This window comes from Musca domestica, unplaced genomic scaffold, assembly GCF_030504385.1.
Source record: "Musca domestica strain aabys unplaced genomic scaffold, Musca_domestica.polishedcontigs.V.1.1 21, whole genome shotgun sequence".
NCBI lineage: Eukaryota > Metazoa > Arthropoda > Insecta > Diptera > Muscidae > Musca > Musca domestica.
Genome location: NW_026712258.1, coordinates 1096065 through 1168153, shown reverse-complemented (window position 1 = coordinate 1168153; position 72089 = coordinate 1096065).

Below are 72089 nucleotides of genomic sequence, written 5' to 3'. Positions count from 1 at the left end.
CACTTTGATGTTGCTGTTTGCGCATTGAAGTCCGAAGATTTCAGATGACAGTGGAATATAACTTGATGGTTTGTCATCAAACTTTTAATTTATGATTTAAATATCTATGCCATAGCCCAATTTTTGTTTTCCAAATCAATCCTTATAGTTTACACAATTTCATTATCCATACATTACCTCATCCACATAATAGGAAAACTCACTATATATTTGATCTTTAAATATATCGACGTTGTCACTAAGGATAAATCCTACTTTTTGACTTTCAAATACCTTATCAATTATCAGTTAGACAGCTTTAGACTGTCAATATTAAACAATATTCGCAAATTATATTTTGATAATTTTTTTGGAATAAATAATCAACTAATCATGTCTGTGGCTCACAGTCCAGCGACAAATCTGACGAGAAACGCGTCAAGAGTAGTAGAAGAGACATTGAAATGTGCTTCCTGCAACGAAGAATTGGAACCACAGGTTCAAGAGTGTTGCAATCTGGAAACTTGTCAACATGTTTTCCATCGATCTTGTATCGAGGAAGAATTGTCAAACTCTGTGCTTTATGTAAAACCGCTTGCGAACTTGCAAAATTTAAAGAAATACCCTATTTTAAATATTGAATCGACAGAGATCTCAAACTGCTGCTATTAAGAAATCTCGACCAGCATACCGAGGAAAGGGTCGTGGTTCGGCTACAAATCGCCCAACTACCAGAAGCTTAGGCAGGACATTATTTAGTGAAAATCCGAATACTAGCATGGATTTTGAATTTCCTTCAAATAATCTTACGGATGTAAGAGAAAATGTTCAGGTTCAATCGAACCAAAATAATTCTTATTTAAATTCCCCTCAACCGGTGCAAACTTCACAATATCCGAATAATATTAATCAAAATCCAAATACACAAGAAAGTAATATTTCAAATCCTATTAATATTGATTATGCCAAGATAAATCAAATGATCGCAGCAAATCTTATGAATATGTTAGAAATAAATATCGGAACGCTCATGCCTAATACCAATAATAATCAGCCTCCTAGAATTAATACCTCTCAAAATTATCCGCCACAAACTAATATGAATATTAGTAACACAAATTTTCAAAATAGAAATTCAGAAAACTCTACGCCATTATTGCGTTCGGAATCTACAATTTGATGCTTCAAATAATGGATTATCTGTTGACGAATTTTTGTATAGAATTAGGACTCTAACTAAGGAGCATTTGAATAATGACTTTAGCCATATTTGCAAAAATCTTCCATTAATTTTGAGTGGAAAAGCTAAGGAGTGGTACTGGAGGTATCACAAAACTGTGGACTCCATACAGTGGAATGAATTCTGTGGTGCATTACGTGCCCAATTCAAAGATTTAAGATCAGATTATGATTTAATGGAAGCTATTCGATCTAGAAAGATGAGGACCAATGAATCATTTGATTCATTTTATGACTCAATTTGTTCCATAGCCGATAGATTACGCCATCCAATTCCTGAAGAGGAGATGGTCGAAATCCTAATTCGAAATTTAAGGACAGATATTAGACACGAATTGCTTTATGTCCCCATATTTACCTTGTCTCATCTCAGGAAACTGGTACAGATGAGAGAGAATTTGCTAAACGACGAATCGTTTAAGAAAAATTTATGTCAAAAACCTTCATATACCAATGTCGTTTCACATAATCGAAAGAATGTGGCGGAGGTACAATATGACGAATCGTCTGATATTCCTTTGGATGGATGCATAGATGCTTATAAAAAAGATCCATCCTCAATTAAATGTTGGAACTGCGACGAAATAGGTCATTATTGGGACGACTGTCTTAAGGACCGTACAGTTTTTTGTTACGGATGCGGTAGCAAAAATGTGTATAAGCCTCAGTGCTTAAAATGCAATAGTCGCAAACATGTCACTCAGTCAAAAAACTGCTTGAATCACCACCCAAACCCACGGGTACCATAGTGGAGTCAAATGATCCCCAACCCAAAATACAACCATCACTAATAACCATAATTAAACCCGATGTAAATACAAAGAATTCTTCTAGCAATATTCTATATCCCATAAAACCATATCATGAACGCTACAAGGCTTATATGGAAAGACGAAAACAAATATTTTCAGTCTTCGATTTAAACAGCAAGCCCTATAGAAAACCAAAACGGTCTACTATTCGCCTTAGGCGTTATTATCGAGTGAGAAAACAAAATTCCAAATACATTATATCCACAATAGTCAATAACCCCAATGATAAACGATATTATGCCAAAGTAAAATTTTTAAATTTTACTGAATACGGACTTTTAGACACTGATGCAAATATTTCATGCATTGGTGCTGATTTAGCCAATGAAGATTTTTCAAAATATCCAGATTTCGTATCTGTGAAAACGGGCGTAAAGACAGCAGATGGCACCTTCCAAAGGACATTAGGGTCCTTGAACACTGAAATACATTTTCGTGGTCAAGTTCACTAACTTACATTACTAATAGCTCCCTCTATAACACAGCGCTTAATTTTAGGACTAGACTTTTGGAAGTCCTTCTCTTTAGCTCCAAAAATCTTCGATGACTCTATCGTTACCAATCCATCTTCTCCGTCTGCCATAGCGGCTATAAATTCTTCCGATTGTTATGTAGATGAAAATACAAAATCAATCAACTGTATCTCTGATACTGATTCAGAGAAAGACCCTTTTTCATATCCCCTGACAGCTAGTCAGAAAAGTCAACTCAAAACCATTATCGATTTATTTCCAAATTTTGCCAAACAAGGTTTAGGTCGAACTTCGTACCTTAAACATCATATAGATATCGGTGACGCAAAACCAGTGAAGCAACGGTTCTATCCGGTATCTCCAGCGGTGGAGAATTTGATGTATCAAGAGATAGACCGTATGCTCTCACTTGGTGTTATTGAACCCTCTAGTTCAGCCTGGTCATCTCCGATGAGATTAGTAGTCAAACCCAACAAGGTTCGTCTATGTCTAGACGCCCGAAAACTAAATTTGGTAACTAAAAAGGACGCTTATCCGTTACCAAGTATAGAAGGTATATTTGCTAGGTTACCACCAGCTAACATAATCACAAAACTTGATTTAAAGGATGCCTACTGGCAAATTGGGTTGTCAGATGAGTGGAAGGCTCTTACAGCTTTTACTGTACCAGGAAGACCCCTGTATCAGTTTGCTGTAATGCCTTTGGGCCTCTGCACAGCACCACAAACTATGTGTCGCCTAATTGATATGATAATTCCACCTGATCTACGATATTGTATTTTTGGATATTTGGATGACATAGTTATTGTTTCCGAAGACTTTAATAGTCACCTTTCTGTATTAGTTCGAATCGCCCAAGAACTCAGAAAAACCAATTTAACCCTTAATGTTGACAAGAGCCATTTTTGTGTCACGCAGACCAAGTATCTTGGCTATGTTATTGGAAACGGGGGAATCCAAACAGACCCAGAAAAAGTCGACTCCATCTTAAACTGGCCAGTCCCTAAAAGTGTACGTCAAGTAAGAGGATTTCTAGGACTTGCAGGCTGTTATAGACGGTTTATCGAAAACTTTTCGTCGATTACTTTCCCAATTTCCGAAACTCTATCCAGCAAGCAAAAGTTTAAATGGACCCCTGAGGCTCAAAAATCTTTTGAAACCATAAAAACATTGTTGACCACAGCACCGATACTCTCAAATCCTGATTTCACAAAAAAGTTCTACTTGCATTGTGATGCCTCAAATTATGGCATAGGAGCTGTGCTAGTGCAACTAGATAAGGACGGAAATGAAAAGCCAATAGCTTTCATGTCCAAGAAATTGAACGCAGCGCAAAGGAATTATAGCGTGACTGAACGCGAGTGCCTAGCTGCCATAGAGGCCATCAAAAAATTTAGATGTTACCTTGAGTTACAGGATTTTGAAGTAGTGACTGATCACTCATCTCTGCTTTGGTTGATGAAACAACCCGATTTGACAGGTCGTTTGGCTCGTTGGGTTTTCAAATTTCAGCCTTTTAAATTTACAATAAGTCACAGAAAAGGCAAAGACCATATTGTCCCTGATTCATTATCCAGAATTCACTGTGATGAAATTTCAGCCTTAGAAGAAACTAGTCCAGAAATAGATCTGAATGCTGATTGTTTTGACGACTTCGATTATGAAAAACTGAAACATAAAATAAGATGTAACGAATCCAAATATCCCGATGTAAAAATTGTGGATAAGTTCGTTTACATCCGGACTGAACATTATACTGGTGATCCAGCCCAAGAAAATTCCGCCTGGAAGCTTTGGATACCAGAAGGATTACGATCCATACTTATAACAAGATTTCATGACTCACCCGAAGCTGCTCACAGAGGCATGGGAAAAACTTTAGACTTAATCCGCCGTAACTTTTTCTGGCGAGGAATGGTCACAGATATACGTGATTACGTTCGTAATTGTGAGAGATGCAAAACCACTAAACACCCGAATGTTACCCTTAAACCAGAAATGGGTAAACCAGCTATAATATCCAGACCTTTTCAAAGGCTATATGTTGACCAAATATCATTGGTTGTGTCCTTTGAAAAAAATTCACTACAGTCCCCATTAAAGAATTTTTATTAAAACAGATTTTTCATGCTTTTGGAGTACCTGAGCAAATCATCAGTGATAATGGAAGCCAATTTAAATCAAATGGATTCAATTCATTTTTAACTAAATTTGGCATCCAACATATTTATACAGCGCTTTACTCGCCTCAAGCGAACGCGTCAGAACGCGTTAATCGCTCCGTTATTGCCAGCATCAGAGCTTACTTAAAAAGTGACCAACGACTATGGGACGAACATTTGTCATACATAAGTTGTGCTTTAAGAAATTCGGTTCACCAAGCTCTTAAATGCTCACCTTACTTTGCCACATTCGGCTTTAATATGGTCACACATGGAGACTCATATGCTCTTTTGAAAAATTTGGGAATGTTAAATGAACCACATGTCCTTATTAATAGAGAAGATCAATTACAACTAATTCGGAATGAACTAAAGAACAACATTACCAAGTCGTATTATACCAACCGAGACCAATACAATTTAAGAAGTCGACCAATATCATACAATGAAGGACAGATCGTCTACCGACGCAATTTCGCTCAAAGTAGTGCAGAAAAGAACTTTAATGCAAAACTGGCTCCAGTTTTCTTGCCATCCAAAATACGCAAAAAGATTGGAAATGTATATTACGAATTGGAAGATTTAAATGGAAAATTTGTCGGAACTTACCTTGCAAAAGATTTGAAACCATGATATACAAACGAATATTCCGATTAATATCGTTATCTAAAAGATCGATATTACTCGGTTTTGTAGTAATTTTTGTTGACGAAAAACCAATTACCTTTAATCAAACCAAAATGTTCGCTGGGAAGCCTTTTTTTATTATCCCAGTATTTTCTCTCATTTAATTTGTTATCTTCTTCTTCTTACTTTTAAACTCAATTCTGAGTGATTTTGAAAGTGCGTAACCAGCCTTCCGCCGGAACTCGTATCATCGATTGCCAACCCACCCACAAGTCTTGAGTTAGGTCAGAGGGATCACACCGCTTACCAATCCCGAGGTTGTGAGTTCGAATCCCAGTAGGGTCGGAAGAAAAATTATATTTTTTAGTTTTCTTTGCAAATTTTTGGCGCAGAATGCAGGTACCGTTAGTTTTTGGAGACTTTTGATCGGATAAAATAAAATAACAATGTATTTGTGAGAAGTAACGTTCAATTTGGCTATAGGTATTTTAGAGTAGTTTTCTCATTTCTTGAAAAAACTAGTGGTGAAAAAAATGATGCACTATCATACGAGCTCAAATGTTACTGATCAAAGAAATCAACATTCTTTTGTTTTGTCGATTTGAAACCATCAACACCTAAAGGAAACAGTCTTTTTGTGCGTGTGTTTTTTATACCAAAAAAAGTGTTTGATTTTTTTTTCTTACATATAACAAACAAATAATCCGAAATTATCAAAGTAATCGTTTGATTTTTAATTAATTTGTTATAAAACAAAAACTAAAAACATTTACGTGAATTAAAGAAGAAGGTAATTTTTTGCAAAAGCAATCAATCGAATTTTGGTGTTTAATTCCAAAAATCCTTTTTGCCGTAGGATTTTGAAATCAATTTTTTCCCAAACCGAATCAACAAAAAAATCATTTTATACAAGAATCAGTTTTTTAAGGTAAGAATTGGAATTTATTAGTAAAGAAAAATCTGTGGCTAGAAAAATTCTAGTATTTCTTCTACAGAATACCTCAAGATTCCTTTTTACGGCATCTGATTCTGCCGCCGGAATTAAGGAATCCAATATTTTTTAACCGAGGAAAACCGAAAAAGACATTTCCGTACATTCTGGAAAAATAGAAAAGAAATCTACAACACATCACTTTATTTGGTTACCAAACATAAATTAAATTGGAAGATCGCAAATAGTGCCCAATAAAAACCCAAATTATTACCCGAAACATAAATTTATTAAGTGCTCCAGCCAACTAAATTTATCAGTTTACCGGCATAATTAATAAATCCGCAATTTACACACATCAGAACACTGTGCGGAAGCTCTAATAGATGCCAGATGCCCTCTATTACCCAAACAGCCTTAAATAGTGCGTGAGCTAAAAATAGAAAAGCTTTCATCTCGGCTTGCCTAGCCAGCGGAGTCGGTGTAGAACAATACAAATTCAATACAGCCGTACAAAGGGAAAATAACCAAGGCACCTCATAAGCAAGCAGTAGCCCAGAGTGTAAAAGGGTAACGTTAAAAATCGTATTGTCGCCGAGAGGCCGGGTTCGAACCCCCGCCATGTCAAAAATTTAAATAGATCTTACAATACCGATAAGTAGAAAATAGTATCAGAAAAATGATGAAATTTTGAAAATTCATATGCAAACCAAAATTCTCATACATTACTAAACTATAAAAATTTACCCAATATTACAGCCAATTATAGAAATCAATCCCTACACGCACACGTAACACATATGTTCAACGAGGCCTCGAGGAATATCATCGTCACTGTGTGAAAGGGAACAAAGATCATCATCATAAATACACCACCAAAATATATAATCATCGAAATCGTGAGTTAAACAAAACCATAAACAAAAATAATGTATAAACGAATTTAAATTTGCATATGAAGTATAATCTCTATAGTAGTGTTAGGATATAATATAAACTTTAAGACATAATACAATCATAGAAAAAGGATAGTTATTGAAAGGATAACTCGATTTTTAAATTTCTGTAAAACCCGTTGTTGGTATTAGTTTCTGGTAGTTATCCTTGCATTGCAATAAGTATCCTTGAATTATCAAATTTATTGTCTAAGGACCTCTAAAGATCTTCCCAATTTTTTTTTTATTTTCAAATTTATTATAAAAATGTCAAGATTTGGCCAGAATATTTTTGAAAATCCTATTTTCTTTTGTTTTTTATATTGAATTAAATCGTATATTTCAAAACACTTATTATCCTTAATTTTAATATAGGATTAAACTAGATTCTATCCTTTATAACCTCCTGAAATGTTTCTAAATAATAAACCTATATTTGGATTTTGAATATGTTATTATTAACATAAAATATGGAATTGTAAATCATCTGTTTTCCTAATGTGGTGAGGTAATGACGTGAGGTAGTACAATGAGGAGGTAATATTTCGCTTTTGGGGTCTCTTAAAAATTTTGCCAACGAGACCAAGGATGGGTAGGGTAAAGAGGCTGAACTCCAAACAACGTCAGGAGTTCCTTTTGTGTTTGTTAGGATTGATTCATATTTTTTGTTTTAGATTTTATTTTTTTTTGTATCATATTCTGAATCAACAAGGGTGCTGGTGTTGTTCAGAATCCAAGGCCCTCCAAATTTAGTATTTAAAAAAAACTGGGAGTCTATAATAAATTTTAGTTTATGTTTAGGAAGTGATATATAATGAGCTCAAAGAAGATCCGAACTCCCCCACCCGGCTGCTTGCTAGTCTAATCAATGGCTCCCATCTGTCTTAGTTTGTGCTCAAAAATAACCATACTTTTTCCATCATTGTATCCTTCCTTGTTCAATCATAAATGGCGTAAGCGTTTCGAAGAATTCCTTAGAACACTAATATATCGTGAATGCCCCACCCCTACACAGCACATCAAATGGGCAGGTAGAGCGCTTCCACAACACACTGATGGAAACAGCGCGATGCCTTTAAATTGAAAAGAATCTCTACGATATCAAAGATATAGTACTTTTAGCCAACATCGAGTATAATAAATCAGTACATACGGTGACTGGAATCAATCGGTTTTGGCAGGAACGCATGACCTGGAAACCGCTTTTATTGCTAGGGACCAGTTGATCGGTGCACTTTCTTCAGCTAAGTGTGAATTGAGGAAGAGGACGGCCAATGGAAAGTCAACTTTGAATTGTTTCCCGGTTAAGGAAGCTAGTGGTTCAAAACCCATAGGAATTCGGGGGAATGCAAGGTTGAATTCGTTTTACTTTGATGTGTGTCTTATTGAAACTTAATCTAGTTATACAAAGCGCCAAAATTTTTGACCCGGTAGGTTGGGTTAGCCTTGTGATTGTAACAACGGGACGAGCCCCTGTTGCCTGCTGCTTATTCGGAGAGTCGCAAATTAATTAGTTATCGTGAAGAAACACGCTTATGTCGTTGTTCCCACAGTTTTGGCTTTTGTCAAGTAACTGAACGCTATACGCATGTGCTACTCAGCACATTTAACATTTCCACAGGTTCTTGACATCTGAATAGCCAAATGCGGTGTTGCAATGTCAGCTAAGGGGTTGCAGAGCTACGGTAGTAGAGCTTAGATTAAGAAAAGTAAAATATAATTAAGTCAGTGGATAACAACTCATAGAAGTAACAACACTTATATTAATTAAAAATAAATGTAATAAAATTGCATAATTAAAATAAGTGTAATAAAAGTAAATAATTGGCGCAAAACAAGAAAAAACAAGTCGAAGTGTTGAGAATATACCGGAAGTCTGAACGACAAAATAAGGAACACTATCTGTCACCAAGGAACGATTTTCCTTGGACAGCGTTGAAAATACACTGGAAGTTTGAAAACACTGGAAGTCTGGAAAACACTAGAAATCTGAAAATCACTGGAAATAGCACTACGTGGTCCACCTGAAAATTCATCATAAGTTAACTAATTCATTACATTAATGTGAAGGTGAGTGAAGTGCGAGTGAAAAAAAAATAAAAAGTAGAACAACTGATAATAGTGATTGAAGGTAGATGAGTGATTTAGAAACATGGTTTGAAAGGTTAAATTTAGAAAATATAGAACAAAAAATTAATGCGGAACAAGTGAGTGATTTAATAAAAGCGGAGGTGAGAAAAGAATTATGTACTCAAAGAATAGAATTTGACAGAAAAATACCGGGATTCAGGGCCAATTTGACTTGGCGAAACCGAAAGTACAAAAATTCGCGAAGGTTACGATCAACCCACTTGTGCCATGTGAAATTACTCTAGATGCGATAAAATCTCTTCCGGAATTTTCCGGACAACAAGGCACCTATGTGTCTTGGCGTGAGGCTGCGCTTAACGCTTAAGAATTATTTAAGAGATATAATGTCAGTGAACGCTATTATCAAGCAGTGACCATACTAAGAAATAAGGTGCGGGGTGCTGCCGATGCGGTACTCTCATCTTTTAACACAGTGCTAAATTTTAATGCAATCATTGCACGACTGGACTTTACCTATGCGGACAAACGTCCCATCTATTTAATAGAACAGGAACTGTCCACACTTAGACAGGGTTCAATGTGAAGCTTAGATTAAGAAAAGTAAAATATAATTAAGTCAGTGGATTACAACTCATAGAAGTAACAACACTTATATTTAATAAAAATTAATGTAATAAAAATAATATCCAAACTGCATAATTAAAATAAATGTAATAAAATTAAATAATTGGCGCCCAACAAGAAAAAACAAGTTGAAGCCTTGAAAATATACCGGAAGTCTGAACGACAAAATAAGAAACACTATCTGTCACCAAGGAACGATTTTCCTTGGACAGCGTTGAAAATACACTGGAAGTTTGAAAACACTGGAAGTCTGGAAAACACTAGAAATTTGAAAATCTCTGGAAATAGCACTACTTGCCCCACATGGAAATTCATTATAAGTTAACTAATGTGAAGGTGAGTGAAGTGCTAGTGAAAAAAAAAAAATAAAAAGTAGAACAACTGATAATAGTGATTGAAGGTAGATGAGTGATTTAGAAACATGGTTTGAAAGGTTAAATTTAGAAAATATAGAACAAAAAATTAATGCGGAACAAGTGAGTGATTTAATAAAAGCGGAGGTGAGAAAAGAATTATGTGCTCAAAGAATAGAATTTGACAGAAAAATACCGGGATTCAGGGCCAATTTGACTTGGCGAAACCGAAAGTACAAAAATTCGCGAAGGTTACGATCAACCCACTTGTGCCATGTGAAATTACTCTAGATGCGATAAAATCTCTTCCGGAATTTTCCGGACAACAAGGCACCTAGGTGTCTTGGCGTGAGGCTGCGCTTAAGGCTTATGATTTATTTAAGAGATATAATGTCAGTGAACGCTACTATCAAGCAGTGACCATACTAAGAAATAAGGTGCGGGGTGCTGCCGATGCGGTACTCTCATCTTTTAACACAGTGCTAAATTTTAATGCAATCATTGCACGACTGGACTTTACCTATGCGGACAAACGTCCCATCTATTTAATAGAACAGGAACTGTCCACACTTAGACAGGGTTCAATGTCATGTTTAGAGCTCTACGACGATGTAGAAAAGAAAAAACTGTGTAGCGAACACTACTAACGAAAAGTATAGGGCCGATGCACTATCATTCATATCTAGTTAAAAGATACCTCTGTGCGATATCCTTTTTGGTTCAAGACCATCCGACCTTCCATCTGCTCTGGCTTTGGCACAAGAAGTAGACGCTAACAACAAGCGCTATGCTTTTGCATAATTTTTCGTAAATAAATCATATGAAAATTCTAAGTACAACAAGTTAAAAAGCAGTAACTTTGAATGCCCAATACCATTGGGAACAAATTTGGAAATTTTCAAAAAATAAAATACTTATAACATTCTGTTAAAATTTTTTAACCAAATATAGCCGTTATATTGGGGTCTATACGACGTGGGCCTACATAGACATTGTTTGTCATAAGCCATTACCATATTCAGTTTCGAAATTTGAAATAAACGGTGAATAATGTAGCTAAAATCATCAAAATATCGTATATAGGGAGGTACCGTTATATCGGAGCTGTGCGAAGATCAGGAGCTGCATAGACAATTGTCTGTCACAGGCTGTAGCATTCCTTACGAACTTTAAATACCACATCTCAAACAATTTCAGTGGCTATTATACCTAAAATCGTCAAAATACCGAATATAGGGAGGCACTGATATATGGGGCCCATAAGAAGACCTGGCCTGGACCTGGCGTAGACAATTTTCAGTCAAAGACTGTAGTTCTCATAACGAACTCTACATAATTTTAAACAATTCTGGTGAATAATGACGCTAAAATCATGAAAATACCGAATATTGGGAGGTTCCGTTATATGGGGGCTATATGAAGACGTGGACCTGCACAAACAATTGTCTGTCTTATAGTGTAGTATCCCTTTCGAACTACAAATACCAATTTTTAAACAATTCCGGTGAATAATGTCGCTAAAATCATCGAAATACCGTATATAGGGAGGTACCGATATATCTGGGCTGTACGAAGACGTGGACCTGCATAAACAATTTTCTGTCTTAGGGTGTAGTATCCATTTCGAACTTCAAATACCAAATTTGAAACAATTACGGTGAATAATGTTGCTAAAATCATCAAAATACCGAATTTCGGGAGGTACCGTTATATGGGGGCTATATGAAAACCTGGACCTACATGGCTCATTCACGAACTTAACCTGCCTACTGGAAAAATAAACGTGTGTGCAAAATTTTAGCCATCTATCTCAATTCCTTCGAAAGATAGCGTGATTACAACAGACAGACAGACGGACATCGCTAATCGAATTTTACGCTGATCAAGAATATATATACATTGTTGGGTCTAACATGAGTATTTCGAGGAGTTACAAACGGAATGGCAAAGTTAATATACCCTCCATAGTATGGTGGAGGGTATAAAAATTCAAACTCTGCCCAATCTTTCTTTAATCACGAACACTGTGTAGGACACAAGAATCCACATTATTCGGTAAATCAGAAACCAGATGCCAGTGGTAATCACTCTGACTGATATATATTCATACTGACGCAAGACATATGACGAAACGACCCGCTAATTCTAAGCGATACACAGGACCAAAAATACATCGTCTAAATCATCTTAATGATTATCATAATCTATCTGATTTACCTGCAGATCTAACATACGAAGAAGAAGCGGAGCAGACCGAGGATGACAATGAAAACGATGAGCTTAATTTATTGGGGACAAAGCCCCTCTTGCCTTGGATTTCAAAGTCAAAGTCAATTGGGGGAGGGAAGCTAAGCTCCTTGTAGACACTGGAGTGTCAAAGTGCTATATCAAACCACTACCTGAACTAAAAGGAATTAAATCAGTTCAGCATTCTTTTTCAGTAAAATCAATCCACGGGGTTACCCCTATCAATCACAAATGCGTAGTTAACATTTTTGTTATAGTTTTCATTTTACCCGAACTGACATCATTTGACGGCGTCTTTGCCCTTGACTTATTGAATAAGGTACACGCTTCTATTGATTTAAAATCAAAAACAATTACTCATGACAACGGAAAGGAAACTATTTTATTCATAACTAGATAGAACATAAATCGTATGCATAGAACATAAATCAGGCCAAGTCGGTACCAAACCATTTCAAAGAAGCATTTTTCAAGGTCATGAAAAATGTCAATGGACTGTTTGCAGATCCAAATGAAGCACTTCCATACAATAAAAACGTGGTTGCGACGATTCGCACCGAGATTGTACCCGTATCTTTTAGGTTTTTTTGGATTTCGTAAACAAAGAAATCCAGGACTTATTGGCGAATGGTATCATTCGAAACTGGACAAGAGAAAAAACGTTTGGTGACAGATTTCCGAAAACTTAATGAGAAAACTATCAGCGATAAATATCCGATTCCCGAAATCACGGAAACCTTGTCCAATCTTGGTGGAAGTAAATTTTTTACCACAATTGACTTGAAATCGGGTTTTCACCAGATACAGCTATCAAAACCAGATAGGGAAAAAATGCGTTTTCCAAAAAAAAAAAAAAAAATTAAAATACAAGTTTTGTCGACTGCCCTTCGGTCTGAAGAATGCTCCAAGCAATTTTCAGAGGGCGATAGATGGCGTGTTAAGAGAACACATCGGGACGGGATGTATTTTGTTTATGTAGACGATGTAATCATATTCTCGAAAGAGGAGCAACAACACTTACAAGATGTGGAATTAGTACTGAGAAGTCTATTTGAAGCCAATATAAAGGTTTCGGTTGAAAACCAAAAATTCTTCAAAACTGAGGTTTTTTTAAGGATTTCTAGTTTCCCAAGGTGGATTTAGAACAAGTCCAGAAAAAGTCAATACAATTCAAAATTTTCCCGAACCTACCACTCTAAGGGGATTAGGATCATTCTTAGGATTGGCGGGAAATTACCGCTGTTTTATAAAAGATTGCCATTGCCAAAGCCATTCTCAAATATACAGAGATGAGAATATAGCCGATTTTCTGCATCGCAGTCGAAAAAAAATCAAAATTGATTTGACCAGTGAACAGAAAGATACATTCAAGACAATAAAAGAAATCCTTACGTCCAAAGATGTAACACTAACATATCCAGATTTTCGGAAAACACTTGTTTTTCTTTTCCTTTTGCGTGGAGGCAGACCTATTACTATGATCTCCCGCATTTTGTCCAAAAGCGAGGAACATTGCGCAACTAATGAGCGGGAGTTGTTGGCCATCGTCTGGGCACTAAAGACGCTTAGAAATTATCTCTGCGGAGTACCAGGTCTGAATGTATTCACAGATCATCAACCACTAACATTTGCCGTTTCGGACAGAAATCCGAACTCAAAAATCAAAAGGTGGAAAGCATTTATCGACGAATACAATGCAAGGCTGTTCTACAAACATAGAAAGGAAAATGTGTTCGCCGATGCGCTGTCTAAGCAACACATAAATGCCTTGGATAATGTGAGTGTAGATACAATTCATAGCGAAATATCATCAACTAACACATTTGAAGAAACCGACAAATCGGTAAATTGTTTTCGCAATTATTCAATCGTGAAAGAAGGTGTAGAGTCTCAGATAAAAACTTTTAATATCTTTGGAGAAAAGACAAGACATCTAATTACATTCCGAACAAACGGTGATCTGATCAAACACCTACAAGAGTCTGAAAAATGGATGTAGTAAACGATTTGCCCACTCTGGCACGATTCCAGCATAAATTTGTTGAACTCTTTCCAAATGTGAAGTTCAGACACACGGAGAAGTTAGTTATCGATATATCAGTCCCGAATGAACAACAGGAAATTATAGCAGCTAAACATAAGTTGTCATGAGTAATTGCATAAGCACACCGAGCAGATCAGGAAAATGTCAAGCATATTCTGAAGGACTATTTTTTTTCCGAAAATGGAAACGAAAGCGAAGGAGCTAGTGGCAAACTGCCAAGTTGGTTCCCATGCAAAGTACGATCGTCATCCAAAAAGGCAGCTAATTGCCCAGACACCCATACCAATATATTGCGGGGAAGTTCTTCGCATTGAAATATTTTCCACCGGTTCAAAGTAGTTTCTGACTTGCATCGACAAATTTTCACAATTTGCGATAGTACAGTCTCAAAAATCCAGGATTATAGTGGATGTTAAATCACAGCTACTACAGTTGCTCAATATGTTCCATGGTACAAAAGCAATTTATTGTGACAACGAAAGTCACTTAACTCGCACACCATTAAGGCTACGCTAAAAAATCACTTCGGCATAGTTATCGTGAATGCCCCACCCCTACAAAGCACATCAAATGGGCAGGTAGAGCGCTTCCACAACACACTGATGGAAATAGGGCGATGCCTTTAAATTAAAAAGAATCTGGACGATATCGAAGATATAGTACTTTTAGCCACCATCGAGTATAATAAAGCAGTACATACGGTGACTGAAATCAAACCCATAAGCATCTTCCATTCAACAAAGGGTGATTAAAAAATAGTGTCACGGTTTAAATCAGCCAGGATAAAACGTTAACAACTCATAATAAGAACCGACGTGACAGGAAATTTTCCTTAGGGGAAAAAGTTCTCGTCAAGAATAATGGGAGTTTAGAGAACAAAATAACTCCCCTTTTTTCGTTCGGTCCCAACGCCACTCTTACCCGCCCCTGCCGACCAAGGGGGCCAACTCCCAATACGTAGGGAGCGCGTACACCCCATAGTCCGTACCGTGGAGGGTTAGTATTAAGGGGAAACACCAGCTACAGTAAACCATCAACCGGTATTAGGAAAAGGATTAGTATTACAATGCACACAACAGCGAGCAAAAATACAAATCTGGCAGCTCCTGATACTATTATTACAAATTAAGAATTGATTTTTTTATTGCATGCAAAGGTTCAGATAGTGACAAATTATTATAGAGGTTGTTATATATGTCACATATCTAAGGGGGTTGCTTAGATCGTAGTTAGATCTCGCCAAGAAAAGGTTTAGCGGTATATAATTACGAGTTATTCTAGACGAACATTAAACTTTATTTCGCTAATTAAAAATTGTGAATCAATTTGACCACGCAAAAGTCGTATTAAAAAAAAAATGCTCTAAGCATTAAACGCCTTCTTTCTAACGATGGAAGATCTATAAGTTTTAATCGATTTTCATAGGGGGGAGTGCTTCAGCCGGATTTTAGGGCAGACCTTTGAGAGCGAATATAATGAATTGTTTTTGAACTGCTTCTATTGAATTAGAGTAACATTTATAAAATGGACTCCACAGCACGCAACCGTACTCTAATGTGGGTCGAACTAGACTAGTAAACAAGCGTTTAGTTACGTAATGGTCTTCAAACTTTTTAGACCAGCGCTTAATGAAACCTAGAAGAGGCTTTGCTTTATTAGCGTAATATAAGTCAAAACGAAGTTTACTGTCCAAAATAACACCAAGATCAACAAACGAGTCTACTTTCTCCAATTTGTATGAACCTACAAAGTAATCAGATTGAAAATATCTAGATCTAGATAGATGAAATCCAGTCTAACAATAATGTAGGGAAACCCATTACACCAAGCTTGTGGAGTAATAAGCTATGTACGACAGTGTCAGAAGCTTCACTAAAATCGGTATAAATTACATCAACCATTATGAACATAGCATGTTAATTCCATAAGATTAGTCGGTCAACTTTGACTAATCTTATGATAAAACCGTGTTAACACGGTGAAAACATGGTACCACAACGTGTGTTAACTTACGCGACACCAAAAATTCAAAAAGTTTAGGTATTGCGCTAAGCTTAGCAATACCCCTATAATTTTCAATATTGCAACGACTACCAGTTTTGTGGAGAGGAATTATATAATTAGATCTCCAAAAATAAGGAAAAAAAGCCTAAAGATAAAGAGTAATTAAAATTAAATTTACATTAAAAACATTATTTATTTGGAGAAGTCCTTGGTCAAATATAGCTTTCCAGAATTCGTCCATTCTACTAGCTGAGCCTGCAGACGATACAGGAATATAGTCTGTGGAATTTTCTTTAGGGATCCACGATATACTTGGTAAGTTGAAATTACCAAGACAAATAAGATCAAAAAAACATGAAACATCTTTCAGAAGCTTTGCGTGCTGAATATATATTTAAAAATCTGAATTTGGAGGAATGTAGGAACAAGATGAAGCAATATATTTACCACGATATAATAGTTTGACACAAATAAATTCTATATTAAGATCTTCAGTGACAACTATTTCAGACGTAATGGAATTATGTACAGCTATTAGAACTGCTCCACCGGTTATATTTACTCTATCATTTCTATAAACTTCAAATTGGTCAGAAAAGATTTCCGTGTCGTACGTTTCAGGTTTAAGCCAAGTTTCAGTAAATATAAAGACTATAAAATCAGAACCAAACGATTTTAAATATGTTTGACGAAGTTTTGAGTTAAGACCTCTAAAATTTTGGTATAAAATTTGCAACGACTCAGATTCTATTGTTTTTTTTTTTTTTTTTGAAGCTTGCATAGTGTTAGAAGTACGGACAGGATTAAGTGCGTTACGCTTTTCTCTGAATACAAACGCTTTTACTAAAATGTCATCGGACCAAAATGAACTATTAATAATAGTATGCAAATATGTTTTTGGAAACAACAAACTTAAACGATGAAATTTCACGATTGGAGGAGGAATTAAACTTAAAATTTTTAAAATCACTTTCTTCAAGATTATGTGCTTTAGATTTAACATAATTACTTATATTATTTATTGTAGTACTAGGATGCAATCTTGATATAAATACGCTTTTTCTAAGAGAAACTACAATTAGGCTAATAGAAGGAAGAGAATCACATTGCATTGGTGGATGTGCTGTAGGATTTGACGTATAATCACTTACAAAAATAGGGGGACGCTATGCAAGTGATGTGGATTTTGCTGCACATTAGATGGAGCTTCAGAAGATAAGGTTTCGATCTAAGTACTCCGACTTTCACTTGTATTGGAAACAGCCGGACTTGACCTGCTGGATGGCGAAGATGAAAATTGCAATGGAGGCGCCAGATGGTTGTCTGAAGATAAATGTTCTGTATTATTTTGCAGCGGGGCAAAAACTAGTGAATTTAGCGATATTAAGTTATTCCCAGAAATAATAGCTGAAGATTTTTTTCTTTTGGCCGAACCATCAGGATACTCAAATTTATTAAACATGTTTTGAAAATAGTTTAAGCGAGAGTAAACAGATTCAAAATCTTTCTATATATTTGCAATTTCGACTTTAGACTCCTTAAATAGACGGTAAAAATCCATCTCCAAGGATGTACAATTTATGCACGCCCAGCGAAGTCCATTTTTTCTATCGGTTATTACATCAAATTGTCTACCAGTAAAACCCGCACATTTAAAGTGACCATGATTTTCACATAGCCAACAAGTAATAAAGCGTTCATTTTCATTAGTATTATTTTTACAATTTTTGTATAAACAGGCCATTGTGCAAAACTTCAAAAAATTAATTTAATACCTCAAAGTATGCTTTAGATTGGGATTGGAAGCAAAACAAGAATAAAGCACAAGGGGGAAGAATAGAAACAGACGTAAACAGCAAAAGTAAAACAAAAAGATGAGAAAGCGCAAAAACAGTCAAAATTTGTTTTAATTATTTTGTAAAATACCGTATTTAAACACTGTACTTCACAATGCACGTATAATTTCGATTATATTAATAAGAACTGTTAGTATTTCACTGCACAAAAAGAACAATAAATAATAATATATCTAAAATTATTTTATCACTATTTTGATACAAATAAAACACAACTATACACGACAAGAGTTGCCAGACTTTATAGTGAAGAAGAAGTCCAACAAGATCTGAGGGAGGAGGATCCATAAGGACAATCTTCGGTGAAGTTCCTTTCACTATAATGTAAAGAAAGAAGATATCTTATGTTGGTCGTGAGTTAAAGGAAATATTGTTTAATTTTTTTTGGATTACCTTAAGATTGGTCATAGTCATATTAGTATTGGCATCAAATGGACGGTAAATGGACTACTCTAATACGAGATACATTCCGGTAACCGGGGATCTCATTATTTTGGAAAACTTTGGACACATAAAACATGTTACTAACCTAACCTTATACGAATAACTTAGAGACAAGACAGCTAATGCTACAAACCACTTTCCCCAAACTCATCTGAGAAAGTTGCTGGATGCGGACGTAAGCCAAATGAGTAGACTGATACAGATGGTAAATATTCACCATAGGCAAGCGAGAAGCCTGAATGCATTAGGAACAGTCCTGAAATACATCACTGGGACACTTGATCATGATGAATTTGACAAACTGACCAACACAGTTGACCAACTAATCAACTCACAGGAGAGACAGTTTACTCTGAACACCGAAGTGCAGAAAGAAATTAATAGCTTAACCACTACAGTAAACAAAATTTTAAACGCAGAAAAACGAAGGGAAGTTGATACAGGAAATCTTTATTATATCCTCCTAGCGAGAAATAGCGCAATAATAACAGAATTAAATAACTTAGTAACTTCCATTACATTCGCAAAAATTGGAGCCCTATCCTTTTAGATAGCAATGAAATCAATTTTACAATAAAAAGCACTTCACAAACCCCTCTGTTGGTCATCAATGACCAACTGGCGGTCGTAGAAGAAAACAACGAACCCCTTGTTACGGTCAATGGTACTTACCCACTTGTTACCTTATTTGTCTTCAATGATATCGTTAGAATCAATAATACGATGTACTACAACGAAAATTCAACAACACCCCTACAACCGGATATTCCATGGGCTTCTGTGATTAACCTAACGCAACACACCGATAGACTAAGCACGTCCTATCCCCATCATGTCAACAAACAAAATCTCCAACATGTCCATCACCTACAACATACGGTCTATCAAGGTCATATCGCATGTTTATCGACTATTGGAATTCTATTACGTATAGGACTGGTTGCTTACTCACTCTGACGCAGAGCCTCCGCAAAGAAAAAAATTCTTATAACTAAATCTGTGGAGGTTGAAATAAAAAAACCCTAAGGTTGAGACCGTGGACGTAGACGGGATAGTGAAGAAACAAACTTTTGTCGTTATTCCCACAATTTTGGCTTTTGTCAAGTAACTGAACGCTATACGCGTGTGCTACTCAGCACATTTAACATTCCTACAGGTCCTGAGTAGGCAAATGCGGTGCTGCAATATCAGCAAAGCGGTGGCAGAGCTACGGCAGTGGAGCTTAGATTAAGAAATTGAAATATAAATAAGTCAGTGGATGACAACTCGTATATTTTTTTTTTTTTAAAGTAATAAAAAATAATAATAAAATTACATAATTTATATAAGAATTGAGTCTCCCGATAAAATGTGTTCGTTTATTTGTTATCAGTAAGACAAAAGTGGCTCCATTGAAATCAATTTCTCTCCCTCGTCTTGAACTTTGCGGTGCAGTATTAGTCTGTGAATATTTAGAAATTATCGTCAAAGAGATCGATTAAGAATTTCGTCAGGTTTATTGTTTATAACAGCAGACCTGGGAAGTCGTGGTTTATCGACTGCATATTTAGCTGTAAGCCACTTTGGTGGCATGGGCCTCAATGGCTCAGCCAAAACAAGTCTGATTGTTCTGTTAGAGACCTGGCTCCGCTTGGTACTGACATTGAAAAACGGTTCCAAAGTGTATTTTTTCATTCTCGAAAGGTTTCCGCATTTAAAAAGGAACTTCGCACAATGGCGTATATTTTAATATTCATTCGCCAGACCCAAACCCTAAAATTTCGCCGAAGAATTAAAAGAGGTTCGCACACGAATCGTAATTACGACACAAGAGCTTTATTTCCCTGAAGACTATAAAAAATTTAATCGACAAGAAACTTTATGGAAATCAGATTTAAAAAACAATAACGCGGAATCCGTAACTGCGGGTTCCGATGAACGGCATTTTAATCCGTCTCTGCTGGTTCATCGGGTGGAAAACTCGTTGATAATAAATCGGAATTCGCAACTGTGGGTTCAATCGGAAATAGAGCTGCCGGGTTTGTGTGCATATACACTCGCTGAGCACTTACAAACAATTTTTAAAAATGAATCTGGAATTTCGTCTCAATGATGTGGCCCAGCATCGAATTAATTTTAAATTTGCATTTTTTTTTCCTACAACATGGATTCTGCTAATATGTATAAAATCAATATAGTTATGACAATTGAGAATCACCTGAAGAGTGGAGATGAAAAGAAGAGGTCTACATCGGAAGTAGTGGATGGTTTGGTGAGTCCAATCGCTGCAGTGAAACGAACTGAATCGGAATCCATCTCTGGGGATACGATAGGGTTCCGGGTTCCAAAGAACGGGATTTTAATCCATCTCTGCTGGTTCATCGTGTCGATAACTCGTTGATAATAAATCGGAATGCATAACTTAGAAGTTAACCAAATTAACAAAATGATCAAAACAATGTTTACTTCCATAAATCTAGCAAAATCACTAGTTTTCTCGAAAACAGAGTATTGTATTTCTTCAACGGCTCATATGCCAGCATATTTTTGCACAAAGCTTACAAGTTTCAAAATCAGGTGCTAAGAAGAAATCTTGATCTAACACTGTCAACACCTCTGAAGATTGGAAGCCCTTTGGAACTTAGAAGCTCGTGCGCTGGTGTTGCCATCTATTTCTGGAAACTTGCCTTCTGCTTTTCGATCCCAAATGCTGTAATGAATAATGAAGATTAAATTTGTGTTTTACCTGCCTTGCAACTTATAGCAACCATTATATTGTGTTCCATCTTGACCCCAGAAAGATATCTAGTTGGATTTTGGTTTCTCATTAGAATGAGAATGGAAATTCGAATCAATGAAGACTGTGGGAGCCTTTGATTGCTAACAAGCAGTTGGGGGGGTTCGTGTCCCCGTTAAAACATTGACGAATATCTTTCTGAACATAAAAGAAAACATTTCTATAGACTCCCGATACAATATACAACAAAATTTGGGGTTTACTAAGTACCTAGGCAACTCTTTAGCCCTGTTGGTCTAGCTCATAACAAAAACATGAAAATCACAATCCTAAGATGCAATAAAAGAGATCTCTAGATGTTGATTGGAGTCCATCCCTCATGATCCTTCCCCACCTTAGGCTCTGATGGGAGAATATTGTTGAGACTCCAAAATGTAATTTTTACCCTTTTTCCCTCGCCTCAGTTAAGAAAATAATTCCATTTTAATTGATCATATTAATTATGAAATAAACATTATATTTTAATAACTGTAATAAAAATCTTTCAATAGAAGATAATAAAAGAAGGAGATAACTTAAATATGAAGAATTCATATTTGTTTTAATTTTTAGTGTATATTACTCTGAACTAGCAAGAAACTCAATGTTATAAAAATTAAACTTTAAACAATCGTGTTAATTATCGAACGATATATCCTGGAACTTTTTAATTTAGATGACTAAGTTCATTTGCGTTTTAATTATAATTATATATGATTCAATTAAGATAATTAATTAATATCAATCAATTAATTTATAATAAATTTAACATAATATAAGTTTTATGGCTAAATTAAAGGTACCAGAATTGTCTTAATATGGCAAGAGATATATATTCCGAATGAGCCATAAAAATTTGGTTCAAAGGATATGATCTTTGGAATCAATTTATGGGGAAGAAAAAATAATAAATTTTATATGCAACCATTTTTAAAACTAAATTATTTTTTATATACTATTATATTATTATATTTTCTGGACCGTGGACGTAGACGGGATAGTGAAGAAACAAACTTTTGTCGTTATTCCCACAATTTTGGCTTTTGTCAAGTAACTGAACGCTATACGCGTGTGCTACTCAGCACATTTAACATTCCTACAGGTCCTGAGTAGGCAAATGCGGTGCTGCAATATCAGCAAAGCGGTGGCAGAGCTACGGCAGTGGAGCTTAGATTAAGAAATTGAAATATAAATAAGTCAGTGGATGACAACTCGTATATTTTTTTTTTAAAAAGTAATAAAAAATAATAATAAAATTACATAATTTATATAAGAATTAAGTCTCCCGATAAAATGTGTTCGTGTATTTGTTATCAGTAAGACAAAAGTGGCTCCATTGAAATCAATTTCTCTCCCTCGTCTTGAACTTTGCGGTGCAGTATTAGTCTGTGAATATTTAGAAATTATCGTCAAAGAGATCGATTAAGAATTTCGTCAGGTTTATTGTTTATAACAGCAGACCTGGGAAGTCGTGGTTTATCGACTGCATATTTAGCTGTAAGCCACTTTGGTGGCATGGGCCTCAATGGCTCAGCCAAAACAAGTCTGATTGTTCTGTTAGAGACCTGGCTCCGCTTGGTACTGACATTGAAAAACGGTTCCAAAGTGTATTTTTTCATTCTCGAAAGGTTTCCGCATTTAAAAAGGAACTTCGCACAATGGCGTATATTTTAATATTCATTCGCCAGACCCAAACCCTAGGATTTCGCCGAAGAATTAAAAGAGGTTCGTACACGAATCGTAATTACGACACAAGAGCTTTATTTCCCTGAAGACTATAAAAAATTTAATTGACAAGAATCTTTATGGAAATCCGTCACTGCAGATTTAAAAAACAATAACGCGGAATCCGTAACTGCAGGTTCCGATGAACGGCATTTTAATCCGTCTCTGCTGGTTCATCGGGTGGAAAACTCGTTGATAATAAATCGGAATTCGCAACTGTGGGTTCAATCGGAAATAGAGCTGCCGGGTTTGTGTGCATATACACTCGCTGAGCACTTACAAACAATTTTTCAAAAAGAATCTATTTCTATTTCTGGATAATGAAGATTAAATTTGTGTTTTACCTGCCTTGCAACTTATAGCAACCATTATATTGTGTTCCATCTTGACCCCAGAAAGATATCTAGTTGGATTTTGGTTTCTCATTAGAATGAGAATGGAAATTCGAATCAATGAAGACTGTGGGAGCCTTTGATTGCTAAGAAGCAGTTGGGGGGGGGGGGTTTCGTGTCTCCGTTAAAACTTGACGAATATCTTTCTGAAGATAAAAGAAAAAATTTCTATAGACTCCCGATACAATATACAACAAAATTTGGGGTTTACTAAGTACCTAGGCAACTCTTTAGCCCTGTTGGTCTAGCTCATAACAAAAACATGAAAATCACAATCCTAAGATGCAATAAAAGAGATCTCTAGATGTTGATTGGAGTCCATCCCTCATGACCCTTCCCCACCTTAGAATATTGTTGAGACTCCAAAATGTAATTTTTACCCTTTTTCCCTCGCCTCAGTTAAGAAAATAATTCCATTTTAATTGATCATATTAATTATGAAATAAACATTATATTTTAATAACTGTAATAAAAATCTTTCAATAGAAGATAATAAAAGAAGGAGATAACTTAAATATGAAGAATTCATATTTGTTTTAATTTTTAGTGTATATTAATCTGAACTAGCAAGAAACTCAATGTTATAAAAATTAAACTTTAAACAATCGTGTTAATTATCGAACGATATATCCTGGAACTTTTTAATTTAGATGACTAAGTTCATTTGCGTTTTAATTATAATTATATATGATTCAATTAAGATAATTAATTAATATCAATCAATTAATTTATAATAAATTTAACATAATATAAGTTTTATGGCTAAATTAAAGGTACCAGAATTATCTTAATATGGCAAGAGATATATATTCCGAATGAGCCATAAAAATTTGGTTCAAAGAATATGATCTTTGGAATCAATTTATGGGGAGGAAAAAATAATAATTTTATATGCAACCATTTTCAAAAATAAATTATTTTTTATATAACTATTAAGGTCTCACTCTTTTCTGGGGATTTTGCATTCATTATCCTGTTTTCTCACAGAAGATTGCCGAGCCCTCGTTGATATGTGTGTGTGCATAGGATCAATACGAGTATTATGTGTGTAGTTATGGCTGTAAGAGCTAATATTAGCACTCATTAAATTCAAAATTGGTTGCATATGTTATTTATGTTAATAATTCTTAAAAATTCTTATCATGATTAAAATATTATAAATAATACGACGGTGGCGGGATTTAAACCCACGTCTCCACAACTGACGTAGACTCCTACAGAGCCTACCAACCACTTAGGCTACCATGTAATGAGGTTTTGTACATTCGATGTTTGGTTTTAGTTGCCAAGCTAATAATATACTGGAATAAACATAAATGTAACAGGTGGTTGGTTCTTTTCAGAACGTGCTGCCTGACATCGTGGCAGATATTGTCACAAACGAAAACTATGTATTTTTAATCGAACAATATGGATTTTAAAGTCAGTGTGAAAGACTTGTTTGGTGACTGAGTTGATAATAGCTAATTTCCAGAGTTTGATATTTAATTGTTAGAATTGCTAGAATAGAAAATTTTCTGATTTTTTTCCAAGCCAATATGGTGTTACTCACTGAATATTATCTGGTTGATCAGGAGTTTGCAAAGATTTGAACCCAGGCATAGGAGAGAATTCCGAAACATAAAAAACTCAACTCATCCCAGCAAACAATTTTACAGAAAAAACTTAATATGTTTTTCCTGGACCATAAATTGCCACAAAACCGGGTATTATCGCTTCTTTGAAGAACTATATTAACCGGAATAAGAATAACATTTATGACCTCATATCCTTAGCGTTATACGTCCTTACCAGGTCTTCCAGCTCATAATACACATTGCCTATCTTCTTTCTAACTTTCGCAGGAAGAAACACCGGTGCAAGTTTGGCATTGAACCTGTTCTCGGCATTGTTTTGAGAAAAATTACGGTGGTATATCAATTGACAGGTTACATAAGATACCGGGCGGGTTCTCAGGTTATATTGTTTTCTTTCTTGTTTCTGAATTGTAAGATTCAGTTATGTTATTTTTAAGTTGTTTTCGTATCAGTTGTAGTTCATCTGCTCTACACAGCGACATGCTGGGTTCTTCTAACATATTGGTATTTTTTAGAAGTTCATATATATCGCCATGGGGTTTCATGTTTAGCCCAAAAGTGGCACTTGATGGATTGATGATATGAGTTTCTCAGTGCACCACTTATATAAGATAGATGCTCATCCCATAACCTTTGATATCCTTTTAAAAACGCCCGAATACTGGCTATAATAGAACGGTTTACGCGTTCGAAATCGGTAGCTTGTGGATAATAAAGCGCAGTGTAAATGTGTTTGACACCAATTTTTGTAAGGAAGGAGTTGGAATCGTTCCATTTGAACTGTGTGCCGTTGTCACTTATTATTTGCTCGGGAACTCCATAGGCATGACAAATATTTTTGAGTGGAAACTCTCCAATGGAAGCGGTGGTAATTTTTTTTAGTACATAACCAATATTAATTGGTTAAATGGTCCAGAACAATTAAAATCCCAATGAAACCATTTTTGAATCTTGGATAGAGACCTATAATATCCACGTACATCCTTTGAAAAGGTCGAACTGTTTGTTCAAATGTACACAAATTTTCCAGAAATTTGAATGTCAGGGTATTTTGAAGAATTTGTCTTTATCTTACTTTTTAAATCCTGATATTCTTTGTCGTCAAAGCTGGCTGAATTCAAATCGTCTTCTGGTTCAATTTCTTCTATTGCTGATACTTCAATGGCGGGTATTCGGGATAAGGCATCGGGAACATAATGCTCCTTGCCTTTCCAATGGCTAATGGAAAATTGGTAATGTTGTAATTTGAAAACCCAGCGGTCTAGCCTACCAGTCAGATCAAGTTGATTCATCGGCCAGACAAGTGATGAATGGTCTGTTCCTACCTCAAACTCTTGCAATTAAAGGTAGCACCGGAATTTTTTAATGGCCACAATAGCCGTGAGGCATTTGTGCTCGGTAACGCTATAATCTCTTTGTGCTTTACTTAATTTTTTTCGTAAAATCAGGATTTGATAACACGGGTGCTTGGTTAGCAAGTCTTTAATAATTTTAAAGGAGTTTTCGGCTTCAGACGAACATTTGAACTTCTGCTTAGATGATAAGGTTTCGGAAATCGGGAACGTAATTGAAGAAAACTTTTCAATAAACCTTCGATACCAGCCCGTGAGACTTAAAAATCCTTGGCATCATTTTTTTCTGGGTCAGTCTGAGTCCCCCCTTCCCGATAACATAACCAAGATACTTTGTTTGATTTACGCAAAATAGTTTTTTCTCCACATTTAATGTTAAATTATCTTTTTGTAATTCTTGTGTTATTCGGAATAGAATCGCGAGATGACTATTAAAATCTTCCGACACAATTACAATGTCGTCTAAATAGCTGAACACACAGTAACGCATATCGGTAGGGATAATCATATCCACTAACCTGCACATTGTTTGAGGCGCTGTGAATAGACCGAAAGACATCACCACAAACTGGTACTGTGGCTTTAAACGCAGTGGTGGTAAACGCAGTGAGGGTATTGGACTCCACAGATAAACCTATTTGCCAATATGCATATCTGAGGTCCGGTTTAGTTATGATATTGGTCTTGGGTAGTCTGGCCAATATACCCTCGATGCTGAGCAATGAAAACTCACATTTTTTTGTAACTGAATTAAGCTTCCTTGCGTGTAGAAAAAGGCGTACTTTATTAGGTTTGTCAACTAAACGCATTGGTGATGACCAGGCGGAACTGATGGCTCTCCATGCAAGCGCTACAGGGTAGAATCGTTGCTTCAGCGGCCTTTAATTGCCAATATCAATATGATGATTAATTTATGACTGTCGCCACGAAAATGGACGTCAATTTGCAAGGGGCATTGATAATAAAGAATATTCTCACATAATCATGCGCTCAGCTGGAAAGTAAATATAGATCCCGACAATTGTGTGTTGTGTTAGGCCTATGTATAGAATTAGAAAATGTAGTCTTAAACAGATGCATAAAACTAAACCCCCTAAGATTTCTGTTGTGTCTTAATACTTAAGTAATATATTTTTCTCAATAAAATTAGAATTAAACTGACAATCGAACAAACAAGTCGTAAAACTTGATTCTCCCGCTAATATTTGGTACTTTGAAAAAAAAGAAAAAACAAAAAGAACCAGTGATCACAAAAATATATTTCAAAAAAAAAGAATTATATTTTTAAAAAACAAGTAACAAAAAAGCCATAATCCATGAAGGAAGCCACTACGATCCACGAAATGCTGAAGGTGCATGTGGAAAACACTGATCCCTATTTCAAAGACAAAGTCTGGGACCTTATCAACGTGAATAATGGAAAAACAAAGAGGAGGCCGACCAAGAACCACAAAGGATAATAAAGGAATTAGAGCCCGGAGTGCAGGAGATAATGCTCAAGCAACAATTGTAGGCCTTCCAGGAGAAAATGCCACTTAGGCTATCATGTAATGAGGTTTTGTACATTCGATGTTTGGTTTTAGTTGCCAAGCTAATAATATACTGGAATAAACATAAAGGTAACAGGTGGTTGGTTCTTTTCAGAACGTGCTGCCTGACATCGTGGCAGATATTGTCACAAACGAAAACTAAGTATTTTTAATCGAACAATATGGATTTTAAAGTCAGTGTGAAAGACTTGTTTGGTGACTGAGTTGATAATAGCTAATTTCCAGAGTTTGATATTTAATTGTTAGAATTGCTAGAATAGAAAATTTTCCGATTTTTTTTTTCCAAGCCAATATGGTGTTACCCATTGAATATTATCTGGTTGATCAGGAGTATGCAAAGATTTGAACCCAGGCATAGGAGAGAATTCCGAAACATAAAAAACTCAACTCATCCCAGCAAACAATTTTACAGAAAAAACTTAATATGTTTTTCCTGGACCATAAATTGCCACAAAACCGGGTATTATCGCTTCTTTGAAGAACGATATTCACCGGAATAAGAATAAAATTTATGGCCTCATATCCTTAGCGTTATACGTCCTTACCAGGTCTTCCAGCTCATAATACACATTGCCTATTGTAACGAAAGGATTTCTCCCCTTGGGCTGGAATAGCCCGTCGGGGTCCAGGGGTTCGTACAGATATTTTATTTATTGAGACAGAAAGAGAAAGACAGTGGTTTACGTTTTGATATTATGTTTTTATTTAAAAAGGAATTTGAAATATATATAAACTCTATATATTCTAACTAGCCTAATCGTCTTCGGTCCGGGTTTGGTAGTTCTTCCACTCGAGACCTGGATAAGTACTCGAGAACAGGACAAGGATACAGGATCAGGGTGTTCAGGATTCGGGATGGATTCCGTGCGAGAGACCTGGATAAGTACTCAAGCAGGCTACTGGATATTCAAGGATACGCTATAGGGATCTAGACTAAGGTTGCCAGAGACCTTAAGAAGTACTCAGGCACTACAAGGATCTAGGATACGTTTGCAAGAGACCTTAATAAGTACCCAGGCACTACAAGGATCTAGGATACGTTTGCAAGAGACCTTAATAAGTACTCAAGCACTACAGGATGTTCCAGGATACGGTTGCGAGAGACCTTAATAAGTACTCAGGCACTACAAGGATCTAGGATACGTCTGCAAGAGACCTTAATAAGTACTCAAGCACTACAGGATGTTCAAGGATACGGTTGCGAGAGACCTTAATAAGTACTCAGGCACTACAAGGATCTAGGATACGTTTGCAAGAGACCTTAATAAGTACTCAAGCACTACAGGATGTTCAAGGATACGGTTGCGAGAGACCTTAATAAGTACTCAGGCACTACAAGGATCTAGGATACGTTTGCAAGAGACCTTAATAAGTACTCAAGCACTACAGGATGTTCAATGATACGTTTGCGAGAGACCTAAATAAGTACTCAGGCACTACAAGGATCTAGGATACGTTTGCAAGAGACCTTAATAAGTACTCAAGCACTACAGGATGTTCAAGGATACGGTTGCGAGAGACCTTAATAAGTACTCAGGCACTACAAGGATCTAGGATACGTTTGCAAGAGACCTTAATAAGTACTCAAGCACTACAGGATGTTCAAGGATACGTTTGCGAGAGACCTTAATAAGTACTCAGGCACTACAAGGATCTAGGATACGTTTGCAAGAGACCTTAATAAGTACTCAAGCACTACAGGATGTTTAAGGATACGGTTGCGAGAGACCTTAATAAGTACTCAGGCACTACAAGGATCTAGGATACGTTTGCAAGAGACCTTAATAAGTACTCAAGCACTACAGGATGTTCAAGAATACGGTTGCGAGAGACCTTAATAAGTACTCAGGCACTACAAGGATCTAGGATACGTTTGCAAGAGACCTTAATAAGTACTCACGCACTACAAGGATCTAGGATACGTTTGCAAGAGACCTTAATAAGTACTCAAGCACTACAGGATGTTCAAGGATACGGTTGCGAGAGACCTTAATAAGTACTCAGCCACTACAAGGATCTAGGATACGTTTGCAAGAGACCTTAATAAGTACTCAAGCACTACAGGATGTTCAAGGATACGGTTGCGAGAGACCTTAATAAGTACTCAGGCACTACAAGGATCTACGATACGTTTGCAAGAGACCTTAATAAGTACTCAAGCACTACAGGATGTTCAAGGATACGGTTGCGAGAGACCTTAATAAGTACTCAGGCACTACAAGGATCTAGGATACGTTTGCAAGAGACCTTAATAAGTACTCAAGCACTACAGGATGTTCAAGGATACGTTTGCGAGAGACCTTAATAAGTACTCAGGCACTACAAGGATCTAGGATACGTTTGCAAGAGACCTTAATAAGTACTCAAGCACTACAGGATGTTCAAGGATACGGTTGCGAGAGACCTTAATAAGTACTCAGGCACTACAAGGATCTAGGATACGTTTGCAAGAGACCTTAATAAGTACTCAAGCACTACAGGATGTTCAAGGATACGGTTGCGAGAGACCTTAATAAGTACTCAGGCACTACAAGGATCTAGGATATGTTTAAGGATACCACTGGGATTCAAGGACTAGAGACCTGGATAAGTACTCTAGGCAAGGATGTCCAGGATAAATTTCTATATAGGCACTTACCGGTTTGGTGTTGTCTCGTTCACTGTCTTGCACTCACTGTCCCGATTCTGCCGTCGACTGCCCTTTTATAGCCGGCTCCACCACGTGTTCGCCGTGGAGGAACGGGAACTTGTTTACACAAATTAGGTTATCACAACAACATCACCTGTGCCCATCACCGCCAATGGTAGTGATGAGTGGACACTGATCTGTTGTTGTGATAACGGTTCACCTGAAAGAATTACAGAGGCCCGCCAGATAAAAAAAACACGTGACGTGTGCAGTTGACATATTTAGTTTATTAACTGTTGTTATTAACACTGTGTGGACAAAATTGACAAAGGATTTTTGTCGTCACACTATCTTCTTTCTAACTTTCGCAGGAAGAAACACCGGTGCAAGTTTGGCATTGAACCTGTTCTCGGCATTGTTTTGAGAAAAATTACGGTGGTATATCAATTGACCGGTTACATAAGATACCGGGCGGTTTCTCAGGTTATATTGTTTTCTTTCTTGTTTCTGAATTGTAAGATTCAGATATGTTATTTTTAAGTTGTTTTCGTATCAGTTGTAGTTCATCTGCTCTACACAGCGACATGCTGGGTTCTTCTAACATATTGGTATTTTTAGAAGTTCATATATATCGCCATGGGGTTTCATGTTTAGCCCAAAAGTGGCACTTGATGGATTGATGACATGAGTTTCTCAGTGCACCACTTATATAAGATAGATGCTCATCCCATAACCTTTGATATCCTTTTAAAAACGCCCGAATACTGGCTATAATAGAAGGGTTTACGCGTTCGAAATCGGTAGCTTGTGGATAATAAAGCGCAGTGTAAATGTGTTTGACACCAATTTTTGTAAGGAAGGAATTGGAATCGTTCCATTTGAACTGTGTGCCGTTGTCACTTATTATTTGCTCGGGAACTCCATAGGCATGACAAATATTTTTGAGTGGAAACTCTCCAATGGAAGCGGTGGTAATTTTTTTTAGTACATAACCAATATTAATTGGTTAAATGGTCCAGAACAATTAAAATCCCAATGAAACCATTTTTGAATCTTGGATAGAGACCTATAATATCCACGTACATCCTTTGAAAAGGTCGAACTGTTTGTTCAAATGTACACAAATTTTCCAGAAATTTGAATGTCAGGGTATTTTGAAGAATTTGTCTTTATCTTACTTTTTAAATCCTGATATTCTTTGTCGTCAAAGCTGGCTGAATTCAAATCGACTTCTGGTTCAATTTCTTCTATTGCTGATACTTCAATGGCGGGTATTCGGGATAAGGCATCGGGAACATAATGCTCCTTGCCTTTCCAATGGCTAATGGAAAATTGGTAATGTTGTAATTTGAAAACCCAGCGGTCTAGACTACCAGTCAGATCAAGTTGATTCATCGGCCAGACAAGTGATGAATGATCTGTTCCTACCTCAAACTCTTGCAATTCAAGGTAGCACCGGAATTTTTTAATGGCCACAATAGCCGCGAGGCATTTGTGCTCGGTAACGCTATAATCACTTTGTGCTTTACTTAATTTTTTCGTAAAATCAGGATTTGATAATACGGGTGCTTGGTTAGTCTTTAATAATTTTAAAGGAGTTTTCGGCTTCAGACGACCATTTGAACTTCTGCTTAGATGATAAGGTTTCGGAAATCGGGAACGTAATTGAAGAAAACTTTTCAATAAACCTTCGATACCAACCCGTGAGACTTAAAAATCCTTGGCATCATTCTTTTCTGGGTCAGTCTGAGTCCCCTCTTCCCGATAACATAACCAAGATACTTTGTTTGATTTACGCAAAATGGTTTTTTCTCCACATTTAATGTTAAATTATCTTTTTGTAATTCTTGTGTTATTCGGAATAGAATCGCGAGATGACTATTAAAATCTTCCGACACAATTACAATGTCGTCTAAATAGCTGAACACACAGTAACGCATATCGGTAGGTATAATCATATCCACTAACCTGCACATTGTTTGAGGCGCTGTGAATAGACCGAAAGACATCACCACAAACTGATACTGTGGCTTTAAACGCAGTGGTGGTAAACGCAGTGAGGGTATTGGACTCCACAGGATAAACCTATTTGCCAATATGCATATCTGAGGTCCGGTTTAGTTATGATATTGGTCTTGGGTAGTCTGGCCAATATACCCTCGATGCTGAGCAATGAAAACTCACATTTTTTTGTAACTGAATTAAGCTTCCTTGCGTGTAGAGAAAGGCGTACTTTATTAGGTTTGTCAACTAAACGCATTGGTGATGACCAGGCGGAAACTGATGGCTCCATTACACCGAGTGAGAGCATACGATCTACCTCCTGATACATCAAGTTCTCCATGCAGGCGCTACAGGGTCGAATCGTTGCTTCAGCGGTCTTCAATTGCCAATATCAATATGATGATTAATTTATGACTGTCGCCACGAAAATGGACGTCAGTTTGCAGGGAGCATAAGGGATGATAAAGCTTTAGCTGTTGGAGACGCATTGATAATAAAGAATATTCTCACATAATCATGCGCTCAGCTGGAAAGTAAATATAGATCCCGACAATTGTGTGTTGTGTTAAGCCTATGTATAGAATTAGAAAATGTAGTCTTAAACAGATGCATAAAACTAAACCCCCTAAGATTTCTGTTGTGTCTTAATAATAACTAATATATTTTTCTCAATAAAATTAGAATTAAACTGACAATCGAACAAACAAGTCGTAAAACTTGATTCTCCCGCTAATATTTGGTACTTTGAAAAAAAAGAAAAAAACAAAAAGAACCAGTGATCACAAAAATATATTTCAAAAAAAAAAGAATTATATTTTAAAAAACAAGTAACAAAAAAGCCATAATTGTATCTCGAGCTCTGAACGGAATGGAGATGATATTCTTATCAAACAGATGGTCTTAAAGAGGAGTCACTAGAAGTAGAGTTCAAATACCATCGTTTAGAGGGCAGTTGGATGAGTGGAGTTCATTTAATGATTTATTTAAGAAGATGATAGATGAAAACTGAAATTAATAAAAGTTCAAAACATCAACAGTCAGTCAGCAACAAGCATAAGACATTCGCTGAACAATGTAAATGAAAGTATTCAGACGTTGAAAGCAATGGATAGCAGGAATAATTATACCGAAAATAAATAAGTATGAACTTATTCTTTATGAGCAAAAAATAAACAAATCAGCGGGCATCCAAAAACTTGAGGATGTGATAGACTTCCTGGAGCCTTGGAAGCTTCAGTGGGCAAAAAACATAATAACATAGGAATGTACAAGCTACAATAGAAATCAGCAGTGGTAGCGGAACCGAAGCATTGTATGTTCTATAAAATTAGCATGGTGCAGAAAATTTTCGGTGTTATCTGCGAATGAAAGATACAATTATGCAAGATCAGCATAGTTCTGCCTCAGGTGCTTAAACCACAACAGAGATAAAAAATGTAACATTGAAATTAAATGCCAGAAGTGTGGAATGAATTACATCACAGTGATGCATTTAGAGAGAAAAGAGCATACGAAAGAAATGAACACCAATACAGCAACAAATGTTCCGCTAGCAACGGCCAAAGTTCGTATAAAATCGCTGCATGGAGAATTTGTAACAGTCAAAGCGCTGATAGACCAAGGATCACAAGTTACATCCATATCAGAGGACATGGCTCAATTGTTGCAGCTACCAAGGCAGTGAGGTTACAAGGTCTATGAGAAACCGTAGTTGGCGTGGCGAAATCAAAAGTTGCACTGGAACTACGACCCAGATTTTTGATCAACTTGAAGCAGAAGCGCTAGTCCTTTTAGCACTTGTGTCAGCGCATCCTGACAGAAGGTTTCATTATGACGTGGAAAAATGGAGAAATCAAAATTTCAATTTCAACAACCCGAAAATAATCGATTTAGTCATTGGCGCCGATCTTTACTTACGAATATTGGAAGAAGGAGTTCGCCATGATGAGCAAATTGTGGGACAAAACATGAACTTATGATGGATTTTATCGGGAACCACTGTAATGATTCCTGGATTGAACATAACGAAATCGGCAGCAACATCAATAATTGAGAGATTCTGAGAAATAGAAGAAATAGAAGACTGGAAAGCGGCCGAAGACGAATACTGCCTTAAACTATATGAAGAAACCACAACGAGGGACAATTCAGGAAGATTCATATAAAAAAGCGATGGCGAGTTTTATAAATTTGGAAAAAAGATTAGAAGATTACGCGGAATTAAAGGCAGAATACGAGAGAACAATGGACAAGCTCATAGGATACGTTTGCAAGAGACCTTAATAATTACTCAAGCACTACAGGATGTTCAAGGATACGGTTGCGAGAGACCTTAATAAGTACTCAGGCACTACAAGGATCTAGGATACGTTTGCAAGAGACCTTAATAAGTACTCAAGCACTACAGGATGTTCAAGGATACGTTTGCGAGAGACCTTAATAAGTACTCAGGCACTACAAGGATCTAGGATACGTTTGCAAGAGACCTTAATAAGTACTCAAGCACTACAGGATGTTCAAGGATACGGTTGCGAGAGACCTTAATAAGTACTCAGGCACTACAAGGATCTACGATACGTTTGCAAGAGACCTTAATAAGTACTCAAGCACTACAGGATGTTCAAGGATACGGTTGCGAGAGACCTTAATAAGTACTCAGCCACTACAAGGATCTAGGATACGTTTGCAAGAGACCTTAATAAGTACTCAAGCACTACAGGATGTTCAAGGATACGGTTGCGAGAGACCTTAATAAGTACTCAGGCACTACAAGGATCTACGATACGTTTGCAAGAGACCTTAATAAGTACTCAAGCACTACAGGATGTTCAAGGATACGGTTGAGAGAGACCTTAATAAGTACTCAGGCACTACAAGGATCTAGGATACGTTTGCAAGAGACCTTAATAAGTACTCAAGCACTACAGGATGTTCAAGGATACGTTTGCTAGAGACCTTAATAAGTACTCAGGCACTACAAGGATCTAGGATACGTTTGCAAGAGACCTTAATAAGTACTCAAGCACTACAGGATGTTCAAGGATACGGTTGCGAGAGACCTTAGTAAGTACTCAGGCACTACAAGGATCTAGGATACGTTTGCAAGAGACCTTAATAAGTACTCAAGCACTACAGGATGTTCAAGGATACGGTTGCGAGAGACCTTAACAAGTACTGAGGCACTACAAAGATCTAGGATACGTTTGCAAGAGACCTTAATAAGTACTCAGGCACTACAAGGATCTAGGATACGTTTGCAAGAGACCTTAATAAGTACTCAGGCACTACAAGGATCTAGGATACGTTTGCAAGAGACCTTAATAAGTACTCAAGCACTACAGGATGTTCAAGGATACGGTTGCGAGAGACCTTAATAAGTACTCAGGCACTACAAGGATCTAGGATATGTTTAAGGATACCACTGGGATTCAAGGACTAGAGACCTGGATAAGTACTCTAGGCAAGGATGTCCAGGATAAATTTCTATATAGGCACTTACCGGTTTGGTGTTGTCTCGTTCACTGTCTTGCACTCACTGTCCCGATTCTGCCGTCGACTGCCCTTTTATAGCCGGCTCCACCACGTGTTCGCCGTGGAGGAACGGGAACTTGTTTACACAAATTAGGTTATCACAACAACATCACCTGTGCCCATCACCGCCAATGGTAGTGATGAGTGGACACTGATCTGTTGTTGTGATAACGGTTCACCTGAAAGAATTACAGAGGCCCGCCAGATAAAAAAAAAACACGTGACGTGTGCAGTTGACATATTTAGTTTATTAACTGTTGTTATTAACACTGTGTGGACAAAATTGACAAAGGATTTTTGTCGTCACACTATCTTCTTTCTAACTTTCGCAGGAAGAAACACCGGTGCAAGTTTGGCATTGAACCTGTTCTCGGCATTGTTTTGAGAAAAATTACGGTGGTATATCAATTGACCGGTTACATAAGATACCGGGCGGTTTCTCAGGTTATATTGTTTTCTTTCTTGTTTCTGAATTGTAAGATTCAGATATGTTATTTTTAAGTTGTTTTCGTATCAGTTGTAGTTCATCTGCTCTACACAGCGACATGCTGGGTTCTTCTAACATATTGGTATTTTTAGAAGTTCATATATATCGCCATGGGGTTTCATGTTTAGCCCAAAAGTGGCACTTGATGGATTGATGACATGAGTTTCTCAGTGCACCACTTATATAAGATAGATGCTCATCCCATAACCTTTGATATCCTTTTAAAAACGCCCGAATACTGGCTATAATAGAAGGGTTTACGCGTTCGAAATCGGTAGCTTGTGGATAATAAAGCGCAGTGTAAATGTGTTTGACACCAATTTTTGTAAGGAAGGAATTGGAATCGTTCCATTTGAACTGTGTGCCGTTGTCACTTATTATTTGCTCGGGAACTCCATAGGCATGACAAATATTTTTGAGTGGAAACTCTCCAATGGAAGCGGTGGTAATTTTTTTTAGTACATAACCAATATTAATTGGTTAAATGGTCCAGAACAATTAAAATCCCAATGAAACCATTTTTGAATCTTGGATAGAGACCTATAATATCCACGTACATCCTTTGAAAAGGTCGAACTGTTTGTTCAAATGTACACAAATTTTCCAGAAATTTGAATGTCAGGGTATTTTGAAGAATTTGTCTTTATCTTACTTTTTAAATCCTGATATTCTTTGTCGTCAAAGCTGGCTGAATTCAAATCGACTTCTGGTTCAATTTCTTCTATTGCTGATACTTCAATGGCGGGTATTCGGGATAAGGCATCGGGAACATAATGCTCCTTGCCTTTCCAATGGCTAATGGAAAATTGGTAATGTTGTAATTTGAAAACCCAGCGGTCTAGACTACCAGTCAGATCAAGTTGATTCATCGGCCAGACAAGTGATGAATGATCTGTTCCTACCTCAAACTCTTGCAATTCAAGGTAGCACCGGAATTTTTTAATGGCCACAATAGCCGCGAGGCATTTGTGCTCGGTAACGCTATAATCACTTTGTGCTTTACTTAATTTTTTCGTAAAATCAGGATTTGATAATACGGGTGCTTGGTTAGCAGTCTTTAATAATTTTAAAGGAGTTTTCGGCTTCAGACGACCATTTGAACTTCTGCTTAGATGATAAGGTTTCGGAAATCGGGAACGTAATTGAAGAAAACTTTTCAATAAACCTTCGATACCAACCCGTGAGACTTAAAAATCCTTGGCATCATTTTTTTCTGGGTCAGTCTGAGTCCCCCTCTTCCCGATAACATAACCAAGATACTTTGTTTGATTTACGCAAAATAGTTTTTTCTCCACATTTAATGTTAAATTATCTTTTTGTAATTCTTGTGTTATTCGGAATAAATCGCGAGATGACTATTAAAATCTTCCGACACAATTACAATGTCGTCTAAATAGCTGAACACATAGTAACGCATATCGGTAGGTATAATCATATCCACTAACCTGCACATTGTTTGAGGCGCTGTGAATAGACCGAAAGACATCACCACAAACTGATACTGTGGCTTTAAACGCAGTGGTGGTAAACGCAGTGAGGGTATTGGACTCCACGGATAAACCTATTTGCCAATATGCATATCTGAGGTCCGGTTTAGTTATGATATTGGTCTTGGGTAGTCTGGCCAATATACCCTCGATGCTGAGCAATGAAAACTCACATTTTTTTGTAACTGAATTAAGCTTCCTTGCGTGTAGAGAAAGGCGTACTTTATTAGGTTTGTCAACTAAACGCATTGGTGATGACCAGGCGGAAACTGATGGCTCCATTACACCGAGTGAGAGCATACGATCTACCTCCTGATACATCAAGTTCTCCATGCAGGCGCTACAGGGTCGAATCGTTGCTTCAGCGGTCTTCAATTGCCAATATCAATATGATGATTAATTTATGACTGTCGCCACGAAAATGGACGTCAGTTTGCAGGGAGCATAAGGGATGATAAAGCTTTAGCTGTTGGAGACGCATTGATAATAAAGAATATTCTCACATAATCATGCGCTCAGCTGGAAAGTAAATATAGATCCCGACAATTGTGTGTTGTGTTAAGCCTATGTATAGAATTAGAAAATGTAGTCTTAAACAGATGCATAAAACTAAACCCCCTAAGATTTCTGTTGTGTCTTAATAATAAACTAATATATTTTTCTCAATAAAATTAGAATTAAACTGACAATCGAACAAACAAGTCGTAAAACTTGATTCTCCCGCTAATATTTGGTACTTTGAAAAAAAAGAAAAAACAAAAAGAACCAGTGATCACAAAAATATATTTCAAAAAAAAAGAATTATATTTTTAAAAAACAAGTAACAAAAAAGCCATAATTGTATCTCGAGCTCTGAACGGAATGGAGATGATATTCTTATCAAACAGATGGTCTTAAAGAGGAGTCACTAGAAGTAGAGTTCAAATACCATCGTTTAGTGGGCAGTTGGATGAGTGGAGTTCATTTAATGATTTATTTAAGAAGATGATAGATGAAAACTGAAATTAATAAAAGTACATAAACTGTACTAACTACAGACAATCCTAAGAGGATAGGAGTTTCGCTTGGTGCAACATCTTCAAGTGACCGAGACACATTATGAGGCAGCATGGGAATTACTGGAGAAAAGATATGGCAACGGGAGGATTTTATTCACTAAATTAGTGGATAGAATACTGGATCATCAAAACATCAACAGTCAGTCAGCAACAAGCATAAGACATTCGCTGAACAATGTAAATGAAAGTATTCAGACGTTGAAAGCAATGGATAGCAGGAATAATTATACCGAAAATAAATAAGTATGAACTTATTCTTTATGAGCAAAAAATAAACAAATCAACGGGCATCCAAAAACTTGAGGATGTGATAGACTTCCTGGAGCCTTGGAAGCTTCAGTGGGCAAAAAACATAATAACATAGGAATGTACAAGCTACAATAGAAATCAGCAGTGGTAGCGGAACCGAAGCATTGTATGTTCTATAAAATTAGCATGGTGCAGAAAATTTTCGGTGTTATCTGCGAATGAAAGATACAATTATGCAAGATCAGCATAGTTCTGCCTCAGGTGCTTAAACCACAACAGAGATAAAAAATGTAACATTGAAATTAAATGCCAGAAGTGTGGAATGAATTACATCACAGTGATGCATTTAGAAAGAAAAGAGCATACGAAAGAAATGAACACCAATACAGCAACAAATGTTCCGCTAGCAACGGCCCAAGTTCGTATAAAATCGCTGCATGGAGAATTTGTAACAGTCAAAGCGCTGATAGACCAAGGATCACAAGTTACATCCATATCAGAGGACATGGCTCAATTGTTGCAGCTACCAAGGTGTTACAAGGTCTATGAGAAACCGTAGTTGGCGTGGCGAAATCAAAAGTTGCACTGGAACTACGACCCAGATTTTTGATCAACTTGAAGCAGAATCGCTAGTCCTTTTAGCACTTGTGTCAGCGCATCCTGACAGAAGGTTTCATTATGACGTGGAAAAATGGAGAAATCAAAATTTCAATTTCAACAACCCGGAAATAATCGATTTAGTCATTGGCGCCGATCTTTACTTACGAATATTGGAAGAAGGAGTTCGCCATGATGAGCAAATTGTGGGACAAAACATGAACTTATGATGGATTTTATCGGGAACCATTGTAATGATTCCTGGATTGAACATAACGAAATCGGCAGCAACATCAATAATTGAGAGATTCTGAGAAATAGAAGAAATAGAAGACTGGAAAGCGGCCGAAGACGAATACTGCCTTAAACTATATGAAGAAACCACAACGAGGGACAATTCAGGAAGATTCATATAAAAAAGCGATGGCGAGTTTTATAAATTTGGAAAAAAGATTAGAAGATTACGCGGAATTAAAGGCAGAATACGAGAGAACAATGGACAAGCTCATATCCATGGGTCACATGCTAAAGGTGACTAAAAAGGGACTGAAAAAGAAGCGAACAGTAAATGAGCATTTGACTGCAGAAAAGTTAGAAGTAGCAGAATTGGAGATAAAAAAACTACATCTTGAAAGTAAAGGCCAGTGGAAGTATGGAAATTGAAAACATTGGGAAATTCGGATCATCGAAGCAACATAGCTTCACTACATCCACAGTTGGATCGAAATGGCATAATGCTTGTATGTGGAAAACTTTCTTTGTCAGAGCTGACCTATAACGAAAAATATCCAATCATTATCCAGAAGCCAAGATTAGCGGGAAACATCATTCAAAATGCTCATATTGTAACAATGCATGGAGGAAATCGACTTATGGAAAATATACTAAGACGAAAGTATTGGATTATTGGAGCTAAAAATAGGATAATACTTTGCATTAGGTGCTGTCCATGATGTACGACTTTTAGATATGGAGCGCGAAATCAATTAATCATTGATTACACGGGTCCGTAACAAATACCATGCTCCAAAACAAGGGGAGTGAAGACCAGCTGGACATAGACTTTTTGGAGAACGTTAAAAACAACACGAAGGTAGCCCCCATTTTGGAAAATGACAACATAAGTTGACATTTCATCCCGCCGGCAGCTCCTCACATTCGAGGAATTTGGGAAGCAGCAGTAAAGTCAATGAAATATCACCTAAAAAGAATAATTGGTGACACGAAATTGATTGACTAGGAAGTAAGTACGGTGCTATCTCAGATTGAAGCAGTATTGAATTCTAGGACACTACATGAACTTGGAAGCGGTACAGAATATATTGACACCTAGACATTTCATAATTGGCCGTCCGATGTTAGAATCACCTGCGACTATAGACGAAGGTAACTTAGGATGTCTTAATATGTGGAAACTGCTACAACGAATTAAAAGTCATTTTTGGAGCAAATGGAAAAAAGAGTATTAAACCACATTACAACATCGAATGAAATGGAAGAAACAAAATAATAATGTGGAAATAGTTAATGTGGTGATATTGAAGAACTAAGAAACATACCTGGCGCGTTGGCCACTGGCGATAGTGGTAGAATTCCTGCTGAAAACATCAAAAAGCTTATGCCCTCGACTTCAGATTTTTGAGGAGCAGTGTTGGTCCACTATTAACAATACGGAACTCAAGATTAATATGATAAATACCAACAATCAATTATTCCTTAGAGAGGACATTTCGGGTAAAGGAAAATGATGATCGAGTAGCTATGGAGAACAATATGAAGAATCTATTAGCCAATCAAAAGGATTTGAAGAAGCTAGCAAAACAGCAGACATTTGTAGTTGACGCTAAGGTAAATAGTTTAAGTAAAACAACAGAGGAAGTGAATTCGCACTTTTCAGATATCAAAGGCAAAATTGAGAATATAATTGCTACTATGAATGAGAATTACTTCATGTATAGAGAATCCATTAAATTCTTTATAATAGCAAACCCAATTCACGAGCTTTTGGAAGAATGTGACGAAGTCCAAAAAGAGGTCATTAAAGCAGTAATTGATGTAAACAGTGGGAAGTTTCATCCCGTCCTAATAACTCCCAAAGAATTACAAGCGGAGATACGAGATGCTCTGTCTGAGAACTTTTATGGGGTCCCAACTGGAATTAGATATAAAATACTACTGTTCAATCGGTAGTCATCCCAGTTCTACAAAGTAATTTCGATGCCATTTGAAGAAGCAGGTGCGATATTGATAGCCTGGGTGAAATCCCCGTACATTGCATATGACTTTGTGCTGCCTATGTTGAATGAGTGCAAGGAGGCGTTGGGGAAGGAGATAATGTGCGAAGGGAATTTTCCATGGAGGGATGCAACTACAAATAATTATGAATTATCTCCTCAAAAAGACGGAGATTCGAGATGCTCTGCCTGAGAAATATGTACTGTCAGGAAAGCGTACAGGAATGGAAATTAAAAGAGATCTTACATTTGATGACGGGTCACAGAACTTTTGTGGGGTCCCAACTGGAATTAGATATAAAAATACTACTGTTCAATCGGTAGTCATCCCAGTTCTACAAAGTAATTTCGATGCCATTTGAAGAAGCAGGTGCGATATTGATAGCCTGTGTGAAATCCTCGTACATTGTATATGACTTTGTGCTGCCTATGTTGAATGAGTGCAAGGAGACGTTGGGGAAGGAGATAATGTGCGAAGGGAATTTTCCATGGAGGGATGCAACTACAAATAATAATGAATTATCTCCTCAAAAAGACGGAGATTCGAGATGCTCTGCCTGAGAAATATGTTCTGTCAGGAAAGCGTACAGGAATGGAATTAAAAGAGATCTTACATTTGATGACGGGTCACGGAACTTTTGTGGGGTCCCAACTGGAATTAGATATAAAAATACTACTGTTCAATCGGTAGTCATCCCAGTTCTACAAAGTAATTTCGATGCCATTTGAAGAAGCAGGTGCGATATTGATAGCCTGTGTGAAATCCCCGTACATTGTATATGACTTTGTGCTGCCTATGTTGAATGAGTGCAAGGAGACGTTGGGGAAGGAGATAATGTGCGAAGGGAATTTTCCATGGAGGGATGCAACAACAAATAATTATGAATTATCTCCTCTGAGACCGCACATAAAACTAAAAACCTAATTGGATGCCGTTGAAATAAAATGAAAATTAGATTTTTAAGATGCAATCTGCAATGCTCCCACAAACAACAGACGATTATGGAACTTCCACAGCAAGGAATTCTCACGCTGGATGCAGACTGTACAGCGAGGATCGGTAAAAAGACTTTGGAATCTGTGCACAGAGTACATAATGAGATAACAACAGAATTCCATTCGTTTCTCCTGAAGGATGTTAGTCCGGACGAAAAAGAATCTATCAAACCCCTTGGAAATGTTCTTATCAATCATCATCAAGAAACTGACGAGCTAACGAAATTCGTGGACAAATTAAAGAAAGAAAATGTAGAATTGAGAGGCTTGAAGTTCCATCACATCTCATCTCCCGTAGCCTTTATATTAGTAATTATAGTAATAATAATTTTAAATGTCAAGCGTTGTAGTCTTATGCAGATGCATAAAACTAAACCCCCTAATATTTCTGTTGTGTCCTAGTATTTAAGTAATACATTTTTCCCAATAAAATTAGAGTTAAACTGACACTCGAACCAACAAGTCCTATAATTCGATACTCTCGCTAACTCTAGCCATCAGCTGTTTTGACTCCCGTTTTACATGATGAAAATTCAGGGTAATTCATGAAATTTTGGGTGGTTAAATCTGAGCCTAAATATGATTTGTTAGCACCGATGTTCAATAACCCAAGAATTGATGTTAAAAACTAGTTAAACACCTAGTTAATTTAAAAGGCCATAACCGTTGAAATCTGTCTACTCCCAATCATTACATCATTGTTGTAGTAAAATAGACAGATTTCAACGATCATATTATTGATTTGACATGCCGTCAACCTTTAGGCATCTAAATGTCAACATCATCGCTTGAATCGCAAGCAATTCACCGCGCTTTATCGTAAGCATTCATACATATCGTTGTACACCTAAAAGGTAATATCGTTTACCAATAAATATACAAGGCAATCGGCCCACATTTATACTAAAACTATTGTGTTCTCTTTTTATTATTATTTAACCCCCTATACCTTTGGACGGTCACACGACGTATTGGAAAAAAGATTTTGTTATGGATTTTGGGGGATGTTAAATCAGGTTTGAGAATTGTAGTCTTTAGAGTATGTTGTTTTAATGGCGAAAAAGACTGAGTTTTCATGCAATCCACGATGGCTCTGGGTGCGGATTTTGAGTCCCATAGTTTTTGCCTGGATATACACCATCTTCTTCGCTCTTGTGCATTATGGCTTGTAGACATTTTTAAGACCACATCCATAACAGAAAATCTTTCAATCTTGGGTACAGTCGTCCCAGAAGTGACCTAATTGTCCGCAATTCCAACATGTTACCTTAGATGTGTCATTGTTGACAACATCAACACATGCTTCTGAATTGCTATCATCAGTAATTTGTACATCATATTGTACCTCAGCTGCATTTCTACGAGCGTTATTATAGGGATTAGAATGTAAAGGTTTCGTATTGGCAGCTCTCTTAAAAGATTCGTTTATAAATTTTCCCGCATCTGAATAAGCTTTCTCAGGTTGCCAATTCTGAATATCCGGACATATATTAATTGATGCCTAATATCAGCCCTCAAGTTTCGTAGGAATATTTATACCATCTCTTCTTCTGATATTGGCTGTTTAATCCTGTCAGCTATAAACAAATAGCGTCGTAAAATGAGTCAAATGATTCCTCTGGTTTCATCTTCCGACTCCTGATACCTTCCATCAAGTCGATATTAGAGCTAAGGTCCTTGAACTGACTACGCAATGCACAGCAAAATTCCGTCCACTGAACGGCATCCACATTCTTGTTGTACCTCCATACCAATTTTTGGTGAGCGGAAACAGCAATTTTTTATAATCGGACCTAACAATCTAAAGAAATTTCCTTTCCATTGCGTCCTGATAGGGTAACATTCATTATCCAAATTGGAACATTCATTTTGATAGTTCGATGACAGTTTTACGGTAGAGGTATTTCTATATCGTATAAAATTTTTAACCTAAGAGCAGTTAAATAACAACTTTTCCCACATTTGTAAGAACCTTCCAATAATATTGACTGGTAAAGCTCGAGAGTGGTACAGCTTTGGTGCATTTGCGTACTGGCAAAATAAGCATGTGTGCGAAATTTTAGCCTTCTATCTCAATTCGTTCGAAAGATAGTGTGATTACAACAGACAGACGGACATTGCTAATCGAATTTTACGCTGATCAAGAATATATATACTTTGTTGGGTCTGACATGAGTATTTCGAGGAGTTACAAAAAATATACCCTCCATAGAATAGTGGATGGTATAAAAAAAGTTGAATATTGCAGATTCGAAGGATTACAAGAAAAAAAACAGGGCTATTAAGTAAATATTTCCGTTATAGGATTATGGTTAAATAACAAACCATCATACCATATATATATATTGAGCTGAAAATTCTGGATTTGAGTTCACCACAAGCAATAATGAAGCTATTCCTAGAAAATTCAGGATGACGATAAGGAAGTTAATTTTAAGCTAACCTTATAATATAAATGTGTGCATAAATATTTTTTTTATTATACAATTTTGTAGTCTTTTCACCGCAGCAGAAAATATCAACCAAGGACATCTCGGTCAGAATTTCCGACACTATCAAAAAACTGAAGAATCCAGAGAGTGGTAGTTAAGTATTATACAACTAGATTCTTCAACCCAAAATAATTTAAATAAAAGGTAATTTTTGACATCTAAACAATTACTGAAAGCTGGGGCCAACCAATTCCATAGGATTTCAAATACATAATTGTAAATCCCAAAGTATAACGAGGTATGTCTAACAATGCAAATTCCCTTCCAAAAGGATATACATTTTTAAGTGCTCCCTTAATATTTGTCGAATATCTTTCTGATCATAAAATAAAATATTTTTATAGACTCCTGATACAATATACTACAAAATTTGGGATTTACTAAGTATCTAGGCAACTCTTTACTTCTGTTGGTCCAGCTCATAACAAAACCATGAAAATCACAATCCTAAGATGCAATAAAAGAGAACTCCAGATGTTGATTGGAGTCCATCCCTCATGACCCTTCCCCACCTTAGGCTCTCATGGGAAAATATTGTTGAGACTCCTAAATGTAATTTTTACCCTATTTCCCTCACCTCAGGTAAGACAGTAATTCTTTTTTAATTGATTATATTAATTATGAAACAAGTAAATAAACTGTAAGTTCGGCCGTGCCGAACTTTGATAACATTCGCCAAAATTCTGTTAATTTTTTAAAAATACCGTACGACGTGCACCTACATGGGCATTGTTTATCACAAGCCATTACCATATTCAAATTCAAAACTTGAAATAAATGGTGAATAATATAGGCAAAATCATCAAATTACCGTATATAGGGAGGTAGCGTTATATGCGGGCTATATGAAAACGTGGACCTTCATGGCCCATTTACGAACTTAACCTGCCTACTGGCAAAATAAACATATGTTCAAAATTACAGCCTTCTATCTCAATTCGTTCGAATGATAGCGTGATTACAACAGACAGACAGACGGATCAAGGATATATACACTTTGTTGAGGAGGTACAAACGGAATGACAAAGTTAATATACCCTCCATAGTATGGTGGAGGGTATAGAAATTAAACTTTAAACTATCGTGTTAATTATTGAACGATATATACTGGAACCTTTTAATTTAGATGACTAAGTTCATATGTGTTTTAATTATGGTTATATATGATTCAATTAAGATAATTAATTTGTGATAAATTTATCATAATATAAGTTTGGTGACTGGGTTGACAATAGGTAGTTTCCAGGCTTTGATATTTAATTGCTAGAACTTGTTTCTCTCCAAAATTGGAATTTTTTCGAGATTTTTTTTCAAGCGAAAATGGCATTACCCACTGAATATTATCTGGTTGATCAGCAGTATGCATTGTAGGATTTCCTTATGAATTGAACCCAGAATACAAATAATCATTTGCCGCAAATCACGACTTTTAAAGATGGAATCTGCGATGGAAATACCAAAGAGTCAATGATTTCCTTTCTATTGAAAATGGCTTTTGTTTGAGGAAAACCTTCGAATTTTTCATAGGGAACGGCCCAATTTCAATGCTCCAACTTAATAACAGAAAACACTGGTTTAAATATTGCTACCAAAATCATATTTTTCCAAAAAATTACCTCAAGCAGTGTCAATGCGGAGAGTTTAATATTGGCTTTAAGCTTTTAAGAAGAATACGGATGGTAACAATATTCACAGATGCGATAGAAGTTTAATATTGGCACTAAAATTGTAATTTTTGCACTTTGATTTTTTTCTAAATCACACTTTGATCTTTTATTACCAGGTCTTCTCTTTGGTACGCCAGAAATTTGAAAGAACGATGCTTTGCTGGACTCTGATTATGAATGCTAAGATTCCAATGGGTTTTAGTTTTTACCACTTGTTGTAGGCATGGGAGAGAATTGCGAAACATAGAAAAACTCAATAACATATACCATTGCTTGGTTTAGAGAAGGTGGAAAACTGTTCCCAAGTAATCTCACAAATACATAACATGGATGTGTATTACCGTCTCTTTAAACATATAAAGCGTTGTATATCATAAGTTAAAAAAATGTATGTCCTGTTACGGATTCAAACCTACATCCCCGGGGTTGAAGAGCGGGCGCGTCACCACTGGGCCACCCTAATATATGTAGGTTGCTTTGCTAAATATCAACTTCTGCTTAGGGGGATGTAAATAAATGTGCATGATTACGAAATGGTGTAGTGAAGAAGATAGAAATAACATAACTTAGAAAATCAAAGACAAAAATTTAGACAAAAAAATTTACATCATCCCAGCAAACAATTTTACAGAAAAAACTTAATATGTTTTTCCTGGACCATAAATTGCCACAAAACCGTGTATTATCGCTTCTTTGAAGAACGATATTCACCGGAATAGGAATAAAATTTATGGCCTCATATCCTTAGCGTTATACGTCCCTACCAGGTCTTCCAGCTCATAATACACTTTGCCTATCTTCTTCCTAACTTTCGCAAAAAGAAACACCGGTTTAGCATTGAACCTGTTCTCGGCATTGTTTTGAAAAAAATTACGGTGGTATATCAGTTGTCCGGCTACATAAGATACCGGGCGGTTTCTCAGGTTATATTGTTTTCTTTCTGAATTGTAAGATTCAGATATGTTAGTTTTAAGTTGTTTTCGTATCAGTTGTAGTTCATCTGCTCTACACAGCGACATGCTGGGTTCTTCTAACATATTGGTATTATTTAGAAGTTCATATATATCGCCATGGGTTTTCATGTTTATCCGAAAGTGTCACTTGATGGATTGATGACATGAGTTTCTCAGTGCACAACTTATATAAGATAGATGCTCATCCCATAACCTTTGATATCCTTTTAAAAACTCCCTAATACTGGCTATAATAGAACGGTTTTCGTGTTCGAAATCGTTAGCTTGTGGAGAATAAAGCGCAGTGTAAATGTGTTTGACACCAAATTTTGTAAGAAAGGAATTGGAATCGTTCGATTTGAACTGTGTGCCGTTGTCACTTATTATTTGCTCGGTAACTCCAAAGACATGACAAATATTTTTGCGTTGGAACTCTCCAATGGAAGCGGTGGTAATTTTTTGTAGTACTTAACCAAAATTAATTGGTTAAATGGTCCAGAACAATAAAAATCCTAATGAAACCATTTTTGAATCTTGGATAGAGAGTTATAATATTCACGTACATCCTTTGAAAAGGTCGAACTGTTTGTACAAATGTACACAAATTTTCCAGCAATTTGAATGTCAGCGTATTTTGAAGAATTTGTCTTTATCTTACTTTTTAAATCCTGGTATTCTTTGTCGTCAAAGCTGGCTGAATTCAAATCGACTTCTGGTTTAATTTCTTCTATTGCTGATACTTCAATGACGTGTATTCGGGACAAGGCATCGGGAACGTAATGTTCCTTTCCTTTCCAATGGCTAATGGAAAATTGGTAATGTTGTAATTTGAAAACACAGCGGGCTAGCCCACCAGTTAGAACAAGTAGTTTCATCGGCCAGACAAGTGATGAATGATCTGTTCCTACCTCAAACTCTTGCAATTCAAGGTAGCATCGGAACTTTTTAATGGCCTCTATAGCCGCGAGGCATTCGTGCTCGGTAAGGCTATAAATTCTTTGTGCTTTACTTAATCTTCTGTACATAAAAGCTATGGGTCGTTCGTGACCTTCCTCGTCGAATTGGACTAGTACGGGGCCTATACCGTAGTCTGAGGCGTCGCAACTTACGTAAATTATTTTCGTAAAATAAGGATTTGATAACACGGGTGCTTTGGTTAGCAAGTCTTTAATAATTCTAAAGGAGTTTTCGGCTTCAGACGACCATTTGAACTTCTGCTTCGATGATGAGGTTTCGGAAATCGGGAACGTAATCGAGACCTAAAAATCCTTGGCGTATCGTTTTCGGCGTTCGCCAATTATTTATGGCATCGATTTTTTCTGGGTCAGTCTGAGTCCCCCGTTCCCGATAACATAACCAAGATACCTTGTTTGATTTACGCAAAATCGTCTTTTCTCCACATTTAATGTTAAATTTGCTTTTTGTAATTCTTGTACTATTCGGACTAGAATCGCGGGATGACTATTAAAATCTTCCGACACAATTACAATGTCATCTAAATATATGAACACGCAGTATCGCATATCGGTAGGGATAATCATAGCCACTAACCACAATAATCATGTCCACTGCACATTGTTTGAGGCGTTGTGCATAGACCGAAAGATATAACCACAAACTGATAAAATGGCGTTAAACGCAGTGAGGGTTTTGGACTCCTCAGATAAACCTATTTGCCAATATGCATATTTTAGGTCAGGTTTAGTTATAATATTAGTCTTGGGTAGCCTGGCCAATATACCCTCGATGCTGGGCAATGAATAGGCCTCTTTTTTGTAACTGAATTACGCTTCTTGCGTGTTGGCAAAGGCGTACTTTATTAGGTTTGACAACTAAACGCATCAAGTTCTCCATGGCAGGCGATACAGGGTAGAATCGTTGCTTCATCGGTCTTGCATTGCCAATGCCAATATGATGTTCAATTTATGACTGTCGCCACGAAAATGGACGTCAATTTGCAGAGATCCTAATATCCTTTGAAGCGATCTGTCCTTAAACTATGAACATGATAGACCATAGGAATAAATTAGATCTTTAAGTGGCTTATGCTATAAATTTGTATGAATTTTTTTTCTAAAATGTTAGAGTACTTGTAGCTGTGTGCGCATGTATAATAAGAGCATAAGGGATGATAAAACTTTATGCTGTTGGAGACACATTGATAATAATGAATATTCTCACATAATCATGCGCTCAGCTGGGGAGTAAATATAGATCACGACAATTGTGTTTTGTGTTAGGCCTATGCATAGAATTAGAAATGTCAAGTTTTGCATAAAACTAGACCCTCATACGCATAGACCCTGCAGATGCATAAAACTAGACCCTCCTAAAATTTCAGTTGTGTCTTAAAACTTAAGTAATATATTTTTCTCAATAAAATTAGAATTAAACTGACAATCAAAACAAACAAGTCGTATAACTTGATTCTCCCGCTAATATTTGGTCCTTTGAAAAAATGAAAAAATGAAACAGCGGCCACAGAAATATATTTCAAGAAAAGATGAAAAAGATATATATATATATATATATATATATATATATATATATATATATATATATATATATATATATAAAACAAATAACAAAAAAGCCATAGGTGCAAAACATAACAAAAAAGAGCCAAAGGGGCAAAATAAATAAAAAGCCAAAGAGGCAAAACATAACCAAGAATCCATAGATTCAAAATAAACAAAAGCCATAGGGGCAAAATAAAACAAAACAGCCATAAGGACAAAACAAAGCAAAACGCCATTGAGGCAGAAAAAATAATAATTATTTATAAAAAACCACAAGGGTATAAGTAATAAATAAGCTAAAACTACAACTTTTTATTGCTTGACAAAACAGGAACAATGGCGTCGAGACATAATTTGTACAAGATGCAAAGCCGAATCCTTAACGAAATAATCCGGATTAAGGAAAAGCTACAAGCAGGCATGGTTCGGAAAGCCGCTATGGGTGAAGCACTACGTTTCCTGGAAAGCAAAATGAAGGAAGCCACTACGAACTACGAAATGCTATAGGTGCATGTGAAAAACAATGATCCCTATTTCAAAGACAACTTTAGGGACCTTATCAACATGAATTATGGAAAAGCAAAGAGGAGGCCGACCAAGAACCACAAAGGATAATATAGGATGTAGAGCCCGGAGTGCAGGGGCTAATGCTCAAGCAACATTTAAAGGCCTTCCAGGAGAAAATGCAACAACCGAAAATCAACAATTTATGTCGATTTTCGCGAGGAATAAAAAAGGATATGAGGATCAAAGCTTAATAGAATCACCACCAATGAGCAGCCAGGCGAATATCACTGGAGAAAAGATATGGCAACGGGAGGATTTTATTCACTAAATTAGTGGATAGAATACTGGATCATCAAAACATCAACAGTTAGTCAGCAACAAGCATAAGACATTCGCTGAACAATGTAAATGAGAGTATTCAGACGTTGAAAGCAATGGATATTCCCCTAGCGCAAGTGTATCCCATTTTAGCAGGAAAAATTATACGGAGAATAAATAAGGATGGACTTATTCTTTATGAACTAAATGTAAAAAAATCAAAGGACATCCAAAAACTTGAGGATCAGTGGGCAAAAAACATAATAACATAGGAATGTACAATCTACAATAGAAATCAGCAGTGGTAGCGGAACCGAAGCATTGTATGTTCTGTAAAATTAGCGGACACGATATTGCATGGTGCAGAAAATTTTCGGTGTTATCTGCGAATGAAAGCCTCAGGTGCTTAAACCACAACAGAGATAAAAAATGTTACATTGAAATTAAATGCCAGAAGTGTGGAATAAATTACATCATAGTGATTCTTTTAAAGAGAAAAGAGCATACAAAAGAAATTAACACCAATACAGCAACAAATGTTCCGCTAGCAACAGCCCAAGTTCAAATAAAATCACTGCATGGAGAATTTGTAACAGTCAAAGCGCTGATAGACCAAGGATCACAAGTTACATCCATATCAGAAAACGTGGCTCAATTGTTGCAGCTACCAAGGAAGAAGACTGAAGTGAGGTTACAAGGTCTATGAGAGACCTAGTTGGCGTGGCGAAATCAAAAGTTGCACTGGAACTACGACCCAGATTTTTGATCAATATTAAGATTGAAGCAGAAACGCTAGTCCTTCTAGCACTTGTGTCAGCGCATCCTGAAAAAAGGTGTCATTATGACGTGGAAAATGGAGAAATGTACATTTAGCAGATCCAAATTTCAACAACCCGGAAATAATCGATTTAGTCATTGGCGCCGATCTTTACTTACGAATATTGGAAGAAGGAGTTCGCCATGATGAGCAAATTGTGGGACAAAACAAGAACTTATGATGGATTTTATTGGGAACCATTGTAATTAATCCTGGATTGAACATAACGAAAACGGCGGCAACATCAATAATCGAGAGATTCGGCCGAAGACGAACCCTGCCTTAAACTATATAAAGAAACCACACGGAGAGACAATTCAGGAAGATTAATACAAAAAAGCGATGGCGAGGTTTATAAATTTGGAAAAAAGATTAGAAGATTACGCGGAATTAAAGGCAGAATACGAGAGAACAATGGACAAGGTCATATCCATGGGTCACATGCTAAAGGTGACTAAAAAGGGACTGAAAAAGAAGCGAACAGTAAATGAGCATTTGACTGCAGAAGAGTTAGAAGTAGCAGAATTGGAGATAAAAAACTACATCTTGAAAGTAAAGGCCAGTGGAAGTATGGAAATTGAAAACATTGGGAAATTCGGATCATCGAAGCAACATAGCTTCACTACATCCACAGTTGGATCGAAATGGCATAATGCTTGTATGTGGAAAACTTTCTTTGTCAGAGCTGACCTATAACGAAAAATATCCAATCATTATCCAGAAGCCAAGATTAGCGGGAAACATCATTAAAAATGCTCATATTGTAACAATGCATGGAGGAAATTGACTTATGGAAAATATACTAAGACGAAAGTATTGGATTATTAGAGCTAAAAATAGGATAATACTTTGCATTAGGTGCTGTCCACGAAATCAATTAATGGAAAACTCACCAGCTTACAGAGTCAGTATAAATCAACTCTTTCAACATTATGGCATTGATTACACGGGTCCGTAACAAATACAATGCTCCAAAACAAGGGGAGTGAAGACCAGCTGGACATAGACTTTTTGGATAACGTTAAAAACAACACGAAGGTAGCCCCCATTTTGGAAAATGACAACATAAGTTGACATTTCATCCCGCCGGCAGCTCCTCACATTCGAGGAATTTGGGAAGCAGCAGTAAAGTCAATGAAATATCACATAAAAAGAAAAATTGGTGACACGAAATTGATTGACTAGGAAGTAAGTATGGTGCTATCTCAGTTAGAAGCAATATTGAATTCGAGGTCACTACATGAACTTGAAAGCGGTACAGAATATATTGACACCTAGACATTTCATAATTGGCCGTCCGGTGTTATAATCACCTGTGACTATAGACGAAGGTAACTTAGGATGTCTTAATATGTGGAAACTGCTACAACGAATTAAAAGTCATTTTTGGAGCAAATGGAAATAAGAGTATTAAACCACATTACAACATCGAATGAAATGGAAGAAACAAAACAATAATGTGGAAATAGGTAATGTGTTGATATTGAAGAACGAAGAAACATACCTGGCGCGTTGGCCACTGGCGATAGTGGTAGAATTCCATTCAGAAAAACACGGAATCGTAAGGGATGTGACTTTTAAGGCACAAGATGGCGTAATAAAGAGACCAGTTAACAAATTATGTCTATTGGAGCACATAGACGAGGAACCAACAAGAGAGGAAAAACAAGAGTAAATTGGAAATACTAGTATGACTAGATGTGAACGAAAAATAAGGAAAAAACCAAAAATGATGTGGGCAATGATGTTGGACTTATTCTTACTAATGTCTACCAAGGCATAATCCATACATGAACTTAATAGTTCGGCGGCGGTATATTTGGATCCCATGTCGCAGATTCTTTGAGCTGATACCATATTTACAAACATTAGACCTGGCTGCCGAAACATCAAAAAGCTTATGCCCTTGACTTCAGATTTTTGAGGAGCAGTGTTGGTCCACTATCAACAATACGGAACTCAAGATTAATAAGATAAAGACCAACAATCAATTATTCCTCAGAGAGAACATTTGGGGTAAAGGACAATGATGATCGAGTAGCTATGGAGAACAATATGAAGAATCTATTAGCCAATCAAAAGGATTTGAAGAAGCTAGCAAAACAGCAGACATTTGTAGTTGACGCTAAGGTAAGTAGTTTGAAGAAAACAACAGAGGAAGTGAATTTGCACTTTTCAGATATCAAAGGCAAAATTGAGAATATAATTGCTACTATGAATGAGAATTACTTCATGTATAGAGAATCCATTAAATTCTTTATAATAGCAAAACCAATTCACGAGCTTTTGGAAGAATGTGACGAAGTCCAAAAAGAGGTCATTAAAGCAGTAATTGATGTAAACATTGGGAAGTTTCATCCCGTCCTAATAACTCCCAAAGAATTACAAGCGGAGATACGAGATGCTCTGCCTGAGAAATATGTACTATCAGGAAAGCATACAGGAATGGAATTAAAAGAGATCTTACATTTGATGACGGGTCACGGAACTTTGTGGGGTCCCAACTGGAATTAGATATAAAAATACTACTGTTCAATCAGTAGTCATCCCAGTTCGACAAAGTAATTTCGATACCATTTGAAGAAGCAGGTGCGATATTGATAGCCTGCGTGAAATCCCCGTACATTGTATATGACTTTGAGCTGCCTATGTTTAATGAGTGCACGGAGACTTTGGGTAAGGAGATAATGTGTGAAGGGAATTTTCCATGGAGGGATGCAACTACAAATAATTATGAATTATCTCCTCTTAGACAGCACATAAAACTAAACTGCGCCTATGATGAGATAGAATGAATGCCTTATTAGATGCCGTTGAAATAAAATGAAAATTAGATTTTTAAAATGCAATCTGCAATGCTCCGACAAACAAGAGATGATTATGGAACTTCCACAGCAAGGAATTCTCACGCCGGATGCAGACTGTACAGCGAGGATCGGTAAAAGACGTTGGAATCTGTGCACAGAGTACATAACGAGATAACAACAGAATTCCATTCGTTTCTCCTGAAGGATGTAAGTCCGGTCGAAAAAGAATCTATCAAACCCCTTGGAAATGTTCTTATCAATCATAATCAAGAAACTGACGAACTAAAGAAATTCGTGGACAAATTAAAGAATTGAGAAGCTTGAAGTTCCATCACATCTAATCTCTCGTAGCCTTTATATTAGTAATTATAGTAATAATAATTTTAAATGTCAAGCGTTGTAGTCTTATGCAGATGCATAAAACTAAACCCCCTAATATTTCTGTTGTGTCTTAGTACTTAAGTAATATATTTTTCCCAATAAAATTAGAGTTAAACAGACAATCGAACCAACAAGTCCTATAATTTGATATTCTCGCTAACTCTAGCCATCAGCTGTTTTGACTCCCGTTTTACATGGTGAAAATTCAGGGTAATTCATAAAATTTTGGGTGGTTAAATCTGAGCCTAAACATGATTTGTTAGCACCGGTGTCCAATAACCCATGTTTAAGTAAGTATTGATGTTAAAAACTAGTTAAACACCTAGACCTTAATTTAAAAAGCCATAACCGTTGAAATCTGTCTACTCCCAATTATTACATCCTTGTTGTAGTAAAATAGACAGATTTCAACATTCATATTATTGATTTGACATGCCGCCAACCTTTAGGCATCTAAATGTCAACATCATCGCTTGAATCGCAAGCAATTCACCGCGCTTTATCGTAAGCATTCAAACAAATCGTTGTACACCTAAAAGGTAATATCGCTTACCAATAAATATACAAGGCAATCGGCCCACATTTACACTAACTATTGTGTTCTCTTTTTATTATTATTTAACCCCCTATACCTTTGGACGGTCACACGTACGTATTGGACGTACTGGCCGAGTCTCTACAGTGCGGACTTAACAACCCATACTCAGTAAAGTTGAGGAAATTGACTTTTGCATGAAACCTCTTATCACACGGATTATTAATAATAGAAGATATTACATACTTAGAAGCAATTTTTCGTCTTTTGTAGTATAAACTTAACCAAAGAGTATACCTTTTTACCGGTTTAACGTTAATTTCTGATTTCGTTTTCGACATATGCTTGATACCGTTCGTTATAGGGACGTATTGGAAATAAGATTTTGTTATGGATTTTGGGGGATGTTAAATCAGGTTTGAGAATTGTAGTCTTCAGAGTATGTTTTTGTAATGGCGAAAAAGACTGATTTTTCATGCAATCTACGCTGGCTCTAGGTGCGGATTTTGAGTCCCACAGTTTTTTGCCTGGATATATACCTTCTTCTTAGCACTTGTGCATTATGGCTTGTAGACATTTTTAAGACCACATCCATAACAGAAAATCTTCCAATCTTGGGTACAGTCGTCCCAGAAGTGACCTAATTGTCCGCAATTCCAACATGTTACCTTAGATGTGTCATTGGTGACAACATTAACACATGCTTCTGAATTGCTATCATCAGTAATTTGTACATCATATTGTACCTCAGCTACATTTCTACGAGCGTTATTGTAGGGATTAGAATGTGAAGGTTTCGTACTGGCAGCTCTTAAAAGAATCGTTTATAAATTTTCCCGCATCTGAATAAGCTTTCTCAGGTTGCCAATGCTGAACATCCGGACATATAATAATTGATGCCTAATATCAGCCCTCAAGTTACCATCTCTTCTTCTGATATTGGCTGTTTAATCCTGTCAGCTATAAACAAATAGCGTCGTGAAATGAGTCAAATGATTCCTCTGGTTTCCTCTTCCGACTCCTGATAGCTCCCATCAAGTCAATATTAGAGCTAAGGTCCTTGAACTGACTACGCAATGCACAGCAAAATTCCGTCCACTGAACGGCATCCACATTCTTGTTGTACCTCCATACCAATTTTTTGGTGAGCGGAAACAGCAATTTTTCTAATCGGGCCTAACATTCTGAAGAAATTTCCTTTCCATTGCGTCCTGATAGGGTAACATTCATTATCCAAAATTGGAACATTCATTTTGATAGTTCGATAACAGTTTTACGGTAGAGGTATTTCTATATCGTATAAAAATTTTAACCTAAATAACAACTTTTCCCACATTTGTAAGAACCTTCCAATAATATTGACTGGTAAAGCTCGAGAGTGGTACAGCTTTGGTGCATTTGCGTACTGGCAAAATAAGCATGTGTGCGAAATTTTAGCCTTCTATCGCAATTCGTTCGAAAGATAGTGTGATTACAATAGACAGACGGACATTGCTAATCGAATTTTACGCTGATGAAGAATATATATATACTGGGTCTGACATGAGTATTTCGAGGAGTTACAAAAAATATACACTCCATAGAATAGTGGATGGTATAAAAAAAGTTGAATATTGCAGATTCGAAGGATTACAAGAAAAAACAGGGCTATTAAGTAAATATTTCCGTTATAGGATTATGGTTAAATAACAAACCATCATACCATATATATATATTGAGCTGAAAATTCTGGATTTGAGTTCGCCACAAACAATAATGAAGCTATTCCTAGAAAATTCAGGATGACGATAACGAAGTTAATTTTAAGCTAACCTTATAATATAATGTGTGCATAAATATTTTTTTTTATTATACAATTTTGTAGTCTTTTCACCGCAGCAGAAAATATCAACCAAGGACATCTCGGTCAGAATTTCCGACACTATCAAAAAACTGAAGAATCCAGAGAGTGGTAGTTAAGTATTATACAGCTAGATTCTTCAACCCAAAATAATTTAAATAAAAGGTAATTTTTTACATCTAAACAATTACTGAAAGCTGGGGCCAACCAATTCCATAGGATTTCAAATACATAATTGTAAATTCCAAAGTATAACGAGGTATGTCTAACAATGCAAATTCCCTTCCAAAAGGATATACATTTTTAAGTGCTCCCTTAATATTTTTCGAATATCTTTCTGATCATAAATAAAATATTTTTATAGACTCCTGATACAATATACTACAAAATTTGGGATTTACTAAGTATCTAGCCAACTCTTTACTTCTATTGGTCCAGCTCATAACAAAACCATGAAAATCACAATCCTAAGATGCAATAAAAGAGAACTCCAGATGTTGATTGGAGTCCATCCCTCATGACCCTTCCCCACCTTAGGCTCTCATTGGAAAATATTGTGAGACTCCTAAATGTAATTTTTACCCTATTTCCCTCACCTCAGGTAAGACAGTAATTCCTTTTTAATTGATTATATTAATTATGAAACAGGTAAATAAACTGTAAGTTCGGATGTGCCGAACTTTGATAACATTCGCCAAAAATTCTGTTAACTTTTTAAAAATACCGTACGACGTGCACCTACATGGGCATTGTTTATCACAAGCCATTACCATATTCAAATTCAAAACTTGAAATAAATGGTGAATAATATAGGCAAAATCATCAAATTACCGTATATAGGGAGGTAGCGTTATATGCGGGCTATATGAAAACGTGGACCTTCATGGCCCATTTACGAACTTAACCTGCCTACTGGCAAAATAAACATATGTTCAAAATTACAGCCTTCTATCTCAATTCGTTCGAATGATAGCGTGATTACAACAGACAGACAGACGGATCAAGGATATATACACTTTGTTGAGGAGGTACAAACGGAATGACAAAGTTAATATACCCTCCATAGTATGGTGGAGGGTATAGAAATTAAACTTTAAACTATCGTGTTAATTATTGAACGATATATACTGGAACCTTTTAATTTAGATGACTAAGTTCATATGTGTTTTAATTATGGTTATATATGATTCAATTAAGATAATTAATTTGTGATAAATTTATCATAATATAAGTTTGGTGACTGGGTTGACAATAGGTAGTTTCCAGGCTTTGATATTTAATTGCTAGAACTTGTTTCTCTCCAAAATTGGAATTTTTTCGAGATTTTTTTTCAAGCGAAAATGGCATTACCCACTGAATATTATCTGGTTGATCAGCAGTATGCATTGTAGGATTTCCTTATGAATTGAACCCAGAATACAAATAATCATTTGCCGCAAATCACGACTTTTAAAGATGGAATCTGCGATGGAAATACCAAAGAGTCAATGATTTCCTTTCTATTGAAAATGGCTTTTGTTTGAGGAAAACCTTCGAATTACCTCAAGCAGTGTCAATGCGGAGAGTTTAATATTGGCTTTAAGCTTTTAAGAAGAATACGGATGGTAACAATATTCACAGATGCGATAGAAGTTTAATATTGGCACTAAAATTGTAATTTTTGCACTTTGATTTTTTTCTAAATCACACTTTGATCTTTTATTACCAGGTCTTCTCTTTGGTACGCCAGAAATTTGAAAGAACGATGCTTTGCTGGACTCTGATTATGAATGCTAAGATTCCAATGGGTTTTAGTTTTTACCACTTGTTGTAGGCATGGGAGAGAATTGCGAAACATAGAAAAACTCAATAACATATACCATTGCTTGGTTTAGAGAAGGTGGAAAACTGTTCCCAAGTAATCTCACAAATACATAACATGGATGTGTATTACCGTCTCTTTAAACATATAAAGCGTTGTATATCATAAGTTAAAAAATGTATGTCCTGTTACGGATTCAAACCTACATCCCCGGGGTTGTAGAGCGGGCGCGTCACCACTGGGCCACCCTAATATATGTAGGTTGCTTTGCTAAATATCAACTTCTGCTTAGGGGGATGTAAATAAATGTGCATGATTACAAAATGGTGTAGTGAAGAAGATAGAAATAACATAACTTAGAAAATCAAAGACAAAAATTTGGACAAAAAAAATTACATCATCCCAGCAAACAATTTTACAGAAAAAACTTAATATGTTTTTCCTGGACCATAAATTGCCACAAAACCGTGTATTATCGCTTGAAGAACGATATTAACCGGAATAGGAATAAAATTTATGGCCTCATATCCTTAGCGTTATACGTCCCTACCATGTCTTCCAGCTCATAATACACATTGCCTATCTTCTTTCTAGCTTTCGCAGGAAGAAACACCGGTTTAGCATTGAACCTGTTCTCGGCATTGTTTTGAGAAAAATTATGGTGGTATATCAGTTGTCCGGCTACATAAGATACCGGGCGGTTTCTCAGGTTATATTGTTTTCTTTCTGAATTGTAAGATTCAGATATGTTAGTTTTAAGTTGTTTTCGTATCAGTTGTAGTTCATCTGCTCTACACAGCGACATGCTGGGTTCTTCTAACATATTGGTATTATTTAGAAGTTCATATATATCGCCATGGGTTTTCATGTTATCCGAAATTGGCACTTGATGGATTGATGACATGAGTTTCTCAGTGCACAACTTATATAAGATAGATGCTCATCCCATAACCTTTGATATCCTTTTAAAAACTCCCTAATACTGGCTATAATAGAACGGTTTTCGTGTTCGAAATCGTTAGCTTGTGGAGAATAAAGCGCAGTGTAAATGTGTTTGACACCAAATTTTGTAAGAAAGGAATTGGAATCGTTCGATTTGAACTGTGTGCCGTTGTCACTTATTATTTGCTCGGTAACTCCAAAGACATGACAAATATTTTTGCGTTGGAACTCTCCAATGGAAGCGGTGGTAATTTTTTTGTAGTACTTAACCAAAATTAATTGGTTAAATGGTCCAGAACAATAAAAATCCTAATGAAACCATTTTTGAATCTTGGATAGAGAGTTATAATATTCACGTACATCCTTTGAAAAGGTCGAACTGTTTGTACAAATGTACACAAATTTTCCAGCAATTTGAATGTCAGGGTATTTTGAAGAATTTGTCTTTATCTTACTTTTTAAATCCTGGTATTCTTTGTCGTCAAAGCTGGCTGAATTCAAATCGAATTGGACTAGTACGGGGCCTATACCGTAGTCTGAGGCGTCGCAACTTACGTAAATTATTTTCGTAAAATAAGGATTTGATAACACGGGTGCTTTGGTTAGCAAGTCTTTAATAATTCTAAAGGAGTTTTCGGCTTCAGACGACCATTTGAACTTCAGCTTAGATGATGAGGTTTCGGAAATCGGGAACGTAATCGAGACCTAAAATCCTTGGCGTATCGTTTTCGGCGTTCGCCAATTATTTATGGCATCGATTTTTTCTGGGTCAGTCTGAGTCCCCCGTTCCCGATAACATAACCAAGATACTTTGTTTGTTTTACGCAAAATCGTCTGTTCTCCACATTTAATGTTAAATTTGCTTTTTGTAATTCTTGTACTATTCGGACTAGAATCGCGGGATGACTATTAAAATCTTCCGACACAATTACAATGTCATCTAAATATATGAACACGCAGTATCGCATATCGGTAGGGATAATCATAGCCACTAACCACAATAATCATGTCCACTGCACATTGTTTGAGGCGTTGTGCATAGACCGAAAGGTATAACCACAAACTGATAAAATGGCGTTAAACGCAGAGAGGGTTTTGGACTCCTCAGATAAACCTATTTGCCAATATGCATATTTTAGGTCAGGTTTAGTTATAATATTAGTCTTGGGTAGCCTGGCCAATATACCCTCGATGCTGGGCAATGAATAGGCCTCTTTTTTGTAACTGAATTACGCTTCTTGCGTGTTGGCAAAGGCGTACTTTATTAGGTTTGACAACTAAACGCATCAAGTTCTCCATGGCAGGCGATACAGGGTAGAATCGTTGCTTCATCGGTCTTGCATTGCCAATGTCAATATGATGTTCAATTTATGACTGTCGCCACGAAAATGGACGTCAATTTGCAGAGATCCTAATATCCTTTGAAGCGATCTGTCCTTAAACTATGAACATGATAGACCATAGGAATAAATTAGATCTTTAAGTGGCTTATGCTATAAATTTGTATGAATTTTTTTTCTAAAATGTTAGAGTACTTGTAGCTGTGTGCGCATGTATAATAAGAGCATAAGGGATGATAAAACTTTATGCTGTTGGAGACACATTGATAATAATGAATATTCTCACATAATCATGCGCTCAGCTGGGGAGTAAATATAGATCACGACAATTGTGTTTTGTGTTAGGCCTATGCATAGAATTAGAAATGTCAAGTTTTGCATAAAACTAGACCTTCATACGCATAGACCCTGCAGATGCATAAAACTAGACCCTCCTAAAATTTCAGTTGTGTCTTAAAAATTGTGTCAGTTGTGTCTTAAATTAAACTGACAATCAAAACAAACAAGTCGTATAACTTGATTCTCCCGCTAATATTTGGTCCTTTTAAAAAAATGAAAAAATGAAACAGCGGCCACAGAAATATATTTCAAGAAAAGATGAAAAAGATATATATATATATATATATATATATATATATATATATATATATATATATATATATATATATATATATATATATATATATAAAACAAATAACAAAAAAGCCATAGGTGCAAAACATAACAAAAAGAGCCGAAGGGGCAAAATAAATAAAACAGCCAAAGAGGCAAAACATAACCAAGAATCCATAGATTCAAAATAACAAAAGCCATAGGGGCTAAATAAAACAAAACAACCATAAGGACAAAACAAAGCAAAACGCCATTGAGGCAGAAAAAATAATAATTATTTTTAAAAAACCACAAGGGTATAAGTAATAAATAAGCTAAAACTACAACTTTTTATTGCTTGACAAAACAGGAACAATGGCGTCGAGACATAATTTGTACAAGATGCAAAGCCGAATCCTTAACGAAATAATCCGGATTAAGGAAAAGCTACAAGCAGGCATGGTTCGGAAAGCAGCTATGGGTGAAGCACTACGATTCCTGGAAAGCAAAATGAAGGAAGCCACTACGAACTACGAAATGCTATAGGTGCATGTGAAAAACAATGATCCCTATTTCAAAGACAACTTTAGGGACCTTATCAACATGAATTATGGAAAAGCAAAGAGGAGGCCGACCAAGAACCACAAAGGATAATATAGGATGTAGAGCCCGGAGTGCAGGGGCTAATGCTCAAGCAACATTTAAAGGCCTTCCAGGAGAAAATGCAACAACCGAAAATCAACAATTTATGTCGATTTTCGGGAGGAATAAAAAAGGATATGAGGAGCAAAGCTTAATAGAATCACCACCAATGAGCAGCCAGGCGAATATCACTGGAGAAAAGATATGGCAACGGGAGGATTTTATTCACTAAATTAGTGGATAGAATACTGGATCATCAAAACATCAACAGTTAGTCAGCAACAAGCATAAGACATTCGCTGAACAATGTAAATGAGAGTATTCAGACGTTGAAAGCAATGGATATTCCCCTAGCGCAAGTGTATCCCATTTTAGCAGGAAAAATTATACGGAGAATAAATAAGGATGGACTTATTCTTTATGAGCTAAATGTAAAAAAATCAAAGGACATCCAAAAACTTGAGGATCAGTGGGCAAAAAACATAATAACATAGGAATGTACAATCTACAATAGAAATCAGCAGTGGTAGCGGAACCGAAGCATTGTATGTTCTGTAAAATTAGCGGACACGATATTGCATGGTGCAGAAAATTTTCGGTGTTATCTGCGAATGAAAGCCTCAGGTGCTTAAACCACAACAGAGATAAAAAATGTTACATTGAAATTAAATGCCAGAAGTGTGGAATAAATTACATCATAGTGATTCTTTTAAAGAGAAAAGAGCATACAAAAGAAATTAACACCAATACAGCAACAAATGTTCCGCTAGCAACAGCCCAAGTTCAAATAAAATCACTGCATGGAGAATTTGTAACAGTCAAAGCGCTGATAGACCAAGGATCACAAGTTACATCCATATCAGAAACGTGGCTCAATTGTTGCAGCTACCAAGGAAGAAGACTGAAGTGAGGTTACAAGGTCTATGAGAGACCTAGTTGGCGTGGCGAAATCAAAAGTTGCACTGGAACTACGACCCAGATTTTTGATCAATATTAAGATTAAGCACTTGTGTCAGCGCATCCTGAAAAAAGGTGTCATTATGACGTGGAAAAATGGAGAAATGTACATTTAGCAGATCCAGATTTCAACAACCCGGAAATAATCGATTTAGTCATTGGCGCCGATCTTTACTTACGAATACTGGAAGAAGGAGTTCGCCATGATGAGCAAATTGTGGGACAAAACAAGAACTTATGATGGATTTTATTGGGAACCATTGTAATTAATCCTGGATTGAACATAACGAAAACGGCGGCAACATCAATAATCGAGAGATTCGGCCGAAGACGAACCCTGCCTTAAACTATATAAAGAAACCACACGGAGAGACAATTCAGGAAGATTCATACAAAAAAGCGATGGCGAGGTTTATAAATTTGGAAAAAAGATTAGAAGATTACGCGGAATTAAAGGCAGAATACGAGAGAACAATGGACAAGGTCATATCCATAGGTCTCATGCCAAAAGTGACTAAAAAGGGACTGAAAAAGAAGCGAACAGTAAATGAGCATTTGACTGCAGAAGAGTTAGAAGTAGCAGAATTGGAGATAAAAAAACTACATCTTGAAAATAAATGGCCAGCGGAAGTATGGAAATTGAAAACATTGGGAAATTCGGATCATCGAAGCAACATAGCTTCACTACATCCACAGTTGGATCGAAATGGCATAATGCTTGTATGTGGAAAACTTTCTTTGTCAGAGCTGACCTATAACGAAAAATATCCAATCATTATCCAGAAGCCAAGATTAGCGGGAAACATCATTCAAAATGCTCATATTGTAACAATGCATGGAGGAAATTGACTTATGGAAAATATACTAAGACGAAAGTATTGGATTATTAGAGCTAAAAATAGGATAATACTTTGCATTAGGTGCTGTCCACGAAATCAATTAATGGAAAACTCACCAGCTTACAGAGTCAGTATAAATCAACTCTTTCAACATTATGGCATTGATTACACGGGTCCGTAACAAATACAATGCTCCAAAACAAGGGGAGTGAAGACCAGCTGGACATAGACTTTTTGGATAACGTTAAAAACAACACGAAGGTAGCCCCCATTTTGGAAAATGACAACATAAGTTGACATTTCATCCCGCCGGCAGCTCCTCACATTCGAGGAATTTGGGAAGCAGCAGTAAAGTCAATGAAATATCACCTAAAAAGAAAAATTGGTGACACGAAATTGATTGACTAGGAAGTAAGTATGGTGCTATCTCAGTTAGAAGCAATATTGAATTCGAGGTCACTACATGAACTTGAAAGCGGTACAGAATATATTGACACCTAGACATTTCATAATTGGCCGTCCGGTGTTATAATCACCTGCGACTATAGACGAAGGTAACTTAGGATGTCTTAATATGTGGAAACTACTACGACGAATTAAAAGTCATTTTTGGAGCAAATGGAAATAAGAATATTAAACCACATTACAACATTGAATGAAATGGAAGAAACAAAATAATAATGTGGAAATAGGTAATGTGGTGATATTGAAGAACGAAGAAACATACCTGGCGCGTTGGCCACTGGCGATAGTGGTAGAGTTCCATCCAGAAAAAGACGGAATCGTAAGGGATGTGACTTTTAAGGCACAAGATGGCGTAATAAAGAGACCAGTTAACAAATTATGTCTATTGGGGCACATAGACGAGGAACCTGAAGTATTGTCCAGAGAGAAAAAACAAGCGTAAATTGCTAATACTAGTATGACTAGATGTGAACGAAAAATAAGGAAACAACCAAAAATGATATGAGCAATGATGTTGTACTTATTTTTACTAATGTCTACCAAGGCATAACTTAATAGTTCGGCGGCGGTATATTTGGATCCCATGTCGCAGATTCACATGGTTTCCTCATCATGGAATATGGTTGTGTACTTTGAGCTGATACCATATTTACAAACATTAGACCTGGCTTCCGAACTGCTGAAAACATCAAAAAGCTTATGCCCTCGACTTCAGATTTTTGAGGAGCAGTGTTGGTCCACTATTAACAACACGGAAAGCAAGATTAATAAGATAAAGACCAACAATCAATTATTCCTCAGAGAGGACATTTGGGGTAAAGGACAATGATGATCGAGTAGCTATGGAGAAAAATATGAAGAATCTATTAGCCAATCAAAAGGATTTGAAGAAGCTAGCAAAACAGCAGACATCTGTAGTTGATGCTACGGTAAATAGTTTGAAGAAAACAACAACAATTTGAATGTCAGGGTATTTTGAAGAATTTGTCTTTATCTTACTTTTTAAATCCTGGTATTCTTTGTCGTCAAAGCTGGCTGAATTCAAATCGACTTCTGGTTAAATTTCTTCTATTGCTGATACTTCAATGACGTGTATTCGGGACAAGGCATCGGGAACGTAATGTTCCTTTCCTTTCCAATGGCTAATGGAAAATTGGTAATGTTGTAATTTGAAAACTCAGCGGGCTAGCCCACCAGTCAGATCAAGTAATTTCATCGGCCAGACAAGAGATGAATGATCTGTTCCTACCTCAAACTCTTGCAATTCAAGGTAGCATTGGAACTTTTTAATGGCCTCTATAGCCGCTATAAATTTTTTGTGCTTTACTTAATCTTCTGTACATAAACGCTATGGGTCGTTCGTGACCTTCCGCGTCGAGTTGGACTAGTACGGCGCCTATACCGTAGTCTGAGGCGTCGCAACTTACGTAAATTTTTTTCGTAAAATCAGGATTTGATAACAAGGGTGCTTTGGTTAGCAAGTCTTTAATAATTCTAAAGGAGTTTTCGGCTTCAGACGACCATTTGAACTTCTGCTTAGATGATAAGGTTTCGGAAATCGGGACCTAAAAATCCTTGGCGTATCGTTTTCGGCGTTCGCCAATTATTTATGGCATCGATTTTTTCTGGGTCAGTCTGAGTCCCCCGTTCCCGATAACATAACCAAGATACTTTGTTTGATTTACGCAAAATCGTTTTTTCTCCACATTTAATGTTAAATTTGCTTTTTGTAATTCTTGTGCTATTCGGACTGGAATCGCGGGATGACTATTAAAATCTTCCGACACAATTACAATGTCGTCTAAATACCTGAACACGCAGTATCGCATATCGGTAGGGATAAACATAGCCACTAACCACAATAATCATGTCCACTGCACATTGTTTGAGGCGCTGTGCATAGACCGAATGGTATTACCACAAACTGATAAAATGGCTTTAAACGCATTGAGGGTTTTGGACTCCTCAGGTAAACCTATTTGCCAATATGCATATTTTAGGTCCGGTTTAGTTATAATATTGGCTTTGGGTAGCATGGCCAATATACCCTCGATGCTGGGCAATAAATAGGCCTCTTTTTTTGTAACTGAATTAAGCTTCTTGCGTGTTGGCAAAGGCGTACTTTACTAGGTTTGACAACTAAACGCATCAAGTTCTCCATGGCAGGCGATACAGGGTAGAATCGTTGCTTCATCGGTCTTGCATTGCCAATATCAATATGATGTTCAATTTATGACTGTCGCCACGAAAATGGACGTCAATTTGCTGGGATCCTAATGTCCTTTGAAGCGAACTGTTCTTAAACTATGAACATGATAGACCATAGGAATAAATTAGATATTTAAGTGGCTTATGCTATAAATTCCCAAGTAATCTCACAAATACAAAACATGGATGTGTATTGCCGTCTCTTTAAACATATAAAGCGTTGTATATCATAAGTTAAAAAAATGTATGTCCTGTTACGGATTCAAACCTACATCCCCGGGGTTGTAGAGCGGAATAAAAATAAAATTGATGGCCTCATATCCTTAGCGTTATACGTCCCTACCAGGTCTTCCGCCTTTGATATCCGGTTTACGCGTTCGAAATCGTTAGCTTGTGGAGAATAAAGGGCAGTGTAAATTTTGTAAGGAAGGCGTTGGAATCGTTCGATTTGAACTATGTGCCGTTGTCACTTATTATTTGCTCGGGAACTCCAAAGGCATGACAAATAGTTTTGAGTAGAAACTCTCCAATGGAAGCGGTGCTAAATTTTTTTTGAGTACATAACCAATATTAATTGATTAAATGGTCCAAAACAATAAAAATCCCAATGAAACCATTTTTGAATCTTGGATAGAGACCTATAATATCCACGTACATCCTTTGAAAAGGTCGAACTGTTTGTACAAATGTCAGGGTATTTGTCAGGGTATTTTGAAGAATTTGTATTTGTTTTACTTTTTAAATCCTGGTATTCTTTGTCGTCAAAGCTGGCTGGATTCAAATCGACTTCTGGTTCAATTTCTTCTTTTGCTGATACTTCAATGACGGGTATTCGGGACAAGGCATCGGGAACATAATGTTCCTTACCTTTCCAATGGCTAATGAAAATTGGTAATGTTGTAATTTGAAAACCCAGCGGGCTAGCCCACCAGTCAGATCAATTAGTTTCATCGGCCAGACAAGTGATGAATGATCTGCTCCTACCTCAAACTCTTGCAATTCAAGGTAGCATTGGAACTTTTTAATGGTCTCTATAGCCGCGAGGCATTCGCGAGGCAAACAATTTTACAGAAAAAACTTACAATGTTTTTCCTGGACCATAAATTGCCACAAAACCGTGTATTATCGCTTCTTTGAAGAACGATATTAACCGGAATAAGAATAAAATTTACGGCCTCATATCCTTAGCGTTATACGTCCCTACCATGTCTTCCAGCTCATAATACACATTGCCTATCTTCTTTCTAGCTTTCGCAGGAAGAAACACCGGTTTAGCATTGAACCTGTTCTCGGCATTGTTTTGAGAAAAATTATGGTGGTATATCAATTGTCCGGCTACATAAGATACCGGGCGGGTTCCCAGGTTATATTGTTTTCTTGCTGAATTGTAAGATTCAGATATGTTGTTTTTAAGTTGTTTTCGTATCAGTTGTAGTTCATCTGCTCTACACAGCGACATGCTGGGTTCTTCTAACATATTGGTATTTTTAGAAGTTCATATATATCGCCATGGGGTTTCATGTTCATCCCGAAAATGGCACTTTATGGATTGATGACATGAGTTTCTCAGTGCACAACTTATATAAGATAGATGCTCATCCCATAGCCTTTGATATCATTTTAAAAACGCCCGAATACTGGTTGTAATAGAACTGTTTACGCGTTCGAATCGTAAGCTTGTGGAGAATAAAGCATAGTGTAAATGTGTTTGACACCAAATTTTGTAAGGAAGGATTTGAAATCGTTCGATTTGAACTGTGTGCGGTTGTCACTTATTATTTGCTCGGGAACTCCAAAGGCATGACAAATATTTTGAGCAGAAACTCTCCAATGGAAGTGGTGGTATTTTTTTTAGTACATAACCAATATTAATTGGTTAAATGGTCCAGAACAATAAAAATGCCAATGAAACCAATTTTGAATCTTGGATAGAGACCTATAATATCCACGTACATCCTTTGAAAATGTTGAACTGTTTGTACAAATGTACACAAATTTTCCAGAAATTTGAATGTCAGGTTATTTTGAAGAATTTGTCCTTATCTTACTTTCTAAAACCTGGTATTCTTTGTCGTCAAAGCTGGCTGAATTCAAATCGACTTCTGGTTCAATTTCTTCTATTGCTGATACTTCAATGACGGGTATTCGGGAAAGGCATCGGGAAAATAATGCTCGTTGTCTTTCCGATGGCTAATGGAAATTGGTAATGTTGTAATTTGAAAACCCAGCGGGCTAGCCCACTACTCAGATCAAGTAGTTTCATCGGCCAGACAAGTGATGAATGATCTGTTCCTACCTCAAACTCTTGCAATTCAAGGTAGCATCGGAACTTTTTAATGGCCTCTATAGCCACGAGGCATTCGTGCTCTGTAACGCTATAATTTCTTTGTGCTTGACTTATTTTTTTCGTAAATTTAGAATTTGATAACACTGGTGCTTTGGTTAGCAAGTCTTTAATAATTTTAAAGGAGTTTTCGGCTTCAGACGACGATTTGAACTTCTGCTTATATGATAAGGTTTCGGAAATCGGGAACGTAATTGAAGAAAACTTTTCAATAAACCTTCGATACCAACCCGTGAGACCTAAAAGTCCTCGGCGTCATTTTTTTCTGGGTCAGTCTGAGTCCCCCTTTCCCGATAACATAACCAAGATACTTTGTTTGATTTACGCGAAATAGTTTTTTCTCCACATTTAATCTTAAATTAGCTTTTTGTAATTCTTGTGCTATTCGGACTAGAATCGCGAGATGACTATTAAAATCTTCCGACACAATTACAATGTCGTCTAAATAGCTGAACACATAGTATCGCATATCGGTAGGGATAATCTTATCCAAAAACCTGCACATTGTTTGAGGTGCTGTGAATAGACCGAAAGACATCACAACAAACTGATACAGTGGCTTTAAACGCAGTGAGGATTTTGGACTCCTCAGATAAACCTATTTGCCAATATGCATATCTTAGGGCCGGTTTAGTTATGATATTGGTCTTGGGTAGTGTGGCCAATATACCCTCGATGCTGAGCAATGAAAAGTCATCTTTTTTGTAACTGAATTAAGCTTCCTTGCGTGTAGACAAAGTCGTACTTTATTAGGTTTGTCAACTAAACGCATTGGTGATGGCCAGGCGGAAACTGATGGCTCGATTACCCCGAGTGAGAGCATACGATCTACCTCCTGATACATCAAGTTCTCCATGGCAGGCGCTACAGGGTAGAATCGTTGTTCATCGGTCTTGCATTGCCAATATCAATGATGTTCAATTTATGACTGTCGCCACGAAAATGGACGTCAATTTGCAGGGATTATAATGTCCTTTGAAGCGAACTGTTCTTAAACTATGAACATGATAGACCATAGGAATAAATTATATCTGTAAGTGGCTTATGCTATAATTTTTATGTATTTTTTTGTCTAACATGTTAGAATACTTGTAGCTGTGTGCGCATGTATAATAAGAGCATATGGGATGATAACACTTTATGCTGTTGGAGACGCATTGATAATAAAGAATATTCTCACATAAACATGCGCTCAGCTGGGGGAGTAAATATAGATCACGACAGTTTTGTGTTGTGTTAGGCCTATGCATAGAATTAGAAATATCAAGTGTTGTAGTCTAACAGTACATTTATATATATGAGGGTTAACCCACTGGATTTGGATTTAAATTGTCATTTCCATTACTTTTACTTCAAATAAATCCTTTCAAAGTAGGTTAAACCTACAAAAAGCTCTAACGTAAACATGGCATTAAGCAGATGCATAAAACTAAACCCCCCTAAGATTTCTGTCATGTCTTATTACTTAAGTAATGTATTTTTTAAATAAAATTAAAATAAAACTGACAATCGAACAAACAAGTCGTATAACTTGATTCTCCCGCTAATATTTGGTCCTTTGAAAAAAAGAAAAAAAAAAAAAGAACCAGCGGCCACAAAAATATATTTCAAAAAAAGGAATTATATTTTTAAAAAACAAGTAAAAAAAAATCCATAATCCATGAAAGAAGCCACTACGAA